Source organism: Schistocerca nitens, chromosome 6 (assembly GCF_023898315.1).
Source record: "Schistocerca nitens isolate TAMUIC-IGC-003100 chromosome 6, iqSchNite1.1, whole genome shotgun sequence".
In the NCBI taxonomy this organism is placed as follows: Eukaryota; Metazoa; Arthropoda; class Insecta; order Orthoptera; family Acrididae; genus Schistocerca; species Schistocerca nitens.
In genome coordinates, this window is record NC_064619.1 from 655,056,173 (window position 1) to 655,128,261 (window position 72,089).

Consider the following 72,089-nt stretch of genomic DNA (forward strand, 5'->3'; position numbering starts at 1 on the left):
TGCTCAGAGTTATTTGAACCATTTGAAAGTCTACCACCAAGCAAGTGTGGTGTCTGGCGGTGACACCACAGTCAGTATATTTACAATGTGCAGCCGATATTTTTACAGGCCGTTACGTCGATATTTTTTCGTTATATCGAGCGCCTATGATGATATTTATTTAAATATCGATATATCGGATTCCCGATATTTTTAAAAATATCAACAATCCAAATTGTAACAGCAACAGGCCTATCTGGAAACCTCTGTGCAAATGAGAATAACTGATTCATGGCCGCTTGTAGTCCACATTCATGGAGAAGCGTGAGAACCTATTAGCCAGGACAGCACATCATTAAGAGCCGGAGTCGTTTACGCGCGACTTTGGGCGATGCTAAGCACCTCAGTTTGCATCTTCATAAAAACAGGAATACTAAAGATGAGAACCTATGAGCTCCGGGCAGGACTCAAGTGCTACATACTATGGCATAAGAAGAGTCAGCACCTGAATTCTGGTACCAGTAACAGGATTAAGGATGGTCCATCCTGACATTAGTGCACGAGACTAACCTGATGACGAGGTGGAGACAGCTTCCTGGTGCCTGTAATGGCCATTACCGAGCAGAAATCACAGCGGCTGACATATCTCAGGTACCTGTCGACATGTACTCCATACCCACACACTGCTGTCACTTGCTGGGTGGCGGATGAGCTGAGCTGGGTTATTAAGACGACTTGAGGTACGTTAGGAGTGGCCGAATTGATCACGGTTCAACGGACCGTCCACAACGAGATGCAGCCACAAAAGCCTCCCTAGTTTTGCTCCAAGTCGCATGTGGAACGAGTTACCCTCCAAATGCCCCAATGGCACGGTCCCATCGCCAACTGTAAGGGGAGAGTGATCTGTAAGAGTTGCATTTAGTATGATTTAAGCTTCATGTGAACACGTGTAGTTTACTTGCAAAATCAGTGCTTCTGCCCCGTTATGTTAACTCGTGTATTTGTGTAACTGTGTTTTATCTTTTGCGTTCTGTGACAAGTGTGTTTTCAGTAATATTTCTTGTAAGATAACGCCAGTTTGTGATTTTTAAGGTAATTTACACTACTGGCTATTAAAATTGCTACACCAAGAAGAAATGCAGTGATAAACAGGTATTATTTGGACAAATATATTATACTAGAACTAACATGTGATTACATTTTCACGCAATTTGGGTGTATATATCCTGAGAAATCAGTACCCAGAACAACCACCTCTGGCCGTAATAGCGGCCTTGATAAGCCTGGACATTGAGTCAAACAAAGCTTGAGTTGCGTGCACAGGTACAGCTGCCCATGCAGCTTCAACACGATACCACAGTTCATCAGGAGTAGTGACTGGGATATTGTGACGAGCCACTTGCTCGGCCACCATTGACCAGACGTTTTCAATTGGTGAGAGATCTGGAAAATCTGCTGGCCAGGGAAGCAGTCGAACATTTTCTGTATCCAGAAAGGCCCGTACAGGACCTGCAACATGTGGTCGTGATGTATCCTGGTGAAATGTAGGGTTTCGCAGGGATCGAATGAAGGGTAGAGCCACGGGTCGTAACACATCTGAAATGTAACGTCCACTGTTCAAAGTGCCGTCAATGCGAACGAGAGGTGACCGAGACGTGTAACCAATGGCACCCCATACCATCACGGCGGGTGATACGCCAGTATGGCGATAACGAATACACGTTTCCAATGTGCATTCACCGCGATGTCGCCAAACACGGATGCGACCATCATGATGCTGTAAACAGAACCTGGATTCATCCGAAAAAATGCAGCGTCAAGGGTAACCGCAGCCATGGTCTCCGAGCTGATAGTCCATGCTGCTGCAAACGTCGTCGAACCGTTCGTGCAGAAGGTTGTTGTCTTGCAAACGTCCCCATCTGTTGACTCAGGGATCGAGACGTGACTGCGTGATCCGTTACAGCCATGCGGATAAGATGCCTGTCATCTGGACTGCTAGTGATACGAGGCCGTTGGGATCCAGCACGGCGTTCCGTATTACCCTCCTGAACCCACCGATTCCATATTCTGCTAACAGTCATTGGATCTCGACCAACGCGAGCAGCCATGTGGCGATACGATAAAACGTAATCGCGATAGGCTACAATCCAACTTTTATCAAAGTCGGAAACGTGATGATATGCATTTCTCCTCCTTAGACGAGGCACCACAACAACGTTTCACCAGGCAACGCCGGTCAACTGCTGTTTGTGTATGAGAAATCGGTTGGAAACTTTCCTCATGTCAGCACGTTGTAGGTGTCGCCACCGGCGCCAACCTTGTGTGAATGCTCTGAAAAGCTAATCATTTGCATATCACAGCATCTTCTTCCTGTCGGTTAAATTTCGCGTCTGTAGCACGTCATCTTCATGGTGTAGCAATTTTAATGGGCAGTAGTGTATAAACAGCCTTCGCATGGTGTAGCATGTTACTGCACTACATTACTCAGGACTGGCCGCGGCATGCGAGACTTCACGCGTGCAGTGTGTGGGCCGCGGGAGGGCCACATGTCGTCCCGTCTCAGCTTTGCCCGTTTCTTCCCGGAAGCACTCGATGGAGCCCGACGTTCCATTTAGTATTTCGGTGCCACATTTTTCGGGTCATAACCTTTAAAAATAAATGTGGTTGACAGAAGAGAGGGATATGAATTCTCAGTAAGTATTTCGCACTTGCATAAGTGACGTATACCACAAAATTATGATGAAACGTAATCACAGCACCATGCAGAAAGAATTAAAAGACTTATTTGAAAACTAAAAAGCAAAAAAATTACAACAGGGGTTCATTGTACATCAAGAAGCACTATGTGCTAAATTGCATACATGGAGCACGTGAAGAAAATGAACTGAATTCTTGAAGTCGAACACACATTATTCCACTACCTGTTGCAACAGTTTTCTTTGGGACGGAACGAAAAGTGCGTAGACTACATATTACTGCGAAGTATGTTAGTGAAGCCAAGAGGTATGCCAGGAACGATTTTACGACCTAAAACTCGCTATTGTTAAACTTGTGAAGGAAAAAGATTGCAGGAACGATAATTAGAACATCCCGAATTGTTGGCAGACCTCGCATTTTAAGTTGACTTGACCGCACACTGTAGCAAGACACTGCAAGACGAGAAATAACTTATTTATGATATGCGCGGTTGCACTTACAAAGAAACTCGCATTGTAAAAGAGGCAAAGTACGCCAAAAAACACAGTGTAGTTCTCTAAGCTCATAGGCGTTGATAAAAACGCGAGGTTTCAAGAATTCAATGCGATCTTGAATGATTTACAAGGATAGTTTTGTAAACGTTTCTGAGGACACTGCTAATCTTACACGTGTATTCTGTTTTCAAAACCGTTTTCCGTTTTAGCTCAAAGCGCTCCTGTGCATGTGCGTATGTAACTGACTGACCTGCAGTGTAGGTCCAGTTTTAAAGAGACATCCTTTTAAGTTCACACTGACCAGGACGTATACAGTTTTCCTCAGAGTTTCCACATCTTCATAATGAGTTTGCAAACGTGATAAAATATTTCTGTGAGATTATGAGCGGGAAAGGCTTGTTTTTCGACTATGAAACTAAATAAGTCACTATTACGTGGTCAGCCGAGTGCGAAAAATCTGTCAAATAGTCTCTGTCTGTCTGTATGCGTACAGCATGTACCAGATAAAAACTATGTCTTAAGAGTGCCACAAATTATTAAGTGATACTGATAATTTGGTTTGTTTGTGATCTGTGTTGCTGAGAAGTACGAAACTAAGTCGTATTGCAGCACTACTTCATTGCCATTTAAATACGGCGCGTTCACCAATTGCCTCTTCCCGCTCATAGAGCGTGGCGTGGCGGTGGGGGAAACGTGCAGTCTTACTGACCACTACGGCACATGGACCAGGGCTTAGCTATTGAGTCGAATTCCTTGCCACCGCTGGTATATGCGAGTTAGCATGCATGGAGCCAGGTCAGTGAATTTTGTTTACATATTTTCGACGCTTAACCTTACATGCTGAGAAATAATCAAATTTGTTTCTTGGTATCCACCTGCGAATAAGCTTGACGTTTGTAGACATTGAGTCCGCGGATGATAGGGTAGCCAATGTGCAGTAACCAGTTTTCGTCCAAAGGGCTGGGGGAGTTCATTCGTTCGTTCGGAAGGGGAGGTCACAAGCATTTTCCACCTAAAGGCCGGTCGGCGGTGACAGAATAGAGGCGCACGCCCTGCAATCTTCCTCAAACGATTTTACGAAAACTATTCAGTAACAATGTTTCTTTTTTGCTTTACTTATAGTTTTATATGTCAGTTTCATGATGATGTGCCCGTCACTTCGTTAATGGTCATAGTTAGTGTGATATTTACTTAGACGTAAGACACTGCGAAAAATTTGGAAAAGTTTGCAAAAAAATGGTTCAAATGGCTCTGAGCACTATGGGACTCAACTGCTGTGGTCATAAGTCCCCTAGAACTTAGAACTACTTAAACCTAACTAACCTAAGGACAGCACACAACACCCAGCCATCACGAGGCAGAGAAAATCCCTGACCCCGCCGGGAATCGAACCCGGGAACCCGGGCGTGGGAAGCGAGAACGCTACCGCACGACCACGAGATGCGGGCGAAAAGTTTGCAAAGGTCGCTATGATTTTGCGTTTGGTGCATATTACATAATATGTTGCTGTGTATGAAATTTAGCTAACATACTGAAGTTTTCGTTAGGCTTGGGTAGAGGTGTCCATCTGTCACCAATCTCTAGAACAATGATGTGACGTAGCGGATACACGTGCCATCGCGCTGCGCCAGCGATAAAGCCAGAGTGAAATATCCACAGCATTCCTCATATTTCATAAACGCTTTCAGTTATCGAAATGAGATTTTAGCATACGGTAGCACGCAAAGAGAAGAGTATTTTGCCATATCGTTGCCATGCAAAAATTTATTATCTACCGTGTTATTCCAGTAACTACAGAGTTTTTCGATGAACGAATGTAATTTTTAAGGGCCATCGATAGCTGGTGAAACGAGAAATGCTATGGGTTTTTGGAAGGACGTAAGTGAAGACATTACACGTTTTTTTGTACCGAGGATGTGGTTCTTCGTAAGCTACTGACCTTACTTTCCTTCAGTTCCTCACTTAATAAACTTAATAAACCACTGTTTCAGAATTCTCTCGCAACTGTGTCTACAAAACATGTTAGTGAGGTGAGACTGTGTAAACTCCTCCATCTTTTGCCAAAAGAAGCAAGGTTTAACATGACAACCAGAGAAATGTGTAGGTTTTACTCAAAATTCACCGGACGTGATGCTTCTCTGAAAGTTACAAATGGTTAACAAGCCAGGCGAAAATAAAGCGCACATTTTCGGCAGGATATTACGAATGAAACATTTCACAGTTGAACAACGTTGTTGTAGTAAAACTTGAAGATGTGATATACACTGAGGTGACAAAAGCCAGCCGGCCGGAGTGGCCGAGCGGTTCTAGGCGCTACAGTCTGGAACCGCGCGACCGCTACGGTCGCAGGTTCGAATCCTGCCTCGGGCATGGATGTGTGTGATGTCCTTAGGTTAGTTAGATTTAAGTAGTTCTAAGTTCTAGGGGACTAATGACCTCAGAAGTTAAGTCCCATAGTGCTCAGAGCCATTTGAACCATTTTTGACAAAAGCCATGGAGTTCCTCCTAAATTCGTGTTGGACTTTGTAACCTCCCCACAAAATTTCTAAATAAATTATTTAAATGTTAATGACAATAGAACCTAGTGTAACCTGCCAGCAAATAAAAATAATTTATTGACAATGACAATTAAATGAGAACTAGCAATCTGACCCATGTGTAAGCTCCCCACAAAAATGAAAGTCAATTCAATAAAAATGAAATCTCAGTGACAATGAAAACGGAAATAGACCGAAATGTCGATCTTAGGCCCTGTGCAACTTTGAATTTAAGTGAAACTTTTCTTTAAGGAAATGCATGGGAAACTTTCTTTCGATTCAAATGATTGTTTTCTTAAAAAATTGCTTTGAAAACATAATTATTATTGGGGCGATTCTTGAACAAATTAGTTACACTTAAGATGCATTACATTATCAGATGAGCGCAATGCTGCTTCATTACCTTATTTAAAAATATACCTCGTCCTGAATCTTGACCAGAGTCCCATGTCGACGCCCGCCGACTCCTCACACACAACTCCGACTGTCTCTCGCTCGCTACTACATGCTCTCGCGACTCGCTACGTACAACTGAACTCCCTCGCAACTCGACCGCAACTGCAACTGCCGACTCCCTACATGCAACTGCACTCTCGCAACAGAACTGAACTCTCGCGCGGTCAAGCGCAGACTAGCAACGATAAATAACTCTCTGGTCAGAGATTCTGTCATGCCTCGCCATCGCTGCTACAGAACATACGTGTTTCAACTTCCTTTTGTCCAACATAGTACAGCACTCGATGAGGCATGGCCTCAACAAGTCGTTGTAAGTCCCCTGCAGGAATACCGCATCTATAGCCGTCCACAATTGCGAAAGTGTTGCCTCTGCAGAATTTTGTGCATGAACTGACCTCTCGATTATGTCCCATAAATGTTCAATGGGATTCATGTCGAGCGATCTGGGTGGCTAAATCATTCGCTCAAATTGTCCGGGTTGTTCTTCAAACCAATCGCTAACAATTGTGGGCCGGTGACACGGCGCATTGCCATCCATAAAAATTTCGTAGTTGTTTGGGAATGGCTGCAGATCGTCTCCAAGTAGCCAAACCTAACCATTTCCAGTCAATGATCGGCTCAGTTAGACCAGAGGACCCAGTCCATTACATACGAGGTGTGGCTAGAAAAAAACCGGACTAGTACTGGTGAAACAATAAAACGAATGCAATAAGGCTGAAAGTCGCGTGGCCTGTCACGTGACTCTCGCTCCGCCTACTGCTCGAGTTTCATCTGCCTCCTGCACTCAGTCTGCCCGTGGCGTCTGTTTTAAGTAGTTGACGTTTTGTCTTTGCGTCGGAAAATGTTGAGTGTACAGAAAGAACAGCGTGTTAACATCAAATTTTGTTTCAAACTAGGAAAATCTGCAAGTGAAACGTTTGTAATGTTACAACAAGTGTACGGCGATGATTGTTTATCGCGAACACAAGTGTTTGAGTGATTTAAACGATTTAAAGATGGCCGCGAAGACACCAGTGATGACACTCGCACTGGCAGACCATTGTCAGCAAAAACTGATGCAAACATTGAAAAAATCGGTAAACTTGTTCGACAAGATCGCCGTTTAAGAATCAGAGCAGTGTCTGAGTTAACAGGAGTTGACAAGGAAAGTGTTAGGCAGATTCTTCATGAAAGTTTCAACATGAACAAAGTGTGTTCAAAAATGGTTCCAAAGTGTCTCACAATTGAACAGAAGGAACGCCGAAGAATGATTTGTTCTGACATCCTGGAAAACATTGAAAGTGATCCCACCTTCTTACAAAATGTTATTACTTGCGATGAATCGTGGTTTTTTACTTACGATCCCGAAACTAAACGCCAATCGATGCATTGGAAAACTCCTGGTTCTCCACGACAATAAAAAAAGCACGAATGTCAAAATCGAAATTCAAGGCAATGATGATTGTTTTTTTTTTTTTTGACATCAAAGGGATTGTGCACATTGATTGGGTACCAGAGGGACAAACAGTGAATCAGCATTACTACATTAGCGTCCTGGCTACCCTACGTGAGCGAGTACGGAGAAAACGGAACGATTTGTGGAGAAAAAAGTCATGGATCCTTCACCAAGACAATGCCCCAGCTCACAGTGCGTAAGACGTTTTTGGCAAAACACAACATTCCCATCTTAGATCATCCACCCTACTCACCTGATTTGGCCTCCTGTGACTTTTTTCTTTTCCCTAAAGTCAAGTCAGCTTTGAAAGGAACTAGATTTGAGACTGTTGAAGCAGTAAAAGAAAATGATCTGCAGCATTGCTATGAACAGTGGAAAATTCGTATGGAGCGGTGTAGAGACCGAGGAGGAGAGTACATTGAAGGAGATAACATGAAATTGTAAATAATTGTAAATAAATGTTTTTTCCAGCATCAGTCCGGTTTTTTTCTAGCCGCACCTCGTATAAACACAGTCCACACCATTATGGAGCACCAACAGCTTGCACAGTGCCTTGTTAGCAACTTGGGTCCAAGGCTATGTGCAGTCTGCGCCACACTCGAAACCTACAGTCAACTCTTACCAACTGAAATCGGGGCTCACCTGACCAGGCGACGGCTTTCCAGTCGTCCATCTGATACCGTCACGAGCCCAGGAGAGGCGCTGCAGGCGATGTCGTGTTGTCAGCAAAGCCACTCGCGTCGGTCGTCAGCTGTCACAGCCCACTAACATCATATTTCGCCGCACTGTACTGACGGATAAGTTGATCGTACTCACCACATTGATTTCTGCGGTATTTTCACGCATTGTTGATTGTTACTCTGCTCTCGGTCGTTAAGTGAAGGCCGTCACTCACTGCGTTGCCCGTAGTGAGATGTAATGCCTAAAATTTGATTTTCTCGACACACTCTTGACACTGAGGATCTCAGAATACTGAATTTCCCAACTATTTTCGAAATGAAGTGTCCCTTGCGCCTAGTTCCAACCACTATTCTGCGTTCAAGATCTGTTAACTCCCGTTTTGCGGCCATAATCACATCGGAAACCTATTCACATGAATCACTTGAGTACAACTGACGGTTCCGCCAATGCACTGCCCTTTACACCACGTGTACGCGATACTACCGCCGTCTGTATTTGTCCCATGATTTTTGTCACCGCGGTGTACATCGTCGTTCCACGAGTGAGCCGTCTTTATGCACAGATTCAGACACGACGATCTTTAGCCGCCTTCCAATGTAAATGTGGCTTTTAGCGCCGGGAGTCTCCGAAGATATGTTAGTTTCGTCTTCAACGCAACTCAAGCAGAGACGCCGCATCTTTACGGGAACTGGAATCTGCCGGGAAAGTAAGGAATTGAGAAGGAATGGCAGTGGCCTATAGTAAGGGACCAGCTGCGGCATTTGCCTAAATTGGAAATGGGAAACCACATAACACCATTTTCATTGTTGCCAGCAGACGGGCTCGAACCACCTCGCCTTCCGAATTCATGAATTGCTACCCTCGTCGATGGCGAATTTGGAAAAGCTGGTTCATGTATATTGTTTTCAAATAAAATGAAATGCATCACAACAAAAGTTGGAATTCTGATATTTCATGTTTTTTCTTTAATTTTGCATGTTCCGTCATTTGCAAATTCTGAAGGTGGCAGGGGTAAAATACAGGGAGCGAAAGGCTATTTACAATTTGTACAGAAACCAGATGGCAGTTATAAGAGTCGAGGGGCATGAAAGGGAAGCAGTGGTTGGGAAAGGAGTGAGACAGGGTTGTAGCCTCTCCCCGATGTTATTCAATCTGTATATTGAGCAAGCAGTAAAGGAAACAAAAGAAAAATTCGGAGTAGGTATTAAAATTCATGGAAAAGAAGTAAAAACTTTGAGGTTCGCCGATGACATTGTAATTCTGTCAGAGACAGCAAAGGACTTGGAAGAGCAGTTGAACGGAATGGACAGTGTCTTGAAAGGAGGATATAAGATGAACATCAACAAAAGCAAAACGAGGATAATGGAATGTAGTCAGATTAAATCGGGTGATGCTGAGGGGATTAGATTAGGAAATGAGACACTTAAAGTAGTAAAGGAGTTTTGCTATTTAGGGAGTAAAATAACTGATGATGGTCGAAGTAGAGAGGATATAAAATGTAGACTGGCAATGGCAAGGAAATCGTTTCTGAAGAAGAGAAATTTGTTAACATCGAGTATAGATTTAAGTGTCAGGAAGTCGTTTCTGAAAGTATTTGTATGGAGTGTAGCCATGTATGGAAGTGAAACATGGACGATAACCAGTTTGGACAAGAAGAGAATAGAAGCTTTCGAAATGTGGTGCTACAGAAGAATGCTGAAGATAAGGTGGGTAGATCACGTAACTAATGAGGAGGTATTGAATAGGATTGGGGAGAAGAGAAGTTTGTGGCACAACTTGACTAGAAGAAGGGATCGGTTGGTAGGACATGTTTTGAGGCATCAAGGGATCACAAATTTAGCATTGGAGGGCAGCGTGGAGGGGAAAAATCGTAGAGGGAGACCAAGAGATCAATACACTAAGCAGATTCAGAAGGATGTAGGTTGCAGTAGGTACTGGGAGATGAAGAAGCTTGCACAGGATAGAGTAGTATGGAGAGCTGCATCAAACCAGTCTCAGGACTGAAGACCACAACAACAACAACATGAATGCATGCATAAGTTAAGATTTAATTGTGCAGAGAATTCGTTGCTCAGTTACAAGAGTGTAAACACATTTTGGCCAAATAGGAGAGAGCAGTCAGCGTGAACAAATTCAAGCAGTCAGCGTGAACAAATTCAAGCAGCCTGCTGAAAAAATCCTTTAGAAACGAAAGAGCTATAGAATGTGCTGTCATCACATACCCACTCCGCTATCAACAAACCCTTCCCCATCCTTCCGTATCGGAACCGGGTTTCATAACTGAGTATCGCCCCGATGACCAGATTGGGCGATGTTTCGCTGTTTGGGCCAATGACGATAGAATTTCGTGCAAAGTTTTTAAAGAAATGCAACCATCATCGTTCGGGAGACATTTTTGTTGATCAGTGGTTTATGGGCGACACAGGCAAATCCAAGAGTATTTTTATGCACTGTGTTTAATTTAATGTTGTTTGAAATGATCTATACCGCTCCGCTGTCTTGTGAATTACTGGAACCTCAAAGTTCTGTCGGTCTCCAAATAACGGCTCCAGTGTTAACGTTACCTGCTATAAATTGGTAATTAGTCTATTATAATAGTGAGTACGTACTTTTAACTTATCGTAACGCTAGTGGACGAATAAAAATCAGCTTTCCGCTTATTTCTTGTTACAAACGTATCCAGTTATCAGAAAAGCACGCAGAACAAAAACAATAAACGGTAGCACTTACATTTAATTCAACTGCAGGTAAGTATTGAACTGACTAACAAAACAACTGAGCTCAACTGACCAACAGTGTAAAATAGTTGATCTTCCATAAGGTAGGGAAAAGGAAAGCCGATATACTATCGATGTATCGATACTTGAATCTATCGGTGACCTTGTTGACTATCGTTAGTGCATATCCCTTTTGACTGAAAATCGCAACATCAGGGGCGATCGAAAAGTTTCCTTTAGAAGACCATACAGTACAGAATTAGTATTCCACTCAGCCAAAATATCCGTTGACACTGAGGCAATCGTCCCGCCCAGGCACCAGGTTGAAGATCCCCGTTAAATACACCGTGCCATGCTGTGTGAAGAAGTCCGTATCTGCCTGCTGCACATCCTTATGCTTCCTTCAAGGCCTTTTTTACGGCGTCAGAGCTGTCACAATCGCATGGAAATTAAAAAAAAATGGTTCAAATGGCTCTAAGCACTATGGGACTTAACATCTGAGGTCATCAGTCCCCTAGACTTAGAACTACTTAAACCTAACTAACCTAACGACATCACACACATCCATGCCCGAGGGGGCATTCGAACCTGCAACCGCAGCAGCAGCGCGGTTCCGGACTGAAGCGCCTAGAACCACTCGATCACAGCGGCCGGCTTGCGCGTGGGGAGAGATCAGAATTATAGGGTGAATACTCGAGTGTACCCCGCTTAACATGGCATATCTCATGCTTAACGACATATTGAGTGTGGGGACGTGCGTTATCATGGAGCAGCGGCACCCGTTGTCATACTATTCCACTGCAGCAGTTTTTGACAGACATGCTACCCCATACACATTCTTCGTTCTCCTATGGCTCTCTACTGGTGTTTGTCCTTCGACAGCCAAGAAACGAAAAACAGCACGTTCGTCCCGTTTCGACGCATTTGGTTATATCTTCGCCACAGTTGACGTTTCCGCATATCCCGCACGCACATCGCAAAGACACGAATGCCACACTAATCCCTTGCCTTCATTTTGATGATTACATACCTTCAACAGAGTCGCACTATGTTGCATATACGCTGCAGCAGCACCCTAAAAGGGAAACTTTCGATCGCCTCTTATATCTTTCAGCTTTTCAGTTTAACTACACGGCAACTAGGTCGTGTGTAATTTCGTGTAGGTAATTAGGGAGGAGAGGGGGAGGTGAGGGGGGGGGCGGATCCTTTGGATCCCCCCTCCGGCTACGTCCTTAATAATCGAGTATAGTAGTTAAGCTATGTTCGTCATTGCCAGGAATTTTTGGAAATTTGTGGTAAGTTCCTATGGGACCAAACTGCTGAGATCATCGGTCCCTAGGCTTATACACTACTTAATCTAACTTAAACTAACTTATGCTAAGGACAACACACACACCCATGCCCGAGGGAGGACTCGAACCACCGATGGGGCCAGTCGCGCGAATCGTGCAAGGCGTCCGAGACCGCGCGGCTATCCCACGCGGCACTGCCGGGAATAGTGTTGCAACCAGACATCATCGTCGTCGAAACACCTGCAGCTTACTTTTAGGCAAGTATTCACTTGATGCTCACATGTACGTCTACAAAGAAGAACTGCATGCGGAAACAGAATGGGTGATGATCCTTGTGATTGTGAAAACGGCATACAGGTCAACGAATTTTTCGATGGAAGAAAATGCCGATTCAAGAACAGTTTACATCGACCTGAAACGAAAAGCAAAAAGTGTAAAAAGGAACCCATCATTGATTGCAATAATATACTTGAGGTTTCACTTTCAAAAGTAAATGGATTGAGCCTGCCGTAGTGGCCGAGCGGTTCTAGGCGATACAGTCTGGAACCGCGCGACCGCTATGGTCGCAGGTTCGAATGCTGTCTCGGGCATGGATGTGTGTGATGTCCTTAGGTTAGTTAGGTTTAAGTGGTTCTGAGTTCTAGGGGACTGATGACCTCAGAAGATAAGTCCCATAGTGCTCAGAACCATTTGAACCAAATGGACTGAAAGAATACCAAGCTGCTGAACTCTACTATGAAGATATTTCTCACTTTTATCATCAAGTGACGTCATTAAATCAAATGGAACAAGATAAGTTTTTGTTAAAATTTCTTAATATTTCTTTATTCCACTACAGAGTAGTGGACACCCAGAGTGCAAAAAGGAAGAAGAAGGAGTGGCGAAATAGAGGCTGTTTGTGCTGCCGCTTTCCAAGGAGTATTTAGCAAGTCAAAGGGTAGATTATCCCATCTAGCGAGCAGGTTCCACGAGGAAGAAGGCTGTCAAAGGAAAGAAGAGCAAGCAACAAAACAGAAAACGATTATATGCAGGTAACTATTGTCATTAAGAATAATATAAAAAATATGAATGCAAGGAGAAACACCATGGTAGAGGGAAGCCTCCGAGAAGTTATTTTCCTTCAGATCTTAGTCAATAAAATGTTCAAGAGTTTTGAGAAGAAATGAAAAATTTAGGACTGAAACAATGCTCCTTTGCATAATACAAGCACATATTTTACAAACATTTCAATCTATTATTCAGAATACCTCATATCGATACGTGCTCTACTTGTAAGGTTGCTGTAATGTAAATAATACAGAAGAAAATTAAAGTACGAACTAGACACAGATTAGACAAAATTCGAGGAAAGCGGTTTTATAATGTAATGAAAGAAGATAATCCAACTGTTATTAAGATTTGATTTGACATGCATCAAAACCAGCCTATTCCAAAACTATCAGTCAATGAGGTTTTCTGTGCTAGACAAATACGGTTATACCATCCGTGGACCATGATCGATATTAAGGAGCAAAAAACGGAAAGCATCGTTTTCCTACCTGACTGGAGACAATGTCCTCAAGAGGATGCAGTCAAGTTGCTTCGGTTTTGCTACATTTTCTCTCTGAATTAGACAAAAAAAAAAAAAAGATAAAAAGATGACACCCGAACTGCGCACCTATTCTGAGGATCTTGCAGCAGCCAAAATAAAAACAACTATATGATGGCGGTGCTTACAACGTTCTTGGAAAAGAGCACAAAATTCAATACTCTTCGTCACTTCTTCCCTGTTCGTGGCCATAGCTAAACGCCTCCAAAGCGACTGTTTGGTAGAACTGAGAAGCCTTACAGGAAAAAAGAAAGCATCTTGTCTCCTAGAGAATATTATGATATTTTATAAGAGCAGGGTACTCTCCAAGTTTTAAACGCAGTACACAGAAAGTACTAAAATCTAAGCTACCACTAAAAATTAACAGTCAACGGTGTCATCTCGTACAACAAAGAGAAGAAAATTGTCATTGTGACAGTAAGTGATAAATACTCTAGAGATCCAGTACTGAGGTCCTGAGACGAAGGAAACCATAGTAGGTAACGAAAAGAATAAAGATGTGTCCGCCTTGAAATTCCAGATGATGCAAAGGAGTCTTACAAAGATGTCCTAGACGAACGATGTATAGATGTAAGAGGGAAAACTTGACAGCAGCAATGTGATTGTAACGTGTAATACTGTTTGAGCTACTCTTTTCATACTTCATGTAGTATTGGTAATAAATATCTAAGCTAAGAAATTATGCTAAAATATTTATTAGTGCTATTACTGTATTATGCCACTTTATTTCTGTTATTATCGTTTGTATTCTCAAAGTTAAAAACTATAAATTAAAAAATGTTATTGTAGCGGCAGCACCGTTTGGGATAGGGAAAGTTAGTTTTGTGCGATATTCAGCGCACGAGTTACAGCCAGGTGCGGGCTGGACTGCAGGAAGTTACACATACCAGCAGTTGCGAAGGCAAATAGAGGCCACAGGGGCGTAGAACTGCCAGAGAGGGCGCACACAGCAGTTTCCATGGCGCAAGTCACAGGCAGAAGGGGGCCACTGGCCAACCTAGGTGTTACGCGTACGTGACGGGAAGCCGTGCATTAGCAAAACAGAGGCGCGCAGCCGAGTATTAATAGGTGTTTCTTCTAACGAGAGTCATTCAAGTGTAGCAGCTCTCCTGGACGGCGGGGCGTGTCACACCACTGGCTACACACAGAGTAGATGGGGCGCCAACCTCCCAGTCCACGGCGGGTCGTTGGTTCAACCCTATGAGGCTGATGCAGGGTCCGCAGCCAGCGATGGCGGGTCACTCTTTGGCTCGCTACCGCAGGCAGTCGTCTCGGGTCCAGACATGCACCGGAGACTTCTGAGGCAAGGGCTGCAGACTCGGACGCCGGATTGCAGGCGAATGTTGCCGCTGCGTTCTCAGTGAGGAAGAAGCGGCAGCGGGGCAGGCCTACAGCACCCAGCGGAACAGCGTAGCTCACACCGACCAGCCCTGAGTTGAAACTTCCTGGCAGATTAAAACTGTGTGCCCGACCGAGACTCGAACTCGGGACCTTTGCCTTTCGCGGGCAAGTGCTCTACCAACTGAGCTACCGAAGCACGACTCACGCCCGGTACTCACAGCTTTACTTCTGCCAGTACCTCGTCTCCTACCTTCCAAACTTTACAGAAGCTCTCCTGCGAACCTTGCAGAACTAGCACTCCTGAAAGAAAGGATATTGCGGAGACATGGCTTAGCCACAGCCTGGGGGATGTTTCCAGAATGAGATTTTCACTCTGCAGCGGAGTGTGCGCTGATATGAAACTTCCTGGCAGATTAAAACTGTGTGCCCGACCGAGACTCGAACTCGGGACTTTTGCCTTTCGCGGGCAAGTGCTCTACCAACTGAGAAGGTAGGAGACGAGGTACTGGCAGAAGTAAAGCTGTAAGTACCGGGCGTGAGTCGTGCTTCGGTAGCTCAGTTGGTAGAGCACTTGCCCGCGAAAGGCAAAGGTCCCGAGTTCGAGTCTCGGTCGGGCACACAGTTTTAATCTGCCAGGAAGTTTCATATCAGCGCACACTCCGCTGCAGAGTGAAAATCTCATTCTGGAAACATCCCCCAGGCTGTGGCTAAGCCATGTCTCCGCAATATCCTTTCTTTCAGGAGTGCTAGTTCTGCAAGGTTCGCAGGAGAGCTTCTGTAAAGTTTGGAAGGTAGGAGACGAGGTACCGGCAGAAGTAAAGCTGTGAGTACCGGGCGTGAGTCGTGCTTCGGTAGCTCAGTTGGTAGAGCACTTGCCCGCGAAAGGCAAAGGTCCCGAGTTCGAGTCTTGGTCGGGCACACAGTTTTAATCTGCCAGGAAGTTTCATATCAGCGCACACTCCGCTGCAGAGTGAAAATCTCATTCTGGAAACATCCCCCAGGCTGTGGCTAAGCCATGTCTCCGCAATATCCTTTCTTTCAGGAGTGCTAGTTCTGCAAGGTTCGCAGGAGAGCTTCTGTAAAGTTTGGAAGGTAGGAGACGAGGTACTGGCAGAAGTAAAGCTGTGAGTACCGGGCGTGAGTCGTGCTTCGGTAGCTCAGTTGGTAGAGCACTTGCCCGCGAAAGGCAAAGGTCCCGAGTTCGAGTCTCGGTCGGGCACACAGTTTTAATCTGCCAGGAAGTTTCATATCAGCGCACACTTCGCTGCAGAGTGAAAATCTCATTCTGGAAACATCCCCCAGGCTGTGGCTAAGCCATGTCTCCGCAATATCCTTTCTTTCAGGAGTGCTAGTTCTGCAAGGTTCGCAGGAGAGCTTCTGTAAAGTTTGGAAGGTAGGAGACGAGGTACTGGCAGAAGTAAAGCTGTGAGTACCGGGCGTGAGTCGTGCTTCGGTAGCTCAGTTGGTAAAGCACTTGCCCGCGAAAGGCAAAGGTCCCGAGTTCGAGTCTTGGTCGGGCACACAGTTTTAATCTGCCAGGAAGTTTCATATCAGCGCACACTCCGCTGCAGAGTGAAAATCTCATTCCAGCCCTGAGTTGGCTGCTGACACAGCCATCCTGACGTAATCGGAACTCTGCAGCTGGTATACAAGGCCGGCACGACACAGCGTTGCGTTGCACAGGCCGCTGGGGTGCTTCCTCAGCATTGCAGGACCTGTGACGCTGACCGGGGTTAATAGAGCACTTTAGTGGAAGCAAATAAATAATTTGGAAAGTTCTCGCTGAGTTTCAATATGCTGCATTTGGCAACTGATACCACAACATTATATATAATAATAGGTGAAAAATATGAATTTTACAGCAATGCGGGCATATAATGAACAGTACAGAACATAAAACAATTAGTTGTAGAAAAAGTACATGGAAGTAAAGAAGACAACGTAGCTGATACCAGCAATAATCGAAAGCATTTGTCAACTTTTGGAACAAAAAAATTGGAAAAATCACACCTAAATGTACTGTTAAAAAATTAAATTTTAGTATATTTCCTTACAATTCTTTATTAAAGCCAACGAGATCTAGAAGTCATGTAGAAATTCATATGCTCAAATATACCTATCTAGATGAAAACAGAAAATCCCATTTTATGAAAAACAGTGTCTGTTGCATTCAGACGATTCTGCGGAGATCTGGGGTGCAAATTACTCGACCTCCGCTATCGGGTGGAGAAATGTAGGGTCCCCCTCAATAGGTCAGGCGTGCACTACACGCACGCTACATGGGTAGCCGAGTACATGTGGAGTGCACATGTGGGTTTTTTAGGTTAGAGAATTCCCTCCCTACGCCCGACAAGATGCCTCCTGAGACGCGACAAGGTAACAGTAGCCAAAACGCAACAGGGAATGACAATATTAATGTGGTAATAGTAAACTGCAGGAGCGTCTATAGAAAGGTCCCAGAATTGCTCTCATTAATAAACGGTCACAATGCCCACATAGTACTAGGGAAGGAAAGTTGGCTGAAACAAGATGTAAACAGTAATGAAATTCTGAACTCAGATTGGAATGTGTACCCTAGAAACAGCCTGGACAGTGAAGGGGGAAGCGTGTTTATAGCGATAAGAAGTGCAATAGTATCGAGGGAAGTTGACGAAGATCCGAAATGTGAAATAATTTGGGTGAAGGTCACGGTTAAAGCAGGCTCAAACATGGTAATTGGATGTTTCTATAGGCCCCCTGGCTTAGCAGCTGTTGTGGCAGAACACCTGAAGGAAAATTTGGAGAATATTTCTAGTAGATTTCCCGACCACGTTATAGTTTTGGGAGGAGATTTTAATCTACCAGATATAGACTGGGAGCCTGAAATGTTTAGAACGGGTGGCAGGTGACAAAGCATCCAGTGAAATTTTTTTAAGTGCATCATCTGAAAACTACCTTGAGCAGTTAAACACAGAACTGAGTCGTAGCGATAACATATTAGACCTTCTGGTGGCAAACAGACCCGAACTATTTGGAACAGCTAACGTAGAACAGGGAATCAGCGAGCATAAAACGATTATAGCATCGGTGATTTCAGCCGTAAATAGAAATATTTTAAAAAGTAGGAAATTTTTTTTGTTTAGCAAAAGTGACAAAAAGCAGATTTCAGGGTACCTGATGGCCCTGCACAAAAGTTTTATCTCAAGTACAGATAGTGTTGAGGATCAGTGGACAAAGTTCAAAACCATCGTACAATGTGCATTAGATGAGTATGTGCCAAGCAAGATCGTGAGAGATGGAAAAGAACCACCGTCGTACAACAACCGAGTTAGAAAACTGCTACAGAAGCAAAGGGAACTTCACAGCAAAAATAAGCATAGTCAAAGCCTTGCAGACAAACAAATATTACACAAAGCGAAATGTAGTGTGAGGAGGGCTATGCGAGAGGCGTTCAACGAATCCGAAAGTAAAGTTCTATGTACTGACTTGGCAGAAAATCCGAAGACATTTTGGTCTTATGTTAAAGCGGTAGGAGGATCAAAACAAAATGTCCAGACAGTCTGTGACCAAAATGGTATTGAAACAGAGGATGACAGACTAAAAGCCGAAGTACTAAATATCTTTTTCCAAAGGTGTTTCACAGAGGAAGCCTGCACTGTAGTACCTTCTCTAGATTGTCGCACAGATGACGAAATGGTATATATCGAAATAGATGACAGAGGGATAGAAAAACAATTAAAATCTCTCAAAAGAGGAAAGGCCGCTGGACCTGATGGGATACCAGTTCGATTTTACACAGAGTACGCGAAGGAACTTGCCCCCCATCTTGCAGCGGTGTACCGTAGGTCTCTAGAAGAGCGTAGCGTTCCAAAAGGATGGAAAAGGGCACAGGCCATTCCCGTTTTCAAGAAGGGACGTCGAATAGATGTGGTGGTGGTGGTTAGTGTTTAACGTCCCGTCGACAACGAGGTCATTAGAGACGGAGCGCAAGCTCGGGTTAGGGAAGGATTGGGAACGAAATCGGCCGTGCCCTTGCAAAGGAACCATCCCGGCATTTGCCTGAAACGATTTAGGGAAATCACGGAAAACCTAAATCAGGATGGCCGGAGACGGGATTGAACCGTCGTCCTCCCGAATGCGAGTCCAGTGTGCTAACCACTGCGCCACCTCGTTCGGTAAAAATGGTTCAAATGGCTCTGAGCACTATGGAACTTAACATCTATGGTCATCAGTCCCCTAGAACTTAGAACTACTTAAACCTGACTAACCTAAGGACAGCACACAACACCCAGTCATCACGAGGCAGAGAAAATCCCTGACCCCGCCGGGAATCGAACCCGGGAACCAGAGCGTGGGAAGCGAGAATGCTAACGCACGACCACGAGCTGCGGACTAATAGATGTGCAAAACTATAGACCTATACATCTCTAACGTCGATCAGTTGTAGAATTTTGGAACACGTATTATGTTCGAGTATAATGACTTTTCTGGAGACTAGAAATCTACTCTGTAGGAATCAGCATAGGTTTCGAAAAAGACGATCGTGTGAAACCCAGCTCGCGCTATTCGTCCACGAGACTCAGAGGGCCATAGACACGGGTTCCCAGGTAGATGCCGTGTTTCTTGACTTCCGCAAGACGTTCGATACAGTTCCCTACAGTCGTTGAATGAACAAAGTAAGAGCATATGGACTATCAGACCAATTGTGTGATTGGATTGAAGAGTTCCTAGATAACAGAACGCAGCATGTCATTCTCACCGTCGGGTGGCTTGCGGAGTATGGATGTAGATGTAGGTGTAGATGCCACCCTGGTTACTTAACAGGCCCGGAGTGATTTTAGATTTATTGCAGTACAAGAGAGATTGCACTCCTGTCACCGTTTTTAATGGAGCATATTCTGCCATAATGTTTATATTGATCTCTATTTCGATTTTCTGTACAGGTTCCGGAACTCCCGGAACCGAGGTGATGCAAAACTTTTTTTGATGTGTGTATTTTCTTGCACATGTCGCTTGTCAGGTGAAAGTTTTGCTTCAAGAAATCTTCGGTAACGACCTCATCATCTCTAAGCAATTTCAAGATGTGTGGGTTTCCAGATCCCCAACCGAAATCCATGTCACCTCTGGTTGTGCGGGTATACGAAAGATCGTGCCTATCCTGATCTGAAGGATAGCGTACGTGGACGTATCGCTGTGATTACACCAGAAATGCTGCGAAGAACTGTCGACTGAGCCATGTTACGAATGCAGCATGTTGCGGAGTCAGGCGGTCATAGCGTACTGAACACATATTGTAACTTGTGCCCATACTCTAATAAACGTGCCAGAACCACCGTTCTTATGTGTTCGAGTATAATGACTTTTCTGGAGACTGGAAATCTACTCTGTAGGAATCAGCATGGGTTTCGAAAAAGACGATCGTGTGAAATCCAGCTCGTGCTGTTCGTCCACGAGACTCAGAGGGCCATAGACACGGGTTCCCAGGTAGATGCCGTGTTTCTTGACTTCCGCAAGGCGTTTAATACAGTTCCCCACAGTCGTTTAATGAACAAAGTAAGAGCATATGGACTATCAGACCAATTGTGTGATTGGATTGAAGAGTTCCTAGATAACAGAACGCAGTATGTCATTCTCAATGGAGAGTAGTCTTTCGAAGTAAGAGTGATTTCAGGTGTGCCGCAGGGGAGTCTCGTAGGACCGTTGCTATTCACAATATATGTAAATGAGCTTGTGAATAACATCGGAAGTTCACTGAGGCTTTTTTCGGATGATATTGTAGTATATCTAGAGTTTGTAACAATGGAAAATTGTACTGAAATGCAGGAGGATCTGCAACGAATTGACGCATGGTGCAGGGGATGGCAATTGAATCTCAATGTAGACAAGTGTAATGTGCTGCGAATACATAGAAAGGAAGATCCTTTATCATTTAGCTACAATATAGCAGGTCAGTAACTGGAAGCAGTTAATTCCATAAATTATCTGGGAGTGGGCATTAGGAGTGATTTAAAATGGAATGACCATATGCAATTAATCGTCGGTAAAGCAGATGCCAGACTGAGATTCATTGGAAGAATCCTAAGGGAATTCAATCCGAAAACAAAGGAAGTAGATTACAGTACACTTGTTCGCCCACTGCTTGAATACTGCTCACCGGTGTGGGTTCCGTACCAAATAGGGTTGATAGAAGAGATAGAGAAGATCCAACGGAGAGCAGCCGCTTCATTACAGGATCATTTAGTAATCGCGAAAGCGTTTCGGAGATGATAGATAAACTCCAGCGGAAGACTCTGCAAGAGAGACGCTCAGTAGCTCGGTACGGGCTTTAGTTGAAGTTTCGAGAACATACCTTCACCGAGGAGTCAAGCAGTATGTTGCTCCCTCCTTCGTATATCTCACGATGAGACCATGAGGATGAGATCAGAGAGTGGCGTACCGACAATCTTTCTTTCCACGAACAATACGAGACTGGAATAGAAGAGAAAACCGATAGAGATACTCAAGGTATCCTCCGCCACACACCGTCAGGTGGCTTGCGGAGTATGGATGTAGATGTAGAAAGTGCGCACATCTTCCATATCAGATGCCCACCTCTTCGATATCAATGTATGATCTATTTGGTTCGCTTCATTGGATCCCGGTATTTTCCAAATCTCTTTATAGGTAGTTTTCCTTGGGAAAGATGAACTTACTGCTTGAACAGCAAACTGGGCAAACCTCATACTGTCTTAGCTAGTTTCATCGTGTAGACTTTCCTTGCCAGACACATTTCTGAAGACGTCTTCCTTGCGCAGTTTGGCATTATTATCACTGAGGTCTGTTTTTTAATCGTAGCTAGCTACTTTACCACAAACCTCCTGTAGCTGATAATAAAACCGCCTACCACCACTTCATCTGATTCCTCTGGAGGCGCATATACATTCACAAAGGCCACATTCTGAAACTCCATCTTACGCTGCCGCCAGCATAGCCCTCAGCTTAATCAGAGCACACACGGCTCCTCGTCCGGCACAGAAGGTGCTTTCTACAACGCGGTGACCCCTGGGGAGTTCGGTAGTCTCCCTGTTTCACTGTTTCGATAAATGCCGCGGCAGCATAGCGAAATAGCATCACACTACGACTAAGCGCAGATATCCCAAAAAACATCGACTTTGGAGCTGTGAAAGCCGCCAAATTAGCGATTTACGCTTGTGCATTACTTTTTACAGATTTTTCTTCACTCATTTTTGTCTTGATAATAACCAAGCACACAATAATATTCTACAGTGTGCCGTATATTTGGCGCATTTTATGTGCAAGTGTCCTCTGCACTATATAAAATTGAGAGATGTACAACAAAGCCAACTATTTCCAGTAAACACAAACACACACACACACACACACACACACACACATGTAAACTTTTCCCTCTTAAAACATCCTTCTGTTAATTGTTTTCAGAGCACAATTTGAAATAATTTTGAAGTACGAAATTCTTGTGTTTTTATTTTCTGACGCGATAGTTTCACCGTTAATTCATCCTTCGGAACACTCAAGTGTTAATGGAACGTTATCATTTTCCACTGCAAAGGTATTAGCAGTATAGCTTCCTACTGTGACTACTCTAAATAAGCACAGTGGTATGGAAATCTATATAATATGAGGAAATTGTCAGATCGTCATACTTAAATCTTATCTGCAGATGAACATTCATCGTACTGTGTATATTCCAAGCGGATTCACTCACAATATACTCCCATAATACTCCCATACTATGGATTTTATCTAGTACTTATCTCGTAAATATATGGTCTTATAAACACAGACATTAGACCTACGACATTAATTCTTTATTACACCGCGTCTCGATATTTTTCAGCGCATGAAGCGCCTATGCTAGTATAGTAACTGCAACTGTACCTTTGCGGTACTTATCCATTAAAATCAACACTTCCTCACTTGACGTATTTCCAGGACATCAAATCAGGCGCCTTTCGGCAGTCTAATTTCCAAACTGTTATTTTATTGGGGTACCAGTGTCGGCGATTTACTACGCCATCTTCAGGCCCCCTGACGGAATTGTAGGAAGATTCCAACCTCGGTTCCAGTCAAAATAGGGGCCAGCATTCAAATACTAGTATCTATAGATTTCTGCTTGATACAGTGACCACTTCAACCGTTCTGTATCCTGTATCGCTCTATCAAGCAGAAATCTACAGATGCCAGTATTTGAATGATAACCCCTTCTTTGACCGGAATCGAGGCTGGAATCTTCCTACACGTCGGTCAGGGAGCCTGAACATGGCGTAGTAAATTCCCGAAACTGGTAGCCAAACAAAATAACAATCTCGAAATTAGACGGCTGAAAGGTGTTTGATTTGACATATGTACCGAACAGCCGAGTCCCACAACCATCTCTGAAAAGATGAACATTCAGAGACTTGACGCACGTCCGTTTGCATCCGTGACGCGGCAACCACAAGAGCGTGATGAAAAACAATACCTCCGAATTTTTAATGCGAAACTCTTAAAGCTTTTTTAAATAAAACGAACTTTATTAGTATTCTACATCTTTATTTTTCATGTCGACTCTGTATTTCTTAACACAATCACCCTGGCGACGAACATATTTCTCACAACGGGACATCAGTTAGTTGATACCGTCACTGTAGACAACCTCACCTCCGCTTGCCCAACCAACACTTGTGGCCGAGCGGTTCTAGGCGCTTCAGTCTGGAACCGCGCGACCGCTACGGTCGCAGGTTCGAATCCTGCCTCGGGTATGGATGTGTGTGATGTCCTTAGATTAGTTAGGTTTAAGTAGTTCTAAGTTCCAGGCGACTGGTGACCTCAGATATTAAGTCTCAGAGTGCTCAGAGCCATTTGAACCGCTTGCCCAGCTTCATCACTATCATAGTCGCTGCAATCCGTTGTTCAGCCTCCTCTCCTTACTTATGTTGCTTCCACTGATTACCTGGAACTTCCGATCACTTAGCGTGCTGTTAATCAGACGAGCCATTGTTCTGCAGGGTATGATGAGGAGAAATTTGTAGATAAGGCCTTCCCTCCACACTGCATTAGATAATTACTTCAAAATCTGGAGACTCCAACCCAGTGTGAGTAAAACAGAAGTGTGTTGCTTCCATATTTCCTGAATGGCTGAAATATGCTGAAGTTAAGCCACTGTTTAAGAAGGGAGATAAAGAAATAGCATCAAATTTCCGTCCAATTTCACTGTTGGCAGCATTCTCAAAAATTTGCGAAAAAGTAATGTACAGTCGTCTTTATAACCATCTTATCTCAAATAACATACTGTCAAAGTCACAGTTTGGATTTCTAAAAGTTTGTGATATTGAGAAGGCTATCTACACTTACAGTGAAATTGTGCTTAATTCATTAGACAAAAAATTGCAGGCAACTGGTATATTTTGTGATCTGTCAAAGGCATTTGACTGTGTAAATCACAATATCCTTTTAAGTAAATTAGAATATTATAGTGTAACAGGAAATGCTGCAAAATGGTTCAAATCTTATATCTCTGGCAGGAAACAAAGGGTGTTATTAGGAAAGAGAGATGTATAAAGCTATCAGGCATCATCCAACTGGGAACTAATTACATGTGGGGTCCCACAAGGTTCCATTTTGGGGCCGTTACTTTTTCTTGTGTATATCAATGACCTTTCATCAGTAACATTACCAAATGCCAAGTTTGTTTTGTTTGCCGATGATACAAACATTGCAATAAATAGCAAATTAAGTGTAGTCTTAGAAAGATCAGCCAATAAAATATTTGTGGACATTAATCACTGGTTCCTAGCCAATTCTTTGTCACTAAACTTTGAAAAAACACACTACATGCAGTTCAGAACTTGTAAGGGGTGTCCCAAGAGTATATGTCTAACATACGATGACAAGAAGATAGAAGAAGTGGACAGTGTTAAATTCTTGGGATTACAGCTTGATAATAAATTCAACTGGGAGGAGCACACCACAGAACTGCTGAAGCGTCTTAACAAATCTCTGTTTGCAATTCAAATTTTGTCAGACATAGGGGATATAAAAATGAAAAAGCTGGCATACTATGCTTACTTTCATTCCATAATGTCATATGGGATTATTTTTTGGGGCAATTCATCAAGCCAAGCAAAAGTTTTCCGGGCACAAAAACGTGCAGTAAGAATTATATGTGGTGTGAACTCAAGAACATCCTGCAGAAGCCTGTTTAGGGAACTAGGGATACTAACTACTGCTTCCCAATATATTTATTCCTTAATGAAATTTGTCATTAAAAATATACCACTTTTTCAAACCAACAGCTCAATTCATGGAATCAATACTAGAAATAAGAATAATCTTCACAAGGATTTAAAGTCACTTAGTCTTGTACAAAAAGGTGTGCATTATTCAGGAACACACATTTTCAATAACTTGCCAGCAGCCATAAAAAGCTTAACAACCAATGAAATTCAGTTTAAGTGAAGCCTAAAGGATTTGTTGGTGGCCAACTCCTTCTACTCCATTGATGAATTTCTTAGTAAAACCAACTGATTTGTATATAAGTACAACATAATTTCTGCACAATTTCAGTGCAGTAATGTGTTCATTGAAAATTTGTGTGTCTGTCTGTGTGTGTGTGTGTGTGTGTGTGTGTGTGTGTGTAAGTAAGTATAATCTAACTTCTGCACCATTTCAGTGCAGTAATGTGTTATGTGTTCATTGTAAATATTACAGTAGTTGTATTACATGTTTATTACCTTATAAATAAATAAAAAACTTTTTTATTTTAAATTCAGTGCATTAGTATTTGTAAAATGACTCTTAGTGTTCATTAAAAAATGACGATCATTCCACTTGGGACCTGTGGAATGGTACATTAGCTTATTTGTTTTAGTTGTAAATATTTGTCATGTATTGTTGTTTTTCTGACATGCTCCACATCCTGGAGGACCTCCTCACTACGGATCAATTGGAATGAAAGTAAATCTAATCTAATCTAATCCATCTCTAAATAACCGGTTGGCGAACGTAAAACTGGAAGTAGGTTTCAGAGGCAGAATTCTTCGTCATAATTGGAACCCAAAATATCTTGGTGTCATCCTGGATCGTACACTATGCTTCAAACAACACCTTCTTAACTTAGCTCAAAAGCTGAGGACTCGAAACAACATCCTCCAAAAGCTATGCGGAACTACCTGGTGATCTTCACCAACCACCCTGCGATCTTCAGCTCTGGACCTGGTATACTCAAGTCCTGAGTATTGTGCCCCTGCTTGCATAAACAGTCATCATACGTACAAGGCTTGTTGAAACCCAGCTGAATACGACAATGCGCATAATATCTGGCGCAATCAGATCTACTCCAGTTTACTGGCTTCCACTGTTAACTGGTATAATGCCTCCTGATCTGCGCAGATGTACTACCCTTATGAGAGAATTCCACAAGATCTCCAGGAATTCTAACCTACCCGTGCATAGCGACCTGCCACTTTTAAATCGCAAGAGACTGAAATCACGCCAACCAACTCTGTGCGATGCTGCTGACATGGTTGCTAAGAATTTCAAACCTCTTGAAGAATGGAGAGGTCGGTGGGAAGCAATGACATGTGCACCTGCATAACATCTTCTCAGGTGCTAAACTTCCAAGTGGATTCGACTTACCACGCAAGACCTGGACTACTCTCAACAGAATCCGTACAGGCCATGGCCGATGCAGGGATGCTCTCTTTAAGTGGAAGAAGCTGCCTGATCCAGCTTGTGACTGGCTCCATACCAGACTGTTCACCACATTGTCAGTGAATGCAGGATTCGAGCCTATCACGGCGCCAAAGAGGACTTCCTGCTAGCAACTCCAGATGCAGTGCGCTGGATTGAAGGACTAGATATTCAGTTGTAAAGACAAACTTAAGTTTCTCGTGTGTCAATATGAACATATGTATAGGTAATTCAATTTCATGATATGTCTGTGTTAACCATACGCTAAATAAATAATAAAGTCGCTGCATCACCATCAAAGTGTTCTGTAAGTCTTACAAAACAGATGAAAACCGGATGAGGCCAAGTCGGGACCAAGGCTTCGTATTGTTGTCGATGTCTCAGCGCTCGTGTGTGGTTTGGCATTGTCATACTGAAGGAGAAGTTTCTCTATGTGTGAGCGCTTGGGAACCTGATTACAGCACGCTGTTTGTCATGCAACGACATGGTTGCGTTACACATCGGTTTGTTACACGCTACTTCGGACCCTCTAGTGGCAGACGGTTGCAACTTGCATCACTGAAGTGGGAAAGTTGACCGAGTAATACCTCAACCGATATTGAGAACAGCATAAAAATCTTCGAAGGCGTTACTTTTCAGCAAACCCTCATACACATAACATCACAGTTTCAATCTCAGCGCAAAATGTAAACAATTAGCATCCTAAAAAAGTCACAAGATGTGGTGTGCGTACTGTAAGACCTTCAGTACACACACCATCAAATTATTTGACTTGTTGCTCTAACGAAGTAGGCGAGTGTCAGCAATATGTCTCGTGGTCTTATCATGGCGTGTTTATCTTCTACCGTTAGGTCAGAAGATAGAAATGCCATTTGCACGCTTAGAGTAGCAGATTGACGGCGACCAACTTTAAACAGAACTTGATTAATTTTCACACACATTTATTAAAATAATAAAAAATATAGACATTATGTAACTTGATTCTGGATGCTGTTTACAATTGACAATCTGAAGTTCCTTTGGTCTTGGTACGTTAATCTTATTCTCACATATCTGTGATACTTGACAAAGTGTCTATACATTTATCTTCATGGCTATGTACAGGAATATGATAATCTTATTAGGCGCAGACTGAAACTTGACTGCAGACTAATGCAGACTGACTAATCGGAGGTCTCTACACTCGTTATAATACCTCGAGCGTTCAGGTATCACTGTGCGAGTGTGATCCGCGAGGAGAAAAGGTTCTGCGTTAGCAGCAATCTCATTGGCTGCGTTACATATTAATGCGCAGATTGGCGGAAGCAGAATTTGGTCCATCTCTAAGACAGCGTCATCTCGTAGTGCGGAGATGGACGAGCGCTGCGCCTGCGCTGTTGTGCTTAGCGGGGCGCGCTCTAGTGGGAAAGTTGTGTACGCGCTGACTACGTGGAACTATGTACACAACACAAGACAATTCCTGTTTACAGCCGGCCGATGTGGCCGAGCGGTTCTAGGTGCTTCAGTCTGGAACCGCGCGACTGCGACGGTCGCAGGTTCGAATCCTGCCTCGGGCGTGGATGTGTGTGATGTCCTTAGGTTGGTTAGGTTTAAGTAGTTCTAAGTTCTAGGGGACTGATGACCTCAGATGTTAAGTCCCATAGTTCTCAGAGCCATTTGAACCATTTGAATTCCTGTTTAAAGGATGGCGATACTGCGCAGTATTCTAACTTCATTTCATAGATATTCCTACTCTACAGGGTTGTAGACTAACAGGAGCATCAGCAATAAATGAAATTTCGCGAGGAGTGTTGCTCGTATTGTCAGCACTGTTTCTGTGGAAGTAGTTCAAGTGATACTTAATATCTCTGCTTGTCCTACAAATAACTAAGAAAGAAGGTATGAACAGATTGGAGAGGAATCACGATCACAGCGTTCAAAATATCATAGGAGTGTAGGTCACAGACAGAAAACTGCGTAGAAATCGGGTGCCGGCCGCGGTGGTCTCGCGGTTCTAGGCGCGCAGTCCTGAACCGTACGACTGCTACGGTCGCAGGTTCGAATCCTGCCTCGGGCATGGATGTGTGTGATGTCCTTAGGTTAGTTAGGTTTAAGTAGTTCTAAGTTCTAGGGGACTGATGACCACAGCTGTTAAGTCCCATAGTGCTCAGAGGCACTTGAACCATTTTTTAGAAATCGGGTCTCCTTTTTCTGGAAGGAACGCTGAGATAATCAGGAAAAGAAAGACCCACCCTCGTCTTGTGACGCGTTAAACAAAGGTCTGGTTTACGCCACCTAAACCCCTAGAAGGGCTCACCAACTTAGTGACTGGTCTCAGTCCACAAGCAACGTAGCTGCACCGAATCAGAACATGAAGAGTATGATCAAGAAATGTGAAAGAAATAGGAGAATTAGGTGGTGCATCAAGGAGAGAGAGGCTGCCCATTCCCATGAAGTTTCGAGTCTTACCATTCAGGCCTCCAAATTCTGCAGCCAGTGCTCGAGCTGCGTCATAGGAATTGTCTCTCTCCTGGTCAATTGTCCAAAAGGATTTATGGAGCATTTAAACTGATGCCGCTACAAGATTTAGAATGAGCACCAAATGAAGACCCAAGACAGGCTACAGCGCCGTGATTTCGACCTTTCTTTTTCGGCAGATGGATGACATGTGGCTCGGGAATATTCTTCAGACGGATGAGGCACTTTTTACTCTGTACAGTGCCATGAATACCAGAACTGTCGCACATAGAATTCTACTTCGCCACAAGTTGTGCAGGAATACCACCGCACTCAGCTTATGTGACTGTGTGGTGTAGTTCCATGAGCTCTTTCATTCTCGGTCCAGTTTTCTTCGAGAAGAGGATAACTTGCAGGCCTATAAGGTGTGCAGTGATATCTGCAAGCTATAAGAATCCCTTGTGTAATGCGTAATTCCAACTTTGCAAGAACGCGACTGTGCCCATACAACTACACACACCAGAAAAACTTTTGCATCGCCCCAGTTACCAGAACTCCTGAAGATAGACGTTGACTGGGATATTGTATCACAGACACAGTTCCTATGACTGTTCAGAGATGTCACTAAACGCGCCCAAAGCTGTAAACAACCATGCGAGAGTAGAGCCAATTAGTCGGAGGGGTCCGACAGCCAATCAGTTGCAGTCATTCCACCAGGAAGGAGGTACACGGCTCGTGTTGTCTGTAGTTCAACCATGCCTAGATGGTCAATACCGCGGTCCGATGGCGTCCGCATTCTTACTTTGAGCCAGGAAGGGCTCTCAACAAGGGATTTAAAGGGGATTTAAAGGGGCTGTTTATGAACGACGTGACCCACCAACCCCTCTAAGGTTGGTTCAAATGGCTCTGAGCACTATGGGACTCAACTGCTGTGGTCATTAGTCCCCTAGAACTTAGAACTACTTAAACCTAACTAACCTAAGGACATCACACACACCCATGCCCGAGGCAGGATTCGAACCTGCGACCGTAGCAGCAGCGCGGCTCCGGACTGGAGCGCCTAGAACCGCACGGCCACCGCGACCGGCAACCCCTCTAAGGGATCTACGCTGTAGCTCCTTTGAGGTGTGGAACAATCTGGACCAACAGTGCGTTGATGAACTTGTGGATAGTATGCCACGACGAATACAGGCATGCATCAACGCAAGAGGACGTGCTACTCGGTATTAGAGATACCGGTGTGTACAGCAATCTGAGCCACCACCTCTGAGGGTCTCGCTGTATTGTGGTATAACATGCAATGTATGATTTTCATGAGCAATAAAAAGGCCGAAAATAATGTTTATATTGATCTCTATTTCGATTTTCTGTACAGGTTCCGGAACTCCCGGAACCGAGGTGAAGCAAAACCTTTTTTGATGTGTGTATTTTCTTGCACATGTCGCTTGTCAGGTGAAAGTTTTGCTTCAAGAAATCTTCGGTAACGACCTCATCATCTCTAAGCAATTTCAAGATGTGTGGGTTTCCAGATCCCCAACCGAAATCCATGTCACCTCTGGTTGTGCGGGTATACGAAAGATCGTGCCTATCCTGCTCTGAAGGATAGCATACGTGGACGTATCGCTGAGATTACACCAGATATGCTGCGAAGAACTGTCGACTGAGCCATGTTACGAATGCAGCATGTTGCGGAGTCAGGAGGTCATCGCGTACTGAACACATATTGTAACTTGTGCCCATACTCTAATAAACGTGCCAGAACCACCGTTCTTATGTGTTCGAGTATAATGACTTTTCTGGAGACTAGAAATCTACTCTGTAGGAATCAGCATGGGTTTCGAAAAAGACGATCGTGTGAAATCCAGCTCGTGCTATTCGTCCACGAGACTCAGAGGGCCATAGACACGGGTTCCCAGGTAGATGCCGTGTTTCTTGACTACCGCAAGGCGTTCGATACAGTTCCCCACAGTCGTTTAATGAACAAAGTAAGAGCATATGGACTATCAGACCAATTGTGTGATTGGATTGAAGAGTTCCTAGATAACAGAACGCAGCATCTCATTCTCAATGGAGAGTAGTCTTCCGAAGTAAGAATGATTTCAGGTGTGCCGCAGGGGAGTCTCGTAGGACCGTTGCTATTCACAATAAATGTAAATGAGCTTGTGAATAACATAGGAAGTTCACTGAGGCTTTTTGCGGATGATGCTGTAGTGTATCGAGAGATTGTAACAATGGAAAATTGTACTGAAATGCAGGAGGATCTGCAAATAATTGACGCACGGTGCAGGGAATGGCAATTGAATCTCAATGTAGACATGTGTAATGTGCTGCGAATACATAGAAAAAAAGATCCTTTATCATTTATCTACAATATAGCAGGTCAGCAACTGGAAGCAGTTAATTCCATAAATTATCTGGGAGTGGGTATTAGAACTGATTTAATATGGAATGACCATATACAATTAATCGTCAGTAAAGCAGATGCCAGGCTGAGATTCATTGGAAGAATTCTAAGGAAATGCAATCCGAAAACAAAGGAAGTAGGTTGCAGTACACTTTTTCGCCCACTGCTTAGGCTTGATAGAAGACGTATATCTCGCGACGAGGCCATGAGGATAAAGTCAGTAAGTTTAGAGCCCACACAGAGGCATACCGACATTCTTTCTTTCCACGAACAATACGAGACTGGAATAGAAGGGAGAACCGATAGAGGTTCTCAAAGTACCCTCCGTCACACACTGTCAGGTGGCTTGCGGAGTATGTATGTAGATGTGGATGTAGATGTAGATCGTTCTCTCCTTTTCCTGAACCCACACCACTTTCTGCCTCCTTACAGCAGCATATTGTTATCTGGTGGCAGAAAGTGGAACTATTGTTTTTCGGCATTCTCCACTAGCACACGATGTTTCAGCGTCCTGCGGTGTATAACCCCCAGAACAACACTCGGAACACCGCCAGTTTAATTATAACCACCAGGTATATTACTTGATTCTGATACGAACACAAGAAGAAATTACGTTTCATATGGTTATTGGAGGCTATTATGATTAACCAGAATGACAGCAAGATTTATTCATGCACTAGGATAATGGATAGCAAAGCTTTTTTTTTATTCAGCTCGAAAACCAGACGGAAATAGTCAGATGAAATATGGAAGAAAATTAATCAGAAATTAAATGCCTAATAAAAGAAATAAGCCGTGCTGCAATAAACTATAATTGCGATCGTGGGAATAAATTACAACAGAAAGATCCGTCGTATAGACTGTACCAAGAGACGACGGTAGATCGCGGGACAAGAAGAACCAGAAGACTGAGTCGAGATTGCTAACCTTTGATTAGCTAGTCCAGTCAACGAACGAAAATTGGGGGAGAAGATTCGTGTGACCGCAAATTTTTGTAGAATGACAGGTGGAGTGTAATGAATAACACACTAAAAATTCTGACCAGCGGGGCGTGAGCGTGGGGGTTGGGGAAGGGGTTAAAGGTCCCTTATATATATATATATATATATATATATATATATATATATATATATATATATATATATATATATATTTTGTTTTACTGTCTAGAAAAGTGCTGCTTCTCGCAAGAGTGTTTTCCAGTCCAAAATATAACCAAATTAAAATTTCCTAAAAAAAAAAGGCCGTATTCGTTTCTTCTCTGGAGCATTGCAGGGGACGGAAAGCGCAACGTACTCCAACGTGCCATCTGCAGTAATTCGGGTAACGCAGTCTCTTTTGAGTGAGCCATACAACATGCACAGAAAGTCGGTATTGGTAGGCTACCACGATTACCTTTGCATCGTGACACTTAACTACACTCTGACCCTTAAAAAAGGAGCCAAAGCATGCAAGAAAATTAATTGTGTGTTTTGCATTGTGACTGTGCAAAACATATACTGAGAAGTTATAGCTCTTTGGAGTGTAAATAATTTTTTTATTGTTCTATTATTTTGTTACATTCATTATATTTACTAATACCTTACATTCAAATGTTATATCTATCTCAACATAAATGTTTTATGGGTGTCTATATGTATCTTTGCTGTAAGGGAGCCTGTTTCGATTATCGAAATTAAACAATCGAGCGGTAGTGTCTGTGACGTGTTAAGCCAATTGTTGAGGCCGTGGTTTAGTTTTTGTGCATGGAGAAACGGATAAATTATTTTATGATTATGTACATTTCAGCAGTGTGGATTGCAGAAAGATAGTGATTACTGTTGGGTAAACTGTGAACTGTGCGCCGCGCTTTTATTCGTGGATGAACTATAGCAGTTTTTGTGTTTGCAATCGACGCAAATATGTGGATCAGTGGCCAAACAATGCCTGTGCGCGATATTCGGATTTGAATATTTTAAGCAGCATGATTTGATGCGAATAAGCCTTGAACTGTGTCTTATCACTTATTGGACTGAAACTGCTTATCGGATGTCACTGGGTAGGACATTGTGTATACAAATATGGGCCAACTACGTAAATATGGCTGTGTGGCTTATTTCAAACTGTGCCCACTGGAACTGCGATCCAACGACATCAAGTTCCCGACGACTGCTGCCACAGTACAACATTATTATTACCTGTAACAGGTACATAATTGATCTGGACATTGCCGGTATTTTCAACGCAAAATCGTCAAATACCAGCATCGAGCGCCGCCATGCTATCAAGGAATCCTGCAACGAAATGAGGTAGGACTAAGGTCTAAGCAGACAGTTTTTGAAACAGATTGCTACTATATAAGACAAGGCTCTCAGTTGCAAAAAGCTTGTGTATTGGTTCCAGTTGTAATATTGCCTTTGATCGACAGCATTGTCACCACAACAATAGGAAAGGCATAATTCATGAGATGTTATTGAATTTAACGTATGTTAAAATTCAGAACCAAGTAAGAAATTCATATTCTTTAGTTTTGTCCAAAAAAATTCCTTACTCGACATTCGAGGCTGCCAAAGATGACCCTTTGGGCGCCATATTGCACATGCGCTTTTCGGTGTGTGACGTCATTACGGCGCGGAGTTTGTTTTGCGATTGTGGCGTGTTTGTAGCTGTCTTGTTTTTGTTTGTGGTGCTCTCTGGTGGTGTGTTCATGGTTTTCGTTTGTTTTAATTTAATGCTCATTGCTGTACGTAGGGTGAGTTTGTTATTGAGTGTATTTGGTTGTGGTTTTTTGTTCAGGAATGGGTATGAAAGACACCGTTAGAAGTTATCAAGTTCTTACAACTATTCGGTTTAATCTCCGAAGTTGTTGATCGGACGCTTTTGTATTTCCCGCGTGCGTGCGTGCATTTGTGTGTCATTGTGGTGGCCAATCTAGTTTGTGGGGCTGGAACTTTTTTGAGGTAAGTTCCTTTTTTTTCTGTTTTTGATGTATGTTTTGTGTCAACAGAAACATCCGATCTCACGCGTCGGCTTTGACCCGTGACGTTAGGGACCTACACATTGATCTGTAGCGTAGCCCTGAATACGAGGTTAGGTTGGGAGGTTTTTTGTTGGGGGGGGGGGGCGCAGCCCCCCCCCCGCCTGGCCTCGAGTACCACTTGTTTATTATTATCTTTGTTCGATCGTAATTTATGTGATTGGGAGCTGTGACGTTAGGGACCTACACATTGATCTGTAGCGTAGCCCTGAATACGAGGTTAGGTTGGGAGGTTTTTTTTGGGGGGGGGGGGGGGGGTGGTCAGGGGGGGGGGGGCGCAGCCTGGCCTCGAGTACCACTTGTTTATTATTATCTTTGTTCGATCGTAATTTATGTGTTTGGGAGCTGTTGTAGATGTATGTAGGTGTAAGGGAAGTGTTGGTTTTTTAGGTTGGTGTTGGGGGATGTGATCGGTAGGTTCTGTTGAGCTATATAGGTCAACGGAAGTGTTCGATCGTAATTTATGTGATCGGGAGCTGTTGTAGATGTATGTAGGTGTAAGGGAAGTGTTGGTTTTTTAGTTTTGTATTGGGGGATGTGATCGGTAGGTTCTGTGAACTATATAGGTCAAGGGAAGTGTCCGATTCTGGATAGGAATGTGTTTTTTGGTATTTGGTCAGTTTTGTGATGTTGATTTATTTCGTTGTTTTGCGTGGTTTTGTATGGCCGTCGGTGGCTACATTTGTGTATATTTAGTTTGTCCCCACCCAAAAACCCCCAATTCCCCACGCTTGTCCCGTTAGAGTCATTAGGCTTTTTGTAAAACTTGTGTATTTTAGTGTTTATAATACGTATGCGATGTTTTTATATCCGCCATATTGGATAATACGTATGCGATGTTTTTATATCCGCCATATTGGAATTGTCGTTGATGGTCGTTTCCGCTACATTTGTGACGTCATGGGTCAAAGCCGACGGGTAAGATCGGACGCTTCTGTATTTCCCTGCATATTTTGTTGCGGTTTTTTTACTTGAAAGGTAATTGCTTTATGATTACAAAGAAATTCTCCATTTGGACTTAGCCTATGTGTCAAAGTTCTTTAACTAAAGCGTTCTGAACTTTTTAATTATTTATGGCAAAAAATTATTTTCGGAAATACAGAAGCGTCCGATCTTACCCGTCGGCTTTGACCCATGACGTCACAAATACCGCGGAAACGAGTATAAACAATTCCAATATGGCGGATATAAAAACATCGCATACGTATTGTAAACACTGAAATACACAAGTTTCACAAAAAGCCTAATGACTGTAACGGGACAAGCGTGGGAAATTAGGGGTTTTTGGGTGCGGAGAAACTAAATATACAGAAATGTAGCGACCGACCGCCATTCAAAACCACGCAAAACAACGAAGTAAATCAACATCACAAAACTGACCAAATACCAATACGTGTTTAAAGAACATGTATACGTAATATGAAGCAGTTTGATGAACATATTGATCAAATCAATATTTTCGAATCATAGGCGGCCGCTGCCGCGGCCGCATTCCAAAAAAAAACTCCCAACCTAACCTCAAGTGGGCTACGCTACAGATCAATATGTTCATCAAATTGCTTCATATTACGTATACATGTTCATTAGTGTCAAATCAATATTTTCGAATCATAGGCGGCCGCTGCCGCGGCCGCATTCCAAAAAAAAAACTCCCAACCTAACCTCAAGTGGGCTACGCTACAGATCAATATGTTCATCAAATTGCTTCATATTACGTATACATGTTCATTAGTGTCAAATCAATATTTTCGAATCATAGGCGGCCGCTGCCGCGGCCGCATTCCAAAAAAAAACTCCCAACCTAACCTCGTATTCAGGGCTACGCTACAGATCAATGTGTAGGTCCCTTACGTGAGGGGTCAAAGCCGACGTGTGAGATCGGATGTTTCCAACCTATACCCAATACACAAAACATACATAAATAACCAAAAAAAAAAAACGGAACTTACCTCAAAAAAGTTCCAGCTCCACAAACTAGATTGGCCACCACAATCACACACAAATGCACACACGCACGCACGCACAGACACACACACACACACACACACACACACACATACAAAAACACACACACACACACACCAACGAAAAAATACTGAAGTAAAATAAAAACCCAACCCACCCAAACGTCAACCCCCTCCCCCACAACTCCAAAATACAACACACAAGCACTATACAACAAAATAAACCACCCACCCACCTACCCAGCCCACCCTAACTAACCACTTTCGGTCTATACATTTTACCCACAGCCCTTAAAAAAACCCGAAGAATGCAATAGCCCTCTGGGACACTCTTCCGCCAACAGTACTCATCTAAATGAGACTGAAGGTTGGAAGAGCGCCTCTTCCCCCTCCCAAGAACTGACTTAACCGCTCCCCACATCCCCTCAATTGTGTTAGTGCAAGCCCCAGTATCATAATTCTTAAACTCTAGACTGTGGTTCACTACTAAATGATTAAATCCCCTCTCACCCAACCCCCTATATGAAGAAAACGCATCTGAAACTACTGTGGACCCCGGCTCTACATACTCCTCAATTAACCCCACTAATTCAGGCTTCGACCTCCCCTCCACAATCCTAAAAACACATTCAGTACCCCCACCCCCCTGAACAACAGCCCCCCACACCCAAAGACCAGCCACAGACTTCCCCCTCCCATACTTCCTTTTACCAAACTGCGACTCATCCACCTCCACAAGCACCCCATGCCCACCCAACTTACCCCTGTACTTAATAAATTCGGAACACACCTCGCGGCAAAAGGAATACCAGTCTAAAACAGTCCTCTCACTCACACCAGTCTCAAACGCGCAAAAACTCTGTCCGCAACTGTAACAAAAATAATACGTAATAAGCACAATCTCACGCATGGCCAATCTAGACTTCTCGAACCAGGTACCACGCCTTACAGAACGCCATATGCCATCTTTCCGGCAACACCACATGTATCCGTCCCTGGTCCGAGAGTCCGGAACTTTAACCAATTTCATAGGTTCACGGCACACACCGCACTTCACGACCTCGGCAATTAAGCCAAATAGCTGAAGAAATTTAATCAGCTCTAAAGCTGTCTCCCCCATCATAGCCCTCAACCGAGAACTATTAATCCGGTCTTTCATATCCATTCCTGAACAAAAAACCACAACCGAATACACTTAATAACAAACTCACCCGACGTACAGCAATGAGCATTAAATTAACCATTAACTCACTATTAGAAATTCCGCTTCAAATCCAACACCTGAGCAACAGAAAACTGACCCCACCACACGAAACAAACGAAACAACCGAAAACCATGAACACACCACCAGAGAGCACGACAAAGAAAAACAAGACATCTACAAACACGCCACAATCGCAAATCAAACTCCGCGCCGTAATGACGTCACACACCACAACACGCTTACGTCACGGGTCAAAGCCGACGGGTAAGATCGGACGCTTCTGTTGACCCTTATTTTCAATAATGCCAATCATAAAATTTTGTTTTTTTTTCTGTTGATTAGTACCATATAGTTCTACATTTCCAGCAAAGGAGAGCTTCCACTTTTAGGTTGAACAGGTTTTATAAACAATTGAAATTTTTGTCATAGAGAAAACCTGTTTTATTATCACATTAACCGGTAATTTTCAAGAATGTTTGCCTATCGAAGCCGCGGATCCAAACGATAGATATCTAACGCTCGATTCTAAATGGATTACGCGACTGTGGTGGCGGGCATTATGAGCACGCTTATAGTGGTCACTACAACAACGAGAAAAGAAGTGTTACTTAAACGGTTGTAATTACAAAGGAAACGACTTATCTCACTCGTTGTCGTCATGAGAAGGTCCATTTGATGTGTATGCGACGGCAAGCATTCCCGTTTTGGCGTAACCTGGATAGACTCTGCCAATGTCACGCAAAAATATGGGTAGAACGTCACATTTCCGACAAAAATTCAAACAATGTTCTACATTGCATAAGCATGGAATTAGATTCTTCCACGTGAGGCAATCGGCCGAAGAAAAATCAACAATACCAGTCATCCCACTCACTACCGTCATAAATCGTTTGGGTTTTCCTAGCATCTCACAAATAATTTACCATAACGTCTGCCATCACAGTCGCGTGATCGATTTAGAATCGCAAGCTCAATATCTATAGTTTGGAGCTCGCGGCTTCGATAGGCAAACATCCTTTGAATTACCCATTATCACATAACAGGCTCATAAAAATCAAAACATAGTGTTATCATCATCATCATCATTTAAGACTGATTATGCCTTTCAGCGTTCAGTCTGGAGCATAGTCCCCCTTATAAAATTCCTCCATGATCCCCTATTCAGTGCTAACATTGGTGCCTCTTCTGATGTTAAACCTATTACTTCAAAATCATTCTTAACCGAACCCAGGTACCTTCTCCTTGGTCTACCCCGTCTCTTCCTACCGTCTACTGCTGAACCCATGAGTCTCTTGGGTAACCTTGCTTCTCCCATGCGTGTAACATGACCCCACCATCTAAGCCTGTTCGTCCTGACTGCTACATCTATAGAGTTCATTCTCAGTTTTTCTCTGTTTTCCTCATTGTGGACACCCTCCTGCCATTGTTCCCGTCTACTAGTACCTGCAATCATTCATATCCATAACCTCAACCTTCTTGATAAGGTAACCTGAATCTACCCAGCTTTCGCTCCCATACAACAAAGTTGGTCGAAAGATTGAATGGTGCACAGATAACTTAGTCTTGGTACTGACTTCTTTCTTGCAGAAGAGAGTAGATCGTAGCTGAGTGCACACTGCATTAGCTTTGCTACACCTCGCTTCCAGTTCTTTCACTATGTTGCCTTCTGTGAGAATATGCATCCTAAGTACTTGAAACCGTCCACCTGTTCTAACTTTGTTCCTCCTATTTGGCACTCAATCCGTTTATGTCTCTTTCCCACTGACATTACTTTCGTTTTGGAGATGCTAATCTTCATACCATAGTCCTTACATTTCTGATCTAGCTCTGAAATATTACTTTGTAAACTTTCAATCGAATCTGCCATCACAACTAAGTCATCTGCATATGTGAGACTGCTTATTTTGTGTTCACATATCGTAATCTCACCCAGCCGGTCTATTGTTTTCAACATATGATCCATAAATAATATGAACAACAGTGGAGACAGGTTGCAGCCTTGTCTTACCCCTGAAACTACTCTGAACCATGAACTCAATTTACCGTCAACTCTAACTGCTGCCTGACTATCTATGTAAAGACCTTTAATTGCTTGCAACAGTTTGCCTCCTATTCCATAATCTCGTAGAACAGACAATAACTTCCTCCTAGGAACACGGTCATATGCCTTTTCTAGATCTATAAAGCATAGATACAATTTCCTGTTCCACTCGTAACACTTCTCCATTATTTGCCGTAAGCTAAAGATCTGGTCCTGACAACCTCTAAGAGGCCTAAACCCACTCTGATTTTCATCCAATTTGTCCTCAACTAATACTCGCACTTTCCTTTCAACAATACCTGAGAAGATCCCACAACGCTGATTAAGTTGTTACATTCTTTTCTGTTTCTGTGTTTAAAGATTGGTGTGATTATTGCTTTCGTCCAGTCTGATGGAACCTGTCCCAACTCCCATGCCATTTTAATTATCCTGTGTAGCCATTAAATACCTGACAATCCACGGTGTTTGATGAGTTCCGACTTAATTTCATCCACCCCAGCCACTTTATTGCACAGCAATCTATTGACCATTTTCTCCACTTCCTCAAATGTGATCCTATTTCCATCATCATTCCTATCCCATTGTACATCGAAATCTGAAACATTACTGATTGTATTTTCACCTACATTGAGCAACTCTTCAAAATATTCCCTCCATCTGCCCAAGGCATCCACAGGATTCACCAGCAGTTTTCCTGACGTGTCCAAAATACTTGTCATTTCCTTCCTACCTCCCTTTCGAAGACTGCTAATTACGCTCCAGAATGGTTTTCCAGCGGCTTTACCCAAAGTCTCCAGCCTGTTTCCAAAGTCTTCCCAAGATTTCTTCTTGTATGCTGCAATTATCTGTTTGGCTATTATCTGTTTGGCTTTGTTTCTTTCTTCAACATAACTTTCTCTGTCTGCCTGAGTTCTAGTATGTAGCTATTTTTGATACGCCTTCTTTTTCCTTTTACAGGCTGCCTTGACTGTGTCATTCCACCAAGCTGTTTGCTTCATCCTACCTTTACGCACTACTGTTCCAAGACATTCTTTAGCCACTTCTAGTACTGTGTCCCTGTACCTTGTCCATTCCTTTTCCAATTACTGTAATTGACTACATTCAACTAACTGGTACCTTTCTGAGATCACTGTCTGTACTTGTGCCTGAGTGCCTTATCCTGAAGTTTCTCCACTCTTATCCTCCTATATATGGACCTGACCTCCTGCACTTTCGGCCTCACAATGCCAATTTCATTGCAAATGAAATAGTGATCAGTGTCATCAAAGAATCCCCTGAATACACGTGTGTCCCTCACAGCCTTCCTGAATTCCTGATCTGTTATTATATAGTCATTGACATATCTGATTCCCCTGCCTTCCCAAGTATACCGGTGAATGTTCTTATGTTTAAAAAAGGAGTTTGTGATTCCTAAGCCGATACCGGCACAGAAATCCAAGAGTTATTTCCCGTTCCTGTTGGCCTCCATATCCTCTCCAAATTTACCCATAACCTTTTCATACCCTTCTGTTCGATTTCCAGTCCTGGCATTAAAATCACCCATGAGCAGAACACTGTCCTTGTCCTTTACTCTAACAACTACATCACTGAGTGCGTCATAAAAACTATCCATCTTATCTTGATCTGTCCCTCCACAATGCGAATATTCTGACACAATCCTAATGTTCTTACTAGACACTGTCAAATCTATCCACATCAGTCGTTTGTTTACATACCTTGTTGCAACTATGCTGGGTTCCATTTCTTTCCTGATATAAAGCCCTACACCCCGTTGTGCTGTTCCTGCTTTGACTTCTGACAGGTAGCCCTTGTATTGTCCCACTTCCTCTTCTTTCTCACCCCTTACCCGAATGTCACTAACAGCTAAAACGTCCAACCCCATCTTACTTGCAGCCTCTGCCAGCTCTACCTTCTTCCTAGAGTAGCCCCCATTGATATTAATAGCTCCCCATCTCATTACCATTCGTTTGCCGAGTCGTATCTTAGGAGTCCCTGGTTTGTAAATTAGAGGTGGGACTCCGTCACCTCCAAAGGTCCGAGGCATTTTGCTCTGATTGTTGCCAGCATCATATTTAAAGTACCAGGGAAGCAGGTTGCTAGTCTTACTTGCCCCAGGTCCTATTGAGTTTTACCCCTTACGGTTGAGGGACTAACTGGTGGGTTTTGGTAGTCTTTGCCGTCTGAGCACAAAGGTCACGACTCAGAATATGTCCGAGATGCCCAGCCTTATTCCAAAGTAACTGGTATCCTGACTGTTAGGACCACTTACTTGGCCACTCATACGTTGCCCATAGTTCATGAACTAGGACATGACAACAGGAACCCACACCATGAACCACACATAGCGTTATTTAACATAATTTTAGTTTTGAAAAATGAGTAAGAGACTCATTTTTCAAGCATTGTAAATGGTTCCAAAATGTATGTGAAGGGTCCATATACTTAAAGGTGCTTCAGCAGGCCTCCTATACTGTCACAAGGCCCCAACCCGTCACCAGTAGCACTGTGTACAAGCTACTTACTCAAATCGAACAGCTGGTAACAATTTTTAAAATGACTAGGAGCACCATCAGAAGTAATGATGATCTTCTCTGCCCCTGTTTGCAGTTGAAGAAGTTTGCGCATTGCTAGGGAATCATGTGCTGAGTCATGTCCTGTGTCATCACTTATAACAGCAACACTTGTGGTCTTGTTTTGAAAATATGTCACTTTGGAATATTCCTTTTATAGTAGCACACACTTATGATATTTACAGGTTTAAAATTTGCTAATTTTTATATATATTTTGAAAAGGCTGGACTTTTTACTGTATGGTAACAATGGTTTGTGGCCCAGTATTGCTTTCCCTCCATAATTTGTAGCCGTTTTTATAATGCCATATGTTTTTCATGTGATAAGAGTGTGAATTTTTGGAGATTTTGGACTTTTATTTCAACTGTTTGGCAGGTAAGAAGTAGCATATGATTGTATTATTACTGTTGCATACCATAATGTATTGCATAAGAGTATAAAACTGAAGTAGGTAAATTATAGGCTGTGGTAAATAATATAATACAACAGCATGAACTTTCATGTAACTTGAGTCACTTTCATGTAATTAAGATTTTATGCCAAGATAGATATTAGAGATAACTTTATCTTGTTCCATAATTTACTTTTTAGTATGTGTCAACCAATATTGCAAAAACAGAAAATGAAATGTGTAATGTGAGTCATGTAATTGAGTCACAGTTCTGCTCCAAAAACCCAGCAGAAGCAGAAACAAAAGTTTCTATAGTTGAGTCAACATAAGCAAGGACTGGTATTAGAAGAAAGAAGAGCTAAAAATGGGGAGAGAGTTAGAAAACATAGGCAACATAATATGCAAGATCAGCAACCTAGTAAAGCAAGTTTGTCACCGTACAAGTCGCATAGTGCTCTTGATAAAACCATGGTTCGAGTGCTGCAATTGCTTACGTTAGCAACGTATTGCCAGCTATACCTGAAAACGTGAAGGTGGTTTCAATCTGGTCAGATGAACCTGCCTTACAATTTAAAAACAAATATATTACTGCTGCTGTATCTCAGTTTGTCATTTTATAATGTGGAAATCTATTGGAACTTATATGTTAGATCCCATGGTAAAGGAACCGTAGGTGAAATTGATACAGTTGCGGAATGGCTAGTGGGGAATACAGTAAAAAAGTGAATAGTAGGTGATGCATCAACTTTTGCTCAGGTAGTTGTGAGAACCAAAACAGGTTTTTCACATGTCTATTGATGAAATTGAAGGAATCACTGTGAAACTTGATCTGGTTCAAATATTTTCTTCATCACCATCGGTACCAAACAAGCATTCACTGCTTTCACTACAAGAAAGAAGCACTACAAACATATCTGCTGTCTCTAAAGAATTTTGCTTCTGCAGATCATCATACTGAAGAAACTATAGAAAGTGTGAAAGTTGGAGACTGGTACAAAGTGGAATATGACAGTAAATTCAATGCTGGAGAAGTATGTGCAGTTTTTGGAAATTCTTACTTGATCAGCGAAATAGTGTGTGCCAGTCACTATTGGACATGGCCTGTAAAATATTAAGAAATTATAAAGAAAATTAATCCACTTGATGTTGTCAATGCAAGAGGATATTTTCAGTTCTCTTACTTTTAATTGAATTTACAGTTCATTTTCCCAGGTGTCATGGTCTTATAATTTTTCAGAGTATTTGAAAAGCGGATTGTTAATGTAAAGTTTATCTTATTTGGCACATAATGTCAGATTTTCATTTCTCTGCTTACAGGAAAAAAGTTTTTTCAACAAGAAGTAGCTAGTAACATGAGTCACACAACATTGAATCACGCGCATTTTTCAATATATTACAGTATTTCACATGGTATAAATATTTTTAGAAGTCTGTAACTCTGTCATTTGAATGCCAACTTAATATGCATTTTCTGTGATGAAAATCAGATCCATACTCCTAATAGTTTGAGGACACTTTTGACCTAAAATGCATGTTAGGAATAGGATCTCCCAAATTTGTAACATGAGTCACAACATAAATTACATTCTTGTTCTTTAATTTTAATGCTCTTCCCTGCTTAAATAACACTTCAACATCTTTGCCTAAATAACACAATTTATAATGATGATTTACAAAAGAAAATATGGGTTTGTAGATTGATAAAAAGTCAACATAATAAAACACTGACTTCAAAATATAACATGAGTCACCATGGAATCTCCCCTTCTGTAAAAATTGAAACTTTGTCATTACTCCAATGATACCCTTGTACTTCTTGTGAGAGATTTACAGAACAGTTCTCAGCAAAATCATAGTGAAGCACTAAACATAGTTCAGTTCTTCAGCCACAGTTCTTCAACTTATACACACTCTTTCACTTCTGCAATGTGTTGTTGTTGCAATTTCTTCCGGTGCTGGTGAGTTACTGCTTTCACTTACCATTTACCAAGTTCATCAATGAAACTGTCAAAGGCAACAGTTTTCTTAACTAGTTTATTTTCCTCCCATGTTGCGTATGTAATTTCTGCAAAGTTATCTGCTACATCTTCCAGGCCAAGTGTCTGTAAAGACAGTCCTCCCTTTCCAGGGCAGTCACCACCTTCTTGAAACAAACAAGTCTCTTGTTTTATGTCACAGACTACTAATGACTTCACACAACTAAGGTGTCATATGTCATGTGCTCCAGTAAGTTCTTCAAAGTTACCACACAAAGTTCAAAATTTGCACAGTACACACATAAACAGACATCTCCAGGTGGTTGTGGAACTTCCCACTCAGGTTGTAATGCATAAAATTTTGATTTTCCAATATGTGAAGATGTATAGTAGCTCTTATAAATTGCAAAAGTTTCTTTAATACTGCGAGTCATGTACATCTTCACTTTCAAAACTTTTTGACCTTCAACTGTTACAGTTACAGTGTCTTTTTTGTTGGCACTCTGGCGAGGACAGTCCCATTTATTTTCCAGGTAAAATGATCGTACTGTTTGAACTTGAGCTGCTTCTACAGGATGACCATAATAGGGATCTGGTCTTCCAAAGACTCCTTTTACAGACCTCACATTTCTTGATTTGTCTACCATGTACTTTGATACTGATGGAACATGGTTCAAAATTGTTTTCTTTGAAAACGTCTGTGGAATAATAGTTAAAAAATTGCACCTTTTCACTGTAGGATGCACAATATTTAACAACTGAATTGATACTTGTGAAAAATTCCTGGCAAGAGGTGCAAGAGTGCTTTGGTTCATTTTCTTCTGAAGATGGAATTTCTACTTTGAAGAGTGTGGTCAGTTTAGCTGTAGTGTATTCATTCCTAGCTTTAGTAATTTCTCTGCGCTTTCTTGATGCATAGAGCTTATGACTCGACTTCAGTGACCACAGTTTCTTAACAGGACATATCTCTTTAGTGACTGATTCATGGTGTTCAGTTCTTCCTCTATAGATGCAAAATCTGCATCATCTGCACCATGGAAGGCTTCACCTTATTCAGATACTATCACTGTTGTTATTCTGTCAAAATATTTAGAACACAAAAAGTCGTCACTGGAAACGTCTTCACTTTGAAACAGTCTTCAAATGAGAACACTTATTCCCAACCTGAACAAAGTCTGTTTCTTTGTTTGTCTTATATGTTGTTGTTGTTGTGATCTTCAGTCCTGAGACTGGTTTGATGCAGCTCTCCATGCTACTCTATCCTGTGCAAGCTTCTTCATCTCCCAGTACCTACTGCAACCTACATCCTTCTGAATCTGCTTAGTGTATTCATCTCTTGGTCTCCCTCTACGATCCTTACCTTCCACACTGCCCTCCAATACTAAATTGGTGATCCCTTGGTGCCTCAGAACATGTCCTACCAACCGATCCCTTCTTCTGGTCAAGTTGTGCCACAAAGTTCTCTTCTCCCCAATCCTATTCAACACCACCTCATGTGATCTACCCATCTAAACTTCAGCATTCTTCTGTAGCACCACATTTCGAAAGCTTCTATTCTCTTCTTATCTAAACTATTTATCGTCCATGTTTCACTTCCATACATGGCTACACTCCATACAAATACTTTCAGAAACGACTTCCTGACGCTTAAATCTATACTCGATGTTAACAAATTTTTCTTCTTCAGAAACGCTTTCCTTGCCATTGCCAGTCTACATTTTATATCCTCTCTACTTCGACCATCAGTTGTCTTATATATCACTCTTTTATGGATATTCAAATAGTCAGCCTGCAATGAACAACCACGACAAAGAAACTACAACAAAGTGTAAGAAATATCTACAAAAATGAAAGTGAAAGGAAATAACTGCAACAAAGAAACTGATAAGAAATAACTGCAACAAAAACAATGGAAATAAACATTGTAACAAAGGAATTAGTAATAAATAACTTGAGTGAAGACATATATTACTTTTGGAAAAAAAAATTAAATAAAGCCTGTCCAATTTAAAAGTGGAAGCTCTTCTTTACTGAGTATATAGTAATACATGGTACTAATCAACTAAAAATTTAACTTGCCTGGATTGGAATTTTTGAAAAAAAAATTCTTTAATAAAAAAGAATTCAAAAGGTGATAGTAAAAGAACTTTGAAAGATATGTCCAAACAGATGATACCATTGTAATCATAAAGCAATTATCTTTCAAATAAAAAAGACTCTAACAAAATATCTAGAACTATTACAGAGATACAGCATTTTTAAAAAATTTCCAAAATTCGCATCTTCAAAATGGTGTTAGCAGTGTCATCTTTGGAGGCCTGTATTTCAGGACAGGAATTTTTTTGGAGAAAACAAAAAATTGCCATTCTTACTTACTCCTGAATTACATGCTAAATTCAATAACACCCGAGGCTATGAAGGTAAACCCCCTGCCTGAAGTGATACGGATTGTGCCAGTGGTAGTAGTAACAGAAATAAAGCTGCAGTGAAAGAAAAAAAAAATGGTCTGCAGACTAAATTAAACAACAGAAACCCAAAATTTGTGTTAGGAGTCAGCCAGCTTGAAAACTTCTATACTATTTACTACACAGCAGGAGAAATAATTTTCAATATTTCGTCTTTGTTATCTGATATAGCCTACCATATAGAGGCCATTTATACCTGCCTTGTGCACTTGTCCCTACTGTTATGCATAATTCAAATTTTTGGAGAAATCACTCTAATCACTTCACCAGGAAAATGTTTTCCTTCACATGTGACAGCGACCCATTTCCGAGGTGCAATATTTGGAACAGCTTGCACAGAGGCATTATGTCACTACTGTTTGAAACCAAGCCCATGTTGCACACAACACCCTTTATTACCAAGCTAGTGTCATCAGCAAACAGAAATATTTGAGAGTTACCTGTAATACTAAAGGGCATATCATTTATATAAATAAGGAACAGGTGTGGCCGCAGCACTGATCCCTGCCCCCCCCCCCCTTTGACCGTACCCCACTCAGACCCCACATCACAGATATTCTCAACACTGTGACTAATGACCTTTTGCTGTCCATTGTGAAAGTAAGAGGTGAACCAATTGTGAGCTACTCCCCATATTCTGTAATGGTCCAACTTCTGGAGCAACATTTTGTGATGAACACAATCAAACGCCTTAATTAAATCAAAAAATATGCCTCGCGTTCAAAACCTTCTGTTTAACCAATCCAGTACCTCACAGAGAAAAGAAAATATAGCATTTTCAGTTGTTAAATGACTTCTAAAGCCGAACTGTACATTTGATAGCAAATTGTGTGATATAAAATGACCAATTATCCTTACATACACAACCTTTTCAATAACTTTAGCAAACACTTAGAAATAGGCCTAGAATTGTCTACATTATCCCTTTCTCCCTTTTTATAAAGCAGCTTAACTACTGAGTAATTTAATCGTTCAGCAAACTGACCATTCCTAATGGAAAAATTACAAATATGACTGAATACATGGCTAACATGTGCAGCACAGTACTTTAATGAGTCAATTTCCCCCTTGTCAGTATCACAGAGGAGTATTTCAGACATCAGTCTCGGAAAGGCATTTTCCAAGAGAGCTATATGATTCCCTGTAGAAATTAAATTTTTATTTAATTCACCAGAAATGCTCAGAAAAGAAATATTTATACTACGATTTGACTTTATATCATCATGGTTATATACCAAATTTCAGTCTAGTATCTTCACTGGTTCAGTTTTTAGGGGCTTTTAAACAGAGGCTAATCATCTTCATATCACATATGTTGGTGCAAATGTGCCAGTTTGCAATGCTTTTTCAAAAGTTCTAGCAGACATTTGGTCATTTGCTTTAATATACATAGACAACATTTTATGCAGAATCACACCATGGCAAAAATTAGGGAGTTAGCGACACCTAAATATCGATTCAAGCCTCTAAAGTGGCTAAAAATTTATCGTGCCATTCTGAGAGTCAAGGTTTGACCAACAACTGCATACTTTTCGTATGAACCAATCACACCAAAACTTTAAATGGTTATTCCTACTTAGGATGTCTATATAAGGATTAAATTAACATTGGATGCCTATATGGAAAGATACGCATCTGCAAAGTTTGCCAAAATTTTCTACGTGCAAATTTTAGGTTTTTTTTGGGTGGGTGGGGGGGGGGGGTGATATCTCAACTGTGTCTTGTTCAATCCTTTTTTTCTTGACACATGTGGAAAGAGCATGCTTTAACCTTACAAAGCTATGTTGATTAATTTCTGGATCTTGCATTTTGATGAGTAAGAATACCTACCAAAAGTAGGGAAAATGTAACTATGCTAATAAGAAGTGCTTTTTTACAGCAGCCATTTCATTTACCAGCTCTGTTGCAACCATTGAATGGCTGTCTATATTGGTATGACCACCAACCAGCTGTCCCCAGGATGAATAGCCACTGCCAAACTGTGGCGAAGGGGAAAGAAGACCACCCTGTGCCACAACATGCGGCTGAGCATAACATGCTTGATTTCAATGGCTGGTTCACTACCTGAGCCATCTGGATCCTTCCCACCATCACCAGATTTTCTGAACTGCATAATTATCCCAGTCTCAAGCTGCGGTAACATGCTGTCTCCACATCCTACGCTGAATAGTTGCCAGCTTTCAGTCCTATCATCTTCTCTCCATTCCTGTCTCCCAACCTCTTGTTTGCCTGCTCTCTGTCAACACACGTGCCCGTCTTTTCCCACTCCTGTCCTTTTTGCTCCTTTTTACCGTGGACCTCCCTGCCCCGCAACTCCTGACGCTGCACCTGTTGTCACACTCCACCAGACATCGTTATGTGTCCCCACCCCCCCCACCCCCTTTTACACTGCTTTTCAGAGCCCCTTCTCTGCCTCCTCCAGATTGCTGCTGCCATCACACATGATAGTTGCATTCTGGACTAAGCTGCCAGAGTTGGTGGTCATGTGTGCATGAGGTGTGCTTGCTTTTGTGTATGAATGGTGATGAAGGCTGTGGCCAAAATCCTTGTTTGCCTGTCTGCAATTTAACACGTCTTCTTTACAATAAGTAGCAATCTATACCTTTTCCTACACTATGGATATTCCTACATGGAGTTTCCATTGTTTCATTATCACTAACATTTCCACAGTTTTCAGTTGCCTCTGCATATTCATTACTTTGCTGGTTCATAATATCTGTAAAGTTTGCACTGATATCACTGGATGTCATTAGTTCTTCAGTGATTTCAACCCCATCCATTTAATCATTTCATATCAGTGCATTTAATTCATTTCACATTACAATATGACATTCTAAAACTTAACGTACCAATTTATAATATTCTTTTAGAATTCAGAGCATACATACAACACCACAGTGTTCCAACATTGCTTCAGTCTGTACTCCATTTCGACCCACACTTGCCCCAAAGTGTCTGCCTTGATGTCACTGACAACTATCATATGTCTTTCTTTAAAAAGACATCATGTTTCCTTAAACTTCTGTACCCACCCATAAATGTTGTAGTGGACCCTTGTTAAAAGTGGTCCCTAATTTCCAATGCTTTGCAATTACAGACTCATTCGTGCAGAATTTCATTGTGCCATACTGCTTCTAAGTTTGTTTGACATCTCTGTTGCTGGAATAACTGTTTCTTTTCTTTTTTTAAAAAAAAGCTTAGTGAGCTTCTGTATCTGCAAATATTACAGCTTACCTCAATACAATCATTTTTTACAATTTTTATCATTTTTGAATAATCCTGCATATATTTTTCTGACACCAAATGTAAAACACTTTTTTAATGATTGAAATGTACTGATCATTTGTTTCTTAAATGTTTCTCTCTTTCTGCAGAGGAATACTACAGCTACTGGTGAGTCATCATGTCACAGGTATTGTGGCCGCCTGTCAAAAGTCTGAATAACCACTTTTTGCAGAATTACACAGGAAGAGAGTCAGTGAGGTTCTGTAAGGTACTGACAGAGTGGTGGAGCCATGCTGACTCCAGTGCTGTGGCCAGTTGCACTAGGTTTCTTGGTGGAGGATCCAACAGGAGCTTTATATGAATATGAGGGATACTGCACTATTCATTGGCAGTGCTTGTAGGTAAGTCTGAAGCTGAGGATTATAGTATTTGCTTTTATTATGACTCAGTTTTCAACAAGACCATCACATTCACATTATATTAGTCATGTACTTGGATTTCATGGAAATTAGTCTTTATATGTGGAAGTAAGTACACAGTGTGTGGGAGATGCGGACAAGTTGATGACATTAGCAGTTAATCATTTTTAATTAATTTGTTTTTGGATATGGTTTGGTTTTCATCACATGTAAAATTTTTATTTTAATACAACCACAATTATTTTGTCAATCTTAAAAGTTAAAGCAAAAGTGTTGTCACACCTCATTGCTGTGGAAAGATGGCTTTAACTACAGGGCCAGAGGATGATGGTGATAAAAGTTCAATGCTTTTTTATTCTTGGAAAGTGCACTGTCCAGTCACAGTAATGTGGCTGCCTGTCAAAAGTCTGAATAACCACCTTTTGCAGAATTACACAGGAAGAGAGTCAGTGAGGTTCTGTAAGGTACTGACAGAGTTGTGGAGCCCTGCTGACTCCAGTGTTGTGGCCAGCTGAACTAGGTTTCTTGTTGAGGATCCAACAGATTCTCGATTGGGTTTAAATCCAGAGATTTTGGTGGTCAGTGGAGTATGTAAACCAATCATATATCTCATCAAACCAGGCACTTACATTCTGAACTCTGTGACATACTGCATTATCCTGCTGGTAGATGCCATCATGCTGAGGAGAACAAACTGCATGTAGAGGTGGACACGGCCCCCAAGGATAGATGCTTATCTGTGTTGACCAATTGTGTGTTTCAGAATGATGAGGTTACCCAGGGAATGCCATGAAAATGTTCCCCAGACTATAACACTCCCTCCTAGTTGCAGGGTGCCTGCTTTCAGACATCTTACACTGCACACGCCATTGGTCATCTCTCTGATGGAGCATGAAACTGTGATTCATGTGAAAAGGTCACCTGTCGCCGCTCATTGGATGCACGGTATTGGTGGGAAATTCTAGGCATAGTTGCTAATGAACAACAGTCAGCATGGGTGCATGAATGAGGTGCCTGCTGCAGAAGTCCATATGCAGCAATGATTGCTGAACGGAACATTGACAAGACACTGTTTGTAGCCCCCTTGATTCATCTGGATGGCCAATTGCTCAACAGTAGCACATGTATTCATTCATACATATCTTCACAGCTATCACTCAGCCCTCCCGTCTATGACCCCTGGTGCACCACAGTTGCCTCAGTGCTAGTTTTGGATAGCGCTGTTTTGCCACGCATTGTATACTTGAACCATGGTGGAATGCAAACAGTTTACAAACTTATCAGTTTCAAAAATGTTTACACCTTTGACCTCAAAGCCAATGATCATGCCCTCTTGGACATAAGATAAATCACTCCATTTCAATATTACGACAATGACTACACGTTTTCTGCATCACCTCAACACATTTTATATACCCGTCACAGCTAGTGCTGCCACGTGGCATCAGTGAGTGATAATTGCATGTTGACGTTAAACGTAGGCGGTGGTTTTGTTAATGTGACTGGACTGTGAGTAAGACCACATATCAATTAATTAAAGATTGTCATGTATTTCTTATTGAACGGTATTTAACAAATCGATTATTGTCTTGAAAATACATTAGTGTTTTTCATCGATAGAAATCGGACACAAATTTTTTCATCCAAAGTGTGAGCTATCCTCATCCCCTATCACTAGCATTTGTGGAGCACAATCAAGTTGTTTTATTCAGTGTCAGTATAAATTTCATTACATGCGTGACCTGCAATATACTTTCTTTGGAAGTTTTTCTTTGTTGTTTTAAATTCTATTGTTCCAACCGTGTGTGCTACCTTACCAACCAACAGTGGTTTTATAGTTGAGATTATTAAAACATTTGTACTACATTGTGGGACTTTTCCATCTTTTCACGCATGGCCTTTACATCTACATCTATACTCTGCAAACCGCCATGAGGTGCATGGCAGATGATATGTCCCATTGTACCAGTTATTGGGGTTTCTTCCTGTTCCATTCACATATGGAGTGCTGGAAGAATGATTGTTTAAATACCTCTGTGCTTTCAGTAATTATTCCAATCTTATCCTCATGATCTCTGTGTGAGCGATATGCATGGGGTTGTAGTACATTCCTAGAGTAATCATTTAAAGATGGTTCTTGAAACTTTGTGAATAGACTTCCTCGGGATAGTTTACGTCTATCTTCAAGAGTCTCTCCCATGAATTAATCAAACTGTGACCATTTGTGCTGCCCTTCTCTGTATACATTCAATATCCCCCGTTAGTCCTGACTGGTATGGGTCTCATGCACATGAGCAATGTTTAGAACCGGTCACACTTGTAAGCAATCTCCTTTGTAGACTGATTGCACGTCCCCAGTATTCTACCAATAAACAGAAGTCTGCCATCTGCTTTACCCACAACTGAACCTATGTGATCATTCCATTTCATATCCCTAGAAAGTTATACACCCAAATATTTGTATGAATTGGCTGATTCCCACAGTGGCTCATCAATATTATAGTCATAGGATACTATGTTTTTTTCATTATGCGAAGTGCAAAATTCTAAATTTCTGAACATTTGGAGCAAGTTGCCAATATCTGCACCACATGGAAATCTTATCAAGATCTGACTGAATATTTATGCTGCTTCTTTCAGACAGCACTTCATTATAGATAGCTGCATCATCTGCAAAGAGCCTGATTTTACTATAATATTGTCTGCAACATTATTAATATACAGTATGAACAACAAGGGTCCCAAAACAATTCCAAGGGGTACACCCAAAGTTACGTCTATATCTAACGATGACTCTGCATCCAAGATAACATGCTGTGGCCCCCCTACTGAAAGGTCCTTAATCCAGTCACAAATTTCACTTGATACCCCATATGACTGTACTTTTAACAATAACCATAGGTGCAGAACTGAGTCAAATTCTTTTTGGAAATCAAGAAATACTACATCTACCTGGTTACCATGATTCAAAGCTTCCAGTACGTCATGTGAGAAAAGTGCGAATTGGGTTTAACATCAATGTTTTAAAAATACATGCTGATTGGTATTGAGAAGGCCATTCTGTTCAACATTAATCAGTATATTTAAGTTCAGAATATAAAATTCTACAACATATCGATGTCAAGGATATTGGATGGTGGTTTTGTAGATCACTTCTACTACCCTTCTTGCAGACAGGTCTGACCTGTCCTTTTTTCCAAGAACTGGGCATGGATTTTTTGTTCGATGATACATCATAAACTGTAGTTAGAAGAGGGGCTAACTCAGCCGCAAATTCAGTATAGAATATGACAGGTATTCCCATCAGTCCCTGGAGCTCTGTTCAGTTTTAATGATTTCCACTGTTTCTCAACGCTACTGATTCTAATACTTATTTCATTCACCTTTAAAAAGTAACATTCGGAACTGGAGTTAACCATTTTAGCTTTTGCTCTGCTACCATTAGTTTCAGTTCCTGTCTCATTTGACACTAACTTTGGTGCCACTAACAGCTTTTACATAAGACCACAATTTCTTTGGGTTTTGTGAAGTATCATTTCACAACATTCTGCTGCGGAAATCATTGAAGGTATCATGCATTGCTCTCTTGGCAGCCAAACACATTTCAGTCAGCATCTCTCTATCTATAGCCCTTCTCGTTGCTTTACACCTATTATACAGTAATCTCTTTTTCTTTAGAAGTTTCTTTACAGTTATGGTATACCATCAAGGTTCCCCCCATGACCATAACATAAGAAGTGGACATACAATTAATATGCCATATGCTAGGCTTGCAAAGACACTTAACAGCTACAAATATCTTGGTCCTGTCTACTTCAACAAATTACCTGAAAATGCCTACACAGTGCCTGTAAATAAATTTAAAACTAGTCTTTCGAGGTGGATCAAAAGTAAAGTAATTTACTCTACTCAAGAGTTCCTTGAGTATGTGACACCCTGGATGTCATGCATCATCATTGGCTGGGCACAGCTGAGTACGTGAGCCGCTTCCCTACTCCCTCATTCTTATTGTTTCTTCCCTTTGTGCCAATCCCCTCAGCTTTCATCAGTGCTGCCACAACTTCTTGCTGCTAGCCTAGCAGCTGAGTACGAGAGTCAGGGAAGGGTGAGGACAGGTTTGTTTGGATTTGATTCTCAGAGACTGTTGATGCAGCAGCCAGAGACAGCGGTCATATGTGCATGAATTGTCTGAATGATTGTGTGAGTGTGTGTGTGCTCTCATGTTCTGACAAAGGCTATGACCAAAAATTTTATTGTGAGAGTGTGATTGTCTTTTCTATGTGGCTGTCTGCATCTCAGTGATCATCTGTACAGTGAGCTGCTACCTATCCTCATTAGTATTGATTTTCAGAGTATTCACGCATGCTACCTGTTGCACGGACTGATCACTGCAATCTCATTTCGTCAACATGGTATCTGTGACATTTAAATAGCTGGCCACACCAGGGGACTTCCATGATGGGCCAAAACCACAGGCCATTTCTGTGGGTGTCTCTTAATGGATTGGGCCTGCCTATCCATAGCCCATCATTTCCCACTAACGTGTAGGCCCTGCCCATCAGATCTAGTCTCATTGATCTGCCTACAGGCCAGGTCAGTTTGTGTGTGGTGTAATGTAGCAGATTTTCATGGAATGCGGTGCTCCTTGGCAGGCCAGAGGCTGCGGGCAATGGATTTCAGGAATTGTGACTGTCTCACTGCAAGAACATTGGACAATGTGGAAATTTATAGACATCTTATTTATTCTAGTACATTTTGGCATTTTGAAATAGGAGACAACCCCTAGGCTATTGCTCCTCTCAAGTCACTCAGTATGACACAGGATGTAATTTTCCATAGAGACCTTCTCCTCGAGTTTGATGAACTTATGGCTAATCTGAAACAACATGGCATTCACTTCATCCAGTGTGTCCAGATAAGCCCTAAGGACCATCATGTAGACACTGGTGCTTTCATCATGGCATTTGAGGAGGATACTATGCCTGAGACGGTCAAGATAATGGTGTACAGATGCAATGTGAAACCGTACATTCCAGCTCTCATTTGTTGCTTCCATTAGCTCAAGTTTGGCCACATGTCCTCACAATACGATGCCACTCCCATCTGTGGTGATTGTGGCCACCATCTTCATGTGGGGAGCCCTTGCACCCCACCACCTAACTGTGTAAACTGTTCTGGTCTTCATATTCTCCACTCACTGGAGTGTCCAGGTTACGTGAAGAAAAAAAGAATTCAGGAAATAAAGAGCCTTGACTGTCTCAGCTACTTTCGAGTCTGGAAGAAATTTGACAGAATTCACCCTGTAAATCTCTCCTTCCCCTGCTCACCACTCCCCCTTACCACCATCCTGTCCCTCTTCCTCACCCTCGGTGGCTCTCACCCCTTCCCCTCCAGGAACTGATCCTCCTCCTCGGCCAGGGAAAACGTTCTCTTCTCTGACTCCTGCTAGGGATGGGGCTCCATCTCAAAACACCTCTCCCCAGCATTCTCAGGACAGGAAGCTTGTACCCTTGGACCAGAGAAGAGATCCACACTCCAAAGGCCCCGAAGCCACTCACTCTCTGTCTGATCCTGACATCACTGCCACCTACTCCCTTACTGATAATGCCTCCTCCCTCAGAGGAAGGGAGGAGAAAAAGAAGCAGCACAAGTCAAAGGACAAGGTTTGCCCGGCTACCTGGAGGGCTTTGCCCCTCCACCTCATCCCATATCACCCCATCTTCATTGGCAAAGACCACTGACCAAGTGACTTGACCTCCCCTCAATTTCTTCATGTCTCACCTGGACTCTCACCACACGATAATTCAGTGGAATTGTAATGGATATTATCGCCATCTCCCAGAAATACAACACCTTGTTTCCTCCCATTCTTCATTGTGTCTTGCTCTTCAAGAAATTCAACTTGCCTGATGGCCACTGTCTAAAGTTTCATGTTATTGAGCGTTCTGTTGGAACCATGTCGGCCTGGGGATAGCTTCTGGAGGGATCTGCACTTTGGTTCGCACCGATTTCATTATTGACTGGAATCCCCTCATACCAACCTGGAAGCGATAGCAGTTAGAGTGCAGACAGCTGCAGCAATCACCATTTGCAATGTCTTCTTCCCTCCAGGTAGGTCACTTCGTTATGTTGAACTGCCTACCTTAATACAGCAACTCCCACCCCCATATCTCCTCCTTGGGGACTTCAGCGCACACGACCCCTGTGGGGGTGTGCCACTTTGTTGGGTAGGGGTGTTCTACATGACCAACTTACTACAGACTTTGATTTGTGGCACTCTCAATGACAGTTCCCCTACCCACTTCAATGCCGCTCATGGAACCTTACTGCTCTCGATCTCACGCTCTCCTCCCCTGCTCTCGTGGCTTGCCTACATTGGTCACTCCGTGATGATCTTCGTTACAGTGACCACTTTCCAGTGATTCTGTCATTACCTTCCCACGAGCAGGCAGACTGGCTCCCACATTGGGCATCCCACAGTTATAATTGGCCTTTATATAAGTCTGCTGTGCTCTTTGACACCTCTCTCTCGAATTACATTAATGCAGTTGTGTAGGGTATTTATGACACCATTCCACATGCTGTCCCCCCTATCCACAGGTCCCCCTCACCGTCCACCAATACCATGGTGGACCAAGAATATAGCAGTCATTGTCCAGGACTGCCGATGGGCGCTGCAACGACTTAAATGACACCCATCACCAACAAACCTCCTCGCTTTTAAGTATCTCAATGCTAAGGCTCGTTATATTACTAAGCAGAAGAAAAAGGAATTCTGGGAGCACTATGTTTCCTCTATGGGACATATGCCTCTTCATCGCACATTTGGTCCAGGCTCTGTTGCCTTATGGGCCTCCAATAAGACAGTCAATTGTTCAGGGGCTTATCCTCCAACATGCTCTGTCTACTTATCCATTGGTTCTTGCAGAACACCTCGTGACACAGCTTTGGCATCCTCTTCCTATCCTGCCACCTTTCTCCAGCAGAAACTCAGAGTGGAACAGACCCCCCCTCCCCTCTTCTGCTTCAACCCTCACTAAGCTGAACCCTATAATGAACCCTCCACTGAATGGAAATTCTTGCAGGCTCTTACCGCTTCACATGACACCACCCCAGGCCCAGATACCATCCACAACCAGGTGATCCAACACTTGGACATTACACAGTGGCAATATGTACTCATGGTCTTCAACCACTTTTGGCTCATGGGTGCCTTCCTCTCACAGTGACAAGAAAGTATAGTTATCCGCATCCTTAAGCCTGGTAAGAACCCAATGTCTCTCGACAGCTACTGCCTAATTAGCCTGACAAACGTACTTTGTAAATTACTTGAGAGGATGGTTAGTATCTGATTATGTTGGGTACTTGAATCTTGGGGCCTTTTGTCCCTGTATCATTGTGACTTCCGGGAAGGATGATCTCCAGCTGACATTTACTCAGAGTCGAAATAGCAATCCGACTGGCTTTTACTAACTGTTGGCACCTTGCCACAGTCTTCTTTGACCTACATAAGGCATATGACACGTCTTGGTGCCATCGCATTTTAATTACCCTCCATGACTGGGGCTTTTGTGGCCCCTTTCCAATTTTTATTTGTGAATTTTTATCCCACTGGCTCTTCCATGTTCCAGTTGGCACTTCACTCAGCACCCCTTGGATTCAGGAGAATGGTATCCCACAGGGTTCTGTATTAAGTGCCACACTCTTCCTCATAGCCGTCAATTGGCCTGTAACCTCTGTTGGCTCTCTGGTTACACTGGCATCGTATGTCGATGATTTTTGCATCTGGTGCAGCTCCCGCTTGGTAGCGTCTACTGAGTGCCGGCTCCAAGGCACCATCTGATGGACCTCTGTGTGGGCTGTCTCACATGGCTTCCAATTTTCTCCCTCCAAAATGCAGGTTATGCATTTTTGTCGTCAATTCATAGTACACCGTGATCCAGAACTTTATTTAGGTGACCAGCACCTAGATGTTACAGCACAGTCCTATTTCTTAGGTCTTTTTTTTTTTTTAGTGAAAAGCTGGTGTGGCTGCCCCATATTTGCAATCAAGGAGATTGCTGCACTTTGGTGCTCTTCCTTCCGCTTCTCTTGGGAGTCCACTGCTGCGCTTTGGTGTTCTTCCTTCTGCTCCTCTGGGAAGGAGTCCACTGCTTTATGCCATCTATGCATTGGTCATACCAGACTCACCCATTGTGTCCTCCTGTGTAACGAACCACCACCACAATATGCTTGTGGAGCCAGACTGATGATATCCCACATATTGGTAGAATGTCCCCTTAATGCTAAGTATAGTCTTTCTTAATTTTAATATTAGCAGACAATTCTGGTCCTCAGCTTCCTCTGTAAAAGTGGCTATTTCCAGATATAATGTTTGTGGTTGGGGCCCCTCTTCATGTTTTCTCAGTCTCGGACCCAGTGACCACTCCTCCATGGAGACATCACTTTGTTTCCCTTTTTTAGATTTGGTCTAACCTTTTACGCCTTTTACTGTTTGTGTGTTTAACGTCCTTGTTTTATATTTTGGCTCCCCTCACTGGATCCATCCATTTTTAGCTGGCCCTCTTTCTTCTGTGAGTAACTTTGGAATTGTGGGACTGATGATCTCGCTGTTTGGTCCCATAAACCCTCTCAATTAATCAGTAAATCAACCAATTTCTAAATTTGTCAGGGAAAAATTCTGAAATGTGTCTGGAAATCAGGGAGTTTCACTTGGCGAAACTTGTCGGAAGCCTATTCTGGACACATAAGCAGTGAAAATGCTAACATGTGTATTGCTCCAAATGGTATGCAATGGAGTAAGTGCCCCCCCCCCCCCCCCCAGTGCAAAATAAAATGGTATTTATTTATTCCTCTAGCCATTGTGGATGAAATTGTGAGATGCACAAACCTAGAAGCAAGGAAAGTTTGTGTACCAGGAAAAATAAACTGGAATGATGTAGCTAGACACAAACTGTTCACCTTCTGGGAAATTTTACTTCATATTGGAGTGGATAAGGTTTGGGATGTTCCAATCAGGGAACTTTTCCTGGGAAAGTTTTCCAATCCATTACATAGAGCTACAATATCTGTGAGTCAGTTTGAGGCAATTAAAAGATTCATTAGATATGATGACAAAAGAACAAGAGAGGATAGGTCACAAACTGATAAGTTTGCTGTTATATCCTTTGTATGGACAACATAGAAATATGGAAAGTGCAAGAAAGTAATGATACCTGGAAGTATGTTATGGTGGATGAACAGCTAGTTCCATTTAGAGGCCGTGTGGGTTTGAACAATATATGCCAAAATGTGGACTGAAAATATTCTGGATGTGCAAAGCTGAAACTGGTATGCCATTGACGGGACTGTATACATGACAAGAGAACCAGATGAGCCACCACAGAAAAATTTGGGCCTCACCACAGTGAATACCCTTGCAGGCAGTATTGCTGATAGAGCCAGAAATGTTACTGTAGATAATTATTTTACGAGTGTACCACTGGCAGAACATCTGTTGATAGAAACCTAACTGTTCTGGGAACAATGAGGATGAATAAAAGAGAAATTCCTAAAGAGATGAAGCCGAATAGAAGCAGAGCAGTAAATTGCGTTTACAAGAGAAACGACGATGGTTAGTTTTTTGCCAAAGAAAAACAAGTGTGTAATCCTCGTAAGTACCATGCATCATGATAAATCTATAGATGAACAACATCCGAGATGGAAGCCTGAGATTGTGAAATTTTATGACCAAACAAAGGGTGGCATGAATGTTATGGATCAACTATTGGGTAATTATACATGCAAAAGATAACCTAAACAGTGGCCAATGGCTCTCTTGTGCAACATAATGGTGTATGCACTCTGAATGCCTTTATTCTTTACAAAACACAACATCCCACTTATCATAAAGGGCTTTTGCACAAGAGGAGAATTTTCATCAAGGATCTTTCAGTAGAGATGATTGACCCGTTTATGATCAGAAGATCGTGTGATCCCTTTTTACAGAAATCCATATACCTGGATATGGAAAAGTTCATTACTATTCCTAAAACACAAAGCAGGAGTAGTAACAACAACAGCACAGTGAGTTTTCAGAAGAGAAGTTGTTCATTGTGTCCTGATCCAAGGATAGAAAAACAAAGACAGTGTGCTGTTAAAGTGCACAAAACGTGCCAGGGCCATAGTAGTGTGGTGTGTAACAATTGAAAAAATTAATGTCATCCTTGTTTGCTCGATGATGTGTTCTTTATGAATACCATAACTACCAGCCTGAGAACAGTTTGTGATAATACTGGCTTATGTTTCAGTTTTTAATAATGTAATTTATTTAATGAAAATTTTCCAGGATTAAATAGATGCTTCTTTTAATTTAATAAAAGTGTTGAAATGATCACAGCTGTCTTATATTATACTGAAAACCATAAAACTAAATATTTGTACATGTTAATATCTACAAAATACTTTTTTCGTTTAAATTCTCAAATTAGTCACAATGGGTCCAATGGACTCAGGGTATGTAAACGTAAAAGAAATATAGGTAATGCACAGAAGTGTTTAGTCATCAGTCAGCCACATATTCCTGTTTAATTATTTTAGCTTTCCTCTTGTAGGACTTTCATTGTAAATGACAGTTTTAGAAGATTAGACCACATTTGCTGTATGTTAACAGGTATGGGATAGAGTGATTGTGAGAGTTACCAAGAGTGAGGTTGGGAGGGAGCAAATGTAATTATGTAAGATAACTTCTTCCTTTCTTTTATAACATTTTAGACTTCTTAATGATATTCGTTTATACTAATTTTTGTCGGGGCACTGTTAACATTGCCATTGATTGCCCATAACATACAAACTACACAAACATGAGATCATTAATAATATTATGTTCAACCTAGATCTGAATGTTCATAAGTTTTCTTCAAAAAAAATAGGAACATCTCGCTACTTCCACAAAAAATCACCTTTCATCATTTCTTCTGTAAATCAGATACTGCAGAAATTGAAATATTTTTCATGTAAACAACCAAAGGTTAGAACCTAACTAATATATCAACAATGTGAAACAATGTTCTTACATGGGAGGCTATGATGCAAAGATCACTGCCAATGCCACATTGCTGGGACACTTCACAGCCGTGAAAGATAAAGGTTTGGTTATTTTTTTGAACAGACCTCATATCTCCACTACCACTTGAATGGTGCCTGGTTAGCAAGTGTAATGAGTGACTGCATTCGATTTTTAACGTAGTAGTTACTTGCCATCATCATATGCCTTGGCTACCATAGCTTAGCAGTACAGGTTACCCTTTACATGCTTTGAACATCCAGTGATGGTCTGCATTCATTCTAATTTCTGTGTTGTATGACAGGTGGTGTGGGGCAGTGTCATAAACATTCAGTAGTGAGGAGCTGATGTTGGGGGGCATTGTTGTTCAGTGGTTGTTGTGCAACATTGACCCAGTGACATTTGATGCATTCTGTCCCCTCACCCACTACTACAGTTTGCAATAGTCAATGACAGTCCATATCATCTATTGTATTTTCCACAGATCGAGATTCTCGTGGCACACACTTCACACAGTGATAAGGAAAAGCCCACTGCCTGGACAACGTCGGAGAGGTAGTTTCCCATGCACTGGCCATCCTATACCAAATGCACTGATACCACATGTCGTGTCGATTCTGGGCTTGACTTGTCAACGCAGATGGCTAATGTAAGATTCAGCATTCTTCTCTATACTTAATATGACTTTCAGCATAGTCCCTACATAAAAACCTGGATCACCAATCCTGTTATGTAAGCAACAAAAATCAATCATTGATGTTATCATGCAATTCAAAGTTGTATGAAATAGTGTGAAGTATGCTGGAATCATTATATACAGACATATAGTAACACCTTCCAGCAGATCTCAAATCAATCAGACCAGTAATAGAAATGTCAATTGTTATGAGTTTGTATGCCATATTCCTAATTACTTTGTATATTTTCATTTTTCAGCTACTACAGTTTGTCACTTTGCTACGTTCATTTTGTAAATAGTTGCTCTTTCTCTGACATACATATTATTTTACTTGTAATACAGCTGAACTACCCCATATCAAATACAAAATTATGTACTAGTTTAGTGTACAGCACAAGTACAGAATCTATCACAACCATTATTTTAGTGTACAGCACAAGTACAGAATCTATCACAACCATTATAAAGTAGAAATTAGATAATGATTTTTTTCTTGTAGCTAGTGCTGTAATATGTAGCAATTGCTAATTAGTTGTTAGAACAGCATTTAACACCACTAGAGTCAATTTTCTCAGGTACCTTTCACATCAGATCAGTTTGCAAAAAACAAATTTCTGAGAATAAATTTTTACGGACATCTGTTTGCAGTACACTGGCATCCAATAAAAATAAAAACAAAGAATCTTTTACATATTTAAAATGGTAAAAGAAAATATCCCATAAAAAGAAGAGATAAACACTGTTTTCCAGCAAGGCTATTACAGAATGTACCCAAGTTTTCTCTTCCACGTAGATATGCGTGTATTTAAATTATATTTAATTCTTCCTTAAAGCAATGACTTGGAAGAATTATCTTGAGAAAATTTCCTCTTCTGCAGAGTAAGACAGTGTGGAATCTCTTTTATAAGTGTCTGCTTTACTGTTCCAGGGCTGTACAAACAAGGACATATGAAGAGTCTTCCATTTGTATGCAAATAGAAGTAAAATGAAGACAATATTTTCTTGTATCTTGTGACAGCCCAGTTGATTCCCAAACTTCTAATTGTAAGTAACTGTGGTATAGTTTAATTTTTTGATCTAATTTAATCTTATACTTTCTGAATTCACTTGTTTCATTTTTGCCTCTCATAAACATTACAACCAAGCAATTCACCAACAGCCTGAGGACTTGTTTATACTCACATATTAAAATTACATACATCTTTTCATGTGGTGTATTAGCTGTCAATATACCCAAAGTCAGTATAATGGTGTCACAGTATGGTAACAAAGTGAGAATAGAGGCATGTGGAATGAAACAGTAGATGGGAAATGGGTGTGGCTGAGCTCATCCGCAATACCACTTCATCTCATATTCCACCAGGGTTGTTTGGTGCAGTAGAACTCCAGTTACCCAAACTCCAACTACCCGGATCACTTAGAGGAAAAAGAAATTTGTATTGTCTGACTAAAATTGTTAGTTCTGTTTAGTAGTTACTACAGTATACAGTTCATTGTTCATTTCTTTGTTGTTCTAAAATCAATCCACAGTGAATGTTTTGAAAGTTAGAACCTTCCAGTGAATAATGTATACAGTAGGCACAATACACACTTTGTCGTGGTTCAGGTGTCCGTCATTCAGACATCAGTCTGTGTCGTGATCTTAACAAGTACTCTGGTTTGTCACTATATGTCCCATCTTCTGTGTTGTTTGCTTTGTTCATGTCTTTTAATTCACTGTGTGACATATGTCTTCTAAAAGGAACACATTGTCTTATCATTGTCATTGGCAGAATAAATAAAAGCCTTTGAACAGCTAGACAAGAGTGAGTGATAGCAGTTAAAAAAAAAAAAAGAAGATGAAAACAGCAGGAACCAAAGTGCTTGAAGAGGACTACTCAAGTGGGTTTTACACCAACAACCCATGGGAAACTCTCTTTTAGGGCCAGGTGTTTGCGAAAAATCAAAACTTTTAGTCAAGGAAGTCGACAGTTTGTTTTCATTTAAAGTGAGCAATGAATGGGTGGCTACAGAACTTCAAGGCAAGACATTGTATTAGTGAGTTGGATTTAAGTGATGAAAAACTATCAGCCGATCCAAAAAACAACAGAAAATTTTATTGAAAAATTCAAAATTGAGGTACAGTCTTATGAACCTGATATTTTATACAGTTCAAATGAGACAGGCCTTATTTGGAAGGCTATGCCTGAAACAAAGTTAGGTTCTAAAAGGGAAACTAGTGATTGTGGCCATAAGTTTGGTAAAGGTTAGTAAAGATCATGTTACTGTGCTGAATGGTGCAAACTTTACTGGAAACCACAAAATACCCCTTCTGTTGATAGGAAAATCGAAAAAAGCCCTGGGCTTTCAAAAGTATTAAAAACTTCCAATCTGTTACAAGAATCAACCAAAAGCTTGAATGACTACTACTTTGTTTTGCAAATAGTACAATTTAGTTTCCATACGTGAAGTAAAAAAAAACATCAAAAGTCCATAGGGAAGAAGCAGTGAGGTTATGTTAATTCTGGACAAGGCAGCCACCCACCCCACAGCGAGTGTTTTTGATAGAGAAGACAGACATTTCAAAACACTTTTCCTGCCACCAAACACAACAAGTTTGCTGCAGCCAGTGGACAATTAGTTATCAAAAGTATGATGTTATATTACAAAAGACAACTGTTGAGGAAGCTTTTGATAGAAGATGGAAATTAAGAAGGCATTGTGGCTCATCACCATAAATTGAATTTAAAAAACTGCTCTTACATGGTGGGGAAAGCATGGAATTTGATGAAGACAACCACATTAAGAAGAGCTTGGAATAAATTGAAAGGCATTTTAAACAGAGATGAGGTGCAGAAAGACGAAAATGAAAAGAAGAAGCATGTAAAGAAAGAGGAGAATAGAGAAACAGCGGGGGACAAAATATCACTTGAGGACCTAACAGTGTTATGAAAAGGATAGTTGCTACTTACCATATAGCGAAGATGCTGAGTCGCCATAAGTACAACAGAAAGACTGTCACAAAATGAGATTGCCAAAAGAAGACAACAGACTGTGGTCATGTGTGTGTGAGTTGCATTTGTGTGAGTGCATGTGTGTGTGTCTGTTATCTTTTTTTGACAAAGGCCTTGTTTGCTGAAAGCCCATATTGTGACAGTCTTTCTGTTGTGCCTATCCAGGATACAGCACCTCCACTATATGGTGAGTATCAACAATCCTTTTCATAATATTGTTACATTCTATCCTATATTTTCCATTCCTGGACATTACGATCGCAGTGCAGAAGATGTAGGTGAGTGGCTTGCTTGCGATTCAGTGGACCCTGGTTTCCAAATTCTCAGTGATGATGAAATCATTCAGTGTGTGAGAGAAGAAACTGATGCCCAGGAGGATGACATTGTCACTGAACCAGATGCTGGACCCTCATCTGGTGAGGCATTTGTGTGTTTTGACACTGCGCTAACGTGAATGAAGTGGCAGCATGAGCATGACTATATACAGCTGCTCACCATCTAATGTAGGTGAGCCTCTGCTTCAGTAAAATGATTGAAGACAGCAAAACAATTGACTCTGACCAATATGATCAAGAACTGGCACTGTATGTAGGTACAGTACTTTACAGAGTCCAAACAAAATTGTTTTGTAGTCATTAAATTAATATCATAGTGGTATGTATACAAAAATTTTGCTGGTTTTTTTTTTTTTTTGCCAGAAATGACATGATTTTGTGATTTACCCAATTTTCCATATATTTGAGCACCAGGATTGCGCCCAGTCCCCAGTCATCTGGATAATTGGAGTCAAATATTACAATTAAATAAATTATATAATAAAAGAAAAATAAATTGTGATTTAGCAGTATTTAATGACAGTATATTTTATCTTCAGCCATCTGCTGATATTTAGCAAATAAATGACTAGCTGTACTTTATTTTTAATTTCTACTTTTGCATGATTGGCAAAAAATGGAAAAATATGCATTTGTGTTATATGTCACTGAAGTTGGCAAAAAATTAATATTTGTATCAGGAACAGGAAAGGACCCCAAGACATGCCTCAAGACATTATACTTAATTCTTTGAATTGTGTAATTTTTATTGCCATGTTATGGATCTGAGACTAATATACACTGCTCCTATGACATACAAAAATTGAGAACCATCTCCCTTCTTAGTATACCATAGTCTTTAAACCCATTTTTCCTGAGGATATCATGCAGGATGTATACAACCTAGGACAACCGAGAGATCCAGGAATTTTTCCATCCAGGAGAAAACTGGGAAAAACCCGGGAATTTTTTAGAATTCCGGGAATTTTTTATCATTTTAGTTTTCAGTTAAGGTTTTGTGATTTGGACTGGTAAGAACCGATACTCTAACAAAAGATTACCATATCACGCTACTGCAGAATAACACTGCAGCAATAAAACATGAAAGAGAGAAAAAAACGAAAATAAAACTTAAATTGCAAAGGAAATGCGACCTATGCAACAACAAAACACCATGCTCATACAAGTGTCTGTCAACAGCAAAATGTGTCAAAGGCTTTAGGAAGACTATGCAATGCTTCATAACAACAAATTGCCTCCAATGAGTGTGACATGATAACCGTTTACATTAGATTAGTATTATCAGTTACGAGCGGGCTCATGAGCATGCATAGTTGACTCGCATATGAGTAGTACCTTCTTCCACTTCTGGCTGTGGAAATGTGACTGTTTGCTGTGTAAGCAGTTGCAGCGAGCAGCTAGATGCTACTAGGAAAAATTTTACTTGTATGCCAAAGCTGCCAGATTCACGTACGTGCAGCAGACTCAGATCTAGGAAGAAGATGGGGTGGGGGCAAACAGGTATCTGACCTGGGTGGCAATTTGGGGGGGGGGGGGGGGGGCAAATTCGTATTCTTGAGGAAAAAAACCTTGTTACACAAAGCGCCTAGCATCCGGCATATGTTGGTCTATCAATTATTCATATGCTTTTGAAACACACCCCTGTCGGTTTTTGAACATATTTGAACACATTCTAAGTTGATTTCTGAATGAATCCTAAGTTGATTTTTGAATGTGTGCACAGTGTACATGATGTATCTGTGAGGGGAATTCTCATCGTATCTAGAGATAAACTTTCCTGCAGGCAAAAGGGGACAGGGCTATATGAGCTGACCGGAATAAAGCCAAACAGATGAATGCCAATCTCTGTCTGATTATGTGGTAAATTGGGTTTGCAAATGAACATCATTGTTATACCTATTATCAAAATCCATAGATTCAGACTACTGTAGTGGAAATAAACAACTAACAGGACTAACAGGTAAGAAAGATTATGTATTATCTTCTCAGTGTGTCCAAAAAAATGAAATTTTGACAGAAAATTTTTGGCCAGATTGCTATACTATTAAGGGCCAGTTGTACAGTCCCTGGCTAGCAGCCACTATTCTGATTCTATTCTGGAAGTAACATGGAAAACACGTTGTACCAACATGTAACAATGCCTAACTGGAGAATAACCACAGGACAGCTAAACTGTTGATTGTGGCAGTGTTAATCAAGTTAACCAGTGAATAAGTTAAGAATAGCTACAGAATTAGTGATGACAAGATTGTTTGTTAGAATGAGGAAGGAGAAGAAACAGGGACATCATACAAATTGTGGAGGAATGTGACAATTCCAAATGTATATAAAAATATTGTTCTACTTTTCGATCTCATGCTTGAGAAACTGGAGCGCATGAATGAAATGCAAAACAATTTCCTAAAATATAGCTTTTTGCTGCTTTTAGCAGGCCTAATATGCATTTGATATTGGTACTTAATGAATTATATTCTGTCGTGTTATAAAAATGACCATTTGTGCCAATTAGTCTTGTTTATTTGGTGTGTGCTACAATTGCTGCAATATTAGAAAGGTCTATTTTGTTTTATCTAGCAGACAGTGACAAAATAGATGTAATCAGATCAGGAGTCCACACCAATCTTGGGTACTATTTGTATTAACAGCTTTTTCAGTATTAGATGATGACATTTTGATTTTTCATGTAACAAAACGTTTGACATACTTTGATGAGATAATAGATTCTTTCACAGAAAGGAAAGCATGCCATGTAAAGCTATAGCAAGATTAGAGAGAAAAAATGCTAGGAGCTAAGGATTGAAGAAATGTGTACTGTCTTGCTTGTCCCTTGTTTTTACTGGTTTTATGTATCCTATTTTTAATTTTATGTCACACAGAACAACAAGTTATTAGCTATTAGGCAATAAAGAGTGCAAATTTTCTGAAGAGTTCTTGTTCTTCCGATTAAAAATAATCCCATCCAGTATTAATTGCAAGGATTTTAATTTCCACTGTCCTGAATATGGTTTGATGGCAACCATTACAAAATGGAACTGAATGCTGTGTGAAGAAGCATGGCACTACACTTTGGCACACTTAAGACCAAATAACATGTCTTACATTTCCTCGAACACATGCTTTATGTATAAGACCCTTCAGATAGATATGTGCTACAAAATGCACATATTTTTGAAAATTCATCGCCACTATCTAGTATTGCGGCTGTTTGCAAAAATTTCGTACATCTGGGGATGATGCGCAGAGCAGTGTGATATAGTGGGGATGTGGGTAGTCTCCATGTGGCCCGTGTTTACGTTTAGTGATCTTACTGTTTCCTCTTCATTTACTGCTCTGAAATCAAATGAAAACAAAACGGATTTCTGTGGCTGGGAGCTATCAAGTGAATTAAAATACATCTACATACTTACGGAAGGCTAAAATATCTTATTAGTTTTAGATTTTATATTACTTTCACCTTTCTGACAGTCAAGCATTAATCACCTTGCAGAACAGTGACGTTATGTATTTGAAACAAAGTGTTTAATTCCACACTATTGTCTAGTTTCAATAGTTCACTGCATTTCAAGTACACGTTTTCATCTTCCATTTCAAGTGCACATTTTCATCTTCTAGCATGTATGGCATTATGCAATAATAAAGAACCAAACATGAGAGAATACAGTACTCGTACTCCAAGAAAATTTATATCTCGAAAACCACACTGAAAAGCTTAATATCAGATCAAGGCCTACTTCACTGGGAATCTGGACATATGAATGTGCACTTTAAGTATGATTCACGATATTCCAATGCTCTTGGTGTATCCTCTGATGTCTTGTTTCTTTTATGACATAATGTAAGATCTTGTAATGTTTTACACATATGAACATATGGGCTTCTTACATCGTTGTAACTGCGCAACCTCGGTGGTGCCTGTTACCTAGTGCTCTCTGGCAACTGCTGAAATGAACCTATTTCTAACAGGTCACAGGAAAACATTGTGAATGGTGGTTTGAAAAGTGTTACTCTCAAAGTAAATTTCCTTTTTTACGCAAATTGAACTATGTGCGAGAATGTATGATGAATTTCTTAAATCACAGAGTGTTTGACTCTCATTTAAAAATAAACTCTTTGATGACAGACCACTTAGAAAAATTTTGAACCCAGAAGATGAGACATTTATGTTGTTATTAAAAATTTTACGGGTACATTTGTATGATTAAAGTGTAAAGGTGCGTTTACACTGCCATTTGTATCGGCACATGTATGAGATACATGTATATGCGACTTTGCGACATGTATCGCGACTTGTATGAGTTGACAAGTATCAACCTCATACATGTATGAGCGTGCGTTTACACTGGTTGATACGTATCACTGTGCGATAGCTTTCGACGACGATTTGGAAGATTACACATTTTTATGTGCTGGTACACTTGCTCTTTTGGAAGATTATAGGAAGAAAAGGCGGAGGAAGCGTAGATGGTGGCAGAGAGAGTTTCTCGCGAATTAACGCTAAAGGACGGCGCATATTTTAGAAATTATGTTAGGAAGAGTATGGAGGATTTCCGCGGTTTGTTATCACTTGTGGCTCCTCTTGTGTCCAAAACGAACACAAACTTTCGGGAAGCGATTCCACCAGAGGATCAGTTGGCAGTAACACTCCGCCGGCCGAAGTGGCCGTGCGGTTAAAGGCGCTGCAGCCTGGAACCGCAAGACCGCTACGGTCGCAGGTTCGAATCCTGCCTCGGGCATGGATATTTGTGATGTCCTTAGGTTAGTTAGGTTTAACTAGTTCTAAGTTCTAGGGGACTAATGACCTCAGCAGTTGAGTCCCATAGTGCTCAGAGCCATTTTTGAGTAACACTCCGTTGTTTGGCCACTGGGGATTCCTCTTGAAACGAAGATTTCATTGCAAAACATTTGCATTGTCGCGCGATTGCTAATGCCAACGTCTCACACACGATTGTCGGCATCCGTTGTCAACATTATCACGCGAGGCCGCCGGAATAATAGCAAAAAATTTATATACGTGCAAGATGCATGAAAAAATTATAGAATGTATTACATACTCTGATATATATAAAACTTTTACCTTCACTTCTTGGAATAAAACTTGCACAATGGCCTCGCAAACACGAAGAATAATGTTGCATATGGCACTTTTTGATATAAGCGGCAGGCGACAAGACGACAGGAAATGATAGTACTGCGCATGCGCGAGTTCAAATGTCGCTCATACATGTCGCGTATATGGCCAAAAAGCGATATACAAAATGTATATGCGACATGTATGAGCTCGAGGGTCCGCATACAAGTTCCGTGAATTTTTGTATGAGGTGATGTATCGCGACATGTCAAATTGACATGTCGCTCATACATGTCGCGATACATGTATCCCAGTGTAAACGTACCTTAACACGCGCAACAAAAATCAACATTATATGTGAAAGCTTAGCGTCTCTTGCAGCTTATTAACCTTAGAGACTGATATTATATGTTAAAGCTTTGCTTTCTTGTAGCAACACTATTTATTTTAATTTAAACCATTAAATTTTGCCGTTTGTGTGTTCATGCTACTTGACAGTGATGTTGCTATTAGCTGACTACATCACGTGTCTACTCTGAATATCTGCTGTCATCGGTTGGCTGGATCACATGGCATGAGCTATGACTGGCTTACAAATGTCCATCGCAATCTCGATTTCAATTCTTTGGAAAGCAACATGCGGTGTTTGGTGGAATTCTAATTTATACTTTCATAATACAACAATATGCAGTGTACATGTTGCTGCATATTAAACATCCTTCCAAATGGGTTTTTCCCCAGAGTTTCATTTTCCAAAGTGCCGGGAAATTCTACGCCTGTGTATAAAGCCATAACTGTTCAAAGGATTGATAACTTTTACAATTCCGAGGGAAAATATACTGTCACTTAACATCAAAAAAGTGTGTTTTCACCTGGGAGGAAGTGTATTTTCAAACGGGAAATCCAAGAAAAATCTGGAATTTTTTTTTCCTTGACTGTGTGTACACCCTTTATGGTTTCCACGAACATA